Raw genomic sequence first — 61,071 nt, 5'->3', positions numbered from 1 at the left:
ATGGTAAGAAAATGAAAGGCAGGACTTTCAACTCCTTTACACGTGCACTTGTATATGAAGGCTAGTAAATAAGCTTGTGTGTACAAATACTGGTTGGTAAATGTATTTTTACAAAAAACTTATATATAATGCAGGTTTTGTTAATGTGGCAGAAGGGAAGAAACTACTCACAGAGATACACTGAGCTGTTAGTGAAATACATTAATTCAAGTAGCTGGCATTATTCCATATAGAATTATTGTGGAAATCATGTATTTTTAATGTTGCATATGCACATATATATATGCTTTGGGGATGCTTGCATCATGGGTTCATACCATATGAAAAAACTATTATAATTGGTTAAGAAATTACAGTAAACTGTATAAACTACAGTTAAATTCTTCACCTCTGTAACAGGCTAAGTCTATTTAGGTGTAGTGTGAGGTATGAAAAGCAACATAACTGTACTGATGCAACATTTGGCCATGCTGATTAATCCTGCTGATAAGCAAGATGAAATTAATATGGGCATGGCATGGAATAAGTAATTGCCTTACCTGAACTAGGTCATCAGATCTAGCTCAGGAATTTTCATTCAACTGCCCTGTGAAGTGTGGGCTGTCAAGTTCTCCTTTCTTGGACTTTGGCCATTCACAGAGGAGTCTTTTAGAGCAGTTGTACTTTTGTTAGAAAGGATATAGGGCTCCACGTTCCCTAGAACACCATCATTTTATATGGGCTGTCCCCTCTCCATCCCTTTTCTAGCACAGAGGTTAAGACTAAGATACTTCATTCCAGATCAGACATGCAGTTTCTTATAGCATGGTGCTGTGGGTGGTTTGTAAGTGGTGGAAATGCAGATTGTATGTAGGATCTGCATTTATGTAAGCCAGCACACATGTAGGGATCAGCTTTGGTATTTGCACATGCATATGTACACAAGAACATTGCTTGGAACCAAGTTTTAAAGGTGTTTATGCTGTGTGCTGAGCTGCTTGCGTGTGTTGCAAGTGTATTAATGTCAGTTGGCGCTGATTTCTCTCTGGTTTGTGTTCACTGAAGTTCCCCTAAATTACTGGGTGGGATTGGACGGATCAGTCAGTTTTCTGTGTTCTCTATCGGTTCCTGTGCCTGTGCCAGAGCCGAGATACAGTGCTGAGGAAAGCTGGTACCTCACCCCACACCCGCGCTGAAATCACAGCGTGCAGTTTATTCCTCCTCACGTTATCGCCGGGGCTGAGTGTGCTGTCACTGGGATGTGTGCGACGGCAACTGGGGACACTGCTCAGTGCCAGCGCAGGGCAGGACCTCTGGGGAGTGACCCGCCGTCACAGCACCGAGGCACACGGCCCGCACCTCCGCACACTCGTGATGGATGAGGCTCCTGTCACGACAGGGGCTGGTGCAGCCCCACAGAATCACAGTCTTTAGGGTTGGAAGGGATCCATGATAACACCCAGTCAACCCTCTGCCAAGGCAGGGTGACACAGGAACGCGCCCAGGTGGGTTTGGAATGTCTCCAGAGAGGGATAATACACGGCCTCCCCGTGTGAGTCTCACCCTCACGTTCTGACTGGATGATGCTCCTGTCGCGACAGAGCGCGCCAGCCCCACAGTCACCTTTTGACCGTATGATGCTCCTGAGGTGGGGGCCAACCCCACACTCACCCCTGGACTGGGTGAGGCTCCTATCACGCCAGGGTGAGAGCAGCGCTCACAGGACGGCTGGCGCTCCCTTCGCCACACGCCCGTGCAGCTCCGCGCCACCCCCCCGCACCAAGACCGCTATGGCGGGCAGCTCCCCTCAGGCCCCACTCCCCCTCACCGCGGGCTGAGGCCGGGACAGGGGCAGTTCCTGCCGGGGTAGCGGGGCCAGGAAAGCGGCCACCGCACTTGCGGGGCTGTCCCCGTGCGCAGCGGAAGCGGCGACACCGCCGCGTGAGGCGCAGCCGCCGCCGGGCCCCAGACGGGACCACGGGCGACCGCGGAACCGCGCTGCGCAGGGGCCGCGCCGCATCCATCGCCTCCGCCCCGCGGGCGGGGCCGCCCGGATGCCCGCCCCGCGCCCCGGCCCGCCAATGAGCGGCGTCCACATGCCGCGGCGGCGAGAGAGCACCGGGCGGCCCCTGAGTTACATTAGAGCCGCCGCCGCCGCTGCGCGACCGGAGCGAGCGGAGGCAGCGGCGGGCGCGGGGGAGCCCGAGCCGTGACGGCGACAGAGGCCTGGGCCGGCCGGGGGGGATTGAGCTGCTAGAGGAGGAAGGAAGGGGGCGATCCTGACCCTTCGCGGGCAGCGGGGCGGCTGCGGCTTTTTCTCCCCCGCGCCGTTATCGCCCTCCGTTACCGGGGCGTCTCGGAGCCGCTGAGGCGAGCGGAGAGGCCGCTTGGCCATCTGGACGCGGCCCATCCCCGCAGAGATCCGCCGCGGCCCCGAGGCGACAGCGGCTCCGGGGGCCCACGCGCTCCCCGCTCGAAGTCCCCCGTCCCCGCCGGAGAGGCGGCTCGGCTCCCTCGGAGGCGTGAGGGGTGGGAGGGGGTGGGGGCTTTTTAATTTTTTTAAGGGCTGCTTTCCCTATTTTTTTTTTTTTTTAATTTTTTTTCCTGCCCCTCCCGGCCTCCTCCGCGGAGAGGTGTGCTCGGGCTCCTCTGCTGCGGGAGAGGGTCTATGGTGATAGCACGGGGGTGGTGAGGGCTGAGGAGGTCTCGCCGCCGCCCCCGCCGCCGCTGAGGAGGAGGAAGAGGCGAGGCACGGCACCATTTGCTGCTCCCTGCCCCAGCCATGGAGAACGCGCACACAAAGACTGTGGAGGAAGTTTTGGCTTATTTCGGCGTCAACGAGAGCACCGGGCTCAGCCTCGAGCAAGTGAAGAAGCTGAAGGAGAAATGGGGCTCCAACGGTAGGTGAGGCAGCCCCGCCGCGGGGATGCTGCCGTCGGCGCTCGCCCTCTTCCCCCTCTGCTCCCTTTCCAAGCCCTCTGTCTTCTCCCTCATCCTTGCCGGGGCCCTGTGCGAGGCCTAACGCGTGTGCACTGGCAAAGCCGGCATCTCTTCCAGGACCCGGAATAGGAGCGAGGGAGAGAAGATGGCTGACTTGAACTCCACCTCGTGGGTTTCTTTCAATCCCGAGCTCGCAGGGCTGCTCTGGGGAGGAGGGTGTCACCTCCGTTCCCTTTCACCGTAACGGTGGGAAACCTTCTTCCATTCTGAAATGAAGCACTTTGGGGGTTAGGATTTGCCTTTTTTTTTTTTTTTTTTTTTTTTTTTTGCCCGTCTTGACCTTCATTTTCCCCAGCTTTTTTAGCGCCTTTCAGCCCCTTATTTTATATTCTTCTCTTCATTCGGGACACAAAATTCAGTCGATTTTTTTAATCCTTACTGCTTGGCTGTCCTGGTCTCTTCTGAACTCCCTTGCCCTTGTGTAAAAAATGAAAATCTATGAGAAGATTACACGGTGGAGGTGTTTTTTTAGCTTTAACACTGCTTTTGTACCTCTTGGATTCCTAAATCTAGTTGCAGGGACATAAAGCGGAGAGCAGAAATAAGGACATACCCTTAAAATGGAGGAAAGAATCTGAAATATTTTGAACCAAGTTTGATGGTTTGTGGGTTTTTTTAAGTGAATGTGGAGGAAAAGCTTTGTCAGAAAGCATTTGAAAAGCGTTTTGAGCCTTTGACCCTTTGTGTGCAGCAACCGCAGAAGTCCCACAGCTGGCTGGAGTGATGACTTGGCTGAATTATAACCCTTGGCACATTCCCGCGAACCTTTATGTGTCTTAAAACGCAAAACTCTCAGGCCCATTCACATACTCTGGTGAAAAGAGCCGCCTTAGTGGGACTTTCAGTATGTCTGTCAAATCCAACCCAGCTGAGTGTGCAATTCAGGAACAATATCTAGTGTGGATGCCTGATAATGCTCTAATGTGTTTCTTCGATGATTTCTTTTCTTTGACATGCTTCCTGGAAAAATCTTCCACTGACAGAGCTACCGGCAGAGGAAGGTGAGCACGGTTGTGAAATCTTTTGCTAATTCCTGTTGATAATTCATTTTTTTAAATTTACATGGCTCAATGGCTTTGTTACATATTGCAGGAAAAACCTTACTCGAGCTTGTGATTGAACAGTTTGAAGATTTACTAGTTCGAATTTTGTTGCTGGCCGCTTGCATATCTTTTGTAAGTATGATTTATTTATTTTTTTTATTTCCTAGGGTTCTGTATGGCAGTGACATATTACAATGTATGTGAACTGTACATACTGAAATTATTCTTTCTTGCTGGGTAGAAGTAAAAGATGCAAGATTGCTGCCTCTTAAATTAGTTCCTTGTGACGAGGTTTCTGTATGCTAGCCAACAGAAATTTCAGGGAGTCTTTCATTGCACGAATCATAAGTACATAACTACACTAGGACAGGTATTTTAAAAAGTGCTTCTCATTCAACCCAGTTTGCTTATTTGAGGTGGGATTTCCCAATGCTGCTGTTGGCTTTGAGAACTAACCTTGAGTAAGTAAGCGTTTAACTGGACATTCTTCTTGCCTTTGGGTTAATCTTTATCAAGCTCAATGTATAATCATTGGAAGACATTTTTGGATGCAATGCAGACTGTAAATAGAATCTACATGGCGAATATTCCAGTTGCCTTCCCTTCCTGATAATAGCAAGGTGACAGTTGTTGCTTTTGACAGTGACAAGAATGTTGACGGCTGTGATGGCACCATTGTTGACCAAATTTGGTAACTGACCTTTGGATAGTCAAGTCATTAAATGGACATCTTACTTTGCATACAGGACTAAAAGAACAAGAACATTTTAAACTTTTATTTTTTTCTAAAAAAAGCACGATTAGGCAATCTTCTTACGTTATGTGTAAAGCCTATGTGCTTGCTGAAAAACTGGAAAATGGAGTGAAGGCTCAGTGGAGAAGGAAGGCTGTATTTCTTGAGGAGCTGGACAACAGAAACAAAAGCTTGCAATATTAAATTGTTTAGGTAGGGAGTGAAAGTTTACAGTAGACTTTGCCCTGGAGTTGTAATTAACTGCTTGAAAAAAAAAATGCTGCAACTCTTGGGGGGAGTGGAAATTGTGGTGACTCTTTAGCTAAGGGCAAGCTAATTAGGATGGGCAGAGGAGAATGTGCTCTGGAGCTGTTGTGTGTGGTGGGGGAAGGGTTGCCCTGGTGCTGCAGTTTGTGCTGTGCTGGGGATCTGCTCTCCCCACGCTGACACCTTCCAAAGGGCTCTGGCTTTGGGTCCAATTCACCAGTACCAGCTGAGCAGTGACTGGTGATACTGGTGATATCAATCTTGACCATGGAGACAGATGTGCTTCACTCACTCCTCTGTTTCATGGAGAGGAAATCAGGCTGGCTATTGAAAATTGAATAATAAACAGTCATTGAAAAGCTTTTTTTTTTTTTCTTTTTCCCCCTCCTCTTTCCCCTTATCCTCCTAGAGGGTGAGAAGGGGATGTCTTTTTGTTCCTGGAAAGTCAGGAGTGTTTCTGTCATCTCATGAGACAAATGACAGCACAGAAGTTTGTTAGCCTTCCGTGCCAAAGTACATTAATTGTTTTTATTATAAACAAGTAAGTGAAAAATCAGATTCACCAAACTAAAGCTTTCATTGCTGAGTCTGAGTAAGTATGAGACCAGACTGACAGAGGTCACAGAACATGCACTGCTGAGTCCTCTTGGAAAACTTGATTAGTAGTTGAATTCAGTTGCTTTTTTCAGTATGGTTAATTTTCCTATCTAATTAAGAGACTGTATTGTAATGGAGTGTGGGATAGATCTGGATTCTCTGCTTCTGTGCAGCTGACATGGTACATGACCTTGGGCTACTACTCTGCCTTTTCTATCTCCTATTTTAGAGTTACCGAGGCACACTAAATTGATGTTAGAAGTAAAGATTTTTCTCTGATGAAAAGTAAAAAACCCCGTAGATATATTGTAATTTTGGTACTTTAAAAGCTCTTCCCCTTTGTATTTCTTTCTGGTGTTTTCTTTGCTCAGAAGGTGATCATGTTGTCTGTTTTTCTTAGGTTTTAACACTTTTTCTTGATGAAAGCATAATACAGACTTTTGTAGTAGCTGTAAAGCACTGTTGGATATGTTGATACCAGGATTGCATTACTGCAAAAATAGGATGTAATTACATCACCTAAATTCTGGTGTTCTTTACCAGCTACACATTGTCAGTTTAGAAAAATTAAGACTCAGGTATGAAGAGAGAGGATCTTGAAGTATACAGATAATTTTTTTTCTGTTGAGGGAGTTTTTATGGTGGTTGTGTTGCAATCATAAATCATATTAGTTTATTGCTGTTACAACTGCCTGCACAGTAACACTCATCTGTAGCACTGAGACCTGCATTAGGTTTTGTGCAGAAACATTCCTTCTTATATAGAGTATAAACTTCTGTGTTCAGAGTGCCTTTTGTGCCCTCTGCTCCCACACTGCCTGTCAGGTACGTGTCAGTAAAATAACTCAGAGCAGCAGCTCAATCTGTGTCACCCAGGCTGATTGCCGGGGTCAGATGCTGCGTGTTTGTGGGCTGTGGATCCTGTGTCCTACATTCCAGGTCAGAACTGCTGTAGGAGATGTGCCTGGTTAGTGAAAGCCCTAAGTATGGCTTTTGAAGAGAAACAGCATAAATAATTTCTGATGGTGAGTAAATGGATCTGTGAATAGACTTGTCTCGGTCTTTGTGTTGGATCTGTGAAGCCTCTGCAGAAATAAACCCGTGGAGTGTATTCATCGCTTCTAATTCTTGATACTTGTGTAGCATGTGCTCAGATCTACAATGTTTACTGAAAAGAACAGCTTGCTTTGCTGTATAAATGATTTTGACAGGTTGCAAAATGTTGACTGCATCTGATGTAGAATAATTCCTTGGTGAAGTGTGGATGCTTTAAGCAGTGGTGTGTGCAGAACTCCGCAATCTTAGCTCTGCATCACTCAGTGGATTTCCTTCTACAAGGTGCAATGTAGGCTATAAACTCTACCAAAACTTGAAGTATTTATACAGCATCCTTAGAGCACTCTTCCCCTCAGTTATTCCTTTGATTCCTAAGGTGACTTAGAAATGACTGTTTTGGGAATGTTTTCTAATAGTGGATGTCTGTTTAGGTTAAAACAGCATATTGTGCTTTAGCCCAGACATTGTTAGAGCCTGTAAATTAGCATGAGTATAACCTAGCTTGTGGTAAAAGGTGAGCAAAGGTCCTCTTGGAGGAAGTAGGATGTGTCAGTAACAATGTTGCAGGCTTTGCCCTGAAATCACCCCAAAAGCTACCTGTTTAGGTCAGCAGCAGTGAGTGTGTGGCACAAGATAAGGGTTGCTGTAGAACATGGCACTGACATGCTTTTAGCTAAACTTAGATTGCTCATTAGCACGAGGGTAGGGGTGATAAAAATGTGAGAAGTCGTTGTGATTCCATTTTATGTTATAAAAACTAAACTGTGGGTGACGGGTGGTTTTTTTTTTTTACGCCAGTATTGCTATAATAATATATTTATTTTCAGAAATATGGAGTAACGTGGTGGGTGCTGACAATCTGTTAACTCAGTAAAATTCTTAGTTTTGTGCATATACATGTGGTCAGGATGTCTTGGTTTGTGTTTGAGATCTTTTTCCCTGACCTCTTTGTGTAGCGGACAAAAATCTCTACTGAATCATAGAACTAAAACTGGGAGGTTTTTCTTGAATGTTTCCTGATGTTCAGTGTAACTGACATGGATGGAACAGGGATCAGGACTACTGAAATAGTTTGCATCTGCTTAATTTTAAGCTAATTTGTATTGAAAAGATTAATCACTAAAAGAGAGTTTTCTAAGCAGTAGTTGATACTCTGTCCAAAATACACTAAAACTGAAATCACAGTATCCTGTGAGAAAAAAACCCTTGAAAGCAGTCCATACATTTTATATGACCTGCTTTAATTAATCCAGGGCTTCTTTTTGTTAGGATGAGTTCTCACCTCTCCCAGCTTGCTTCTAAGTTTCCATTGTCAAAATGAAAACCAAACAAAAATCCCCGTGTGGTTGCTGACAACAAAGTGTTTGCTTTTCCTCTGCTAGTGGTGATCGGGTACAGCCTGCTGGGCAACACAATTCTGTCTCGAAACTCCCATTCTTCAATTCTGTTGTTACTTAGTGATACATAGTCATCTGAGGTAACTTGTCTCCATAATATCCCTGACAATAGAGATACTTCACTTGTAGAAATGGAAAAAAGCTGTAAGGGTACTTGTGCTGTTTCAGCCGCTTCCATCAGTGCTCACCTCATTGCTGGCTGATTTTGGCATTGTACCTCTGCCCCCTTTTTACAAATAACCATGAAAACTAAGTACTGTTTGCCTGTCATTGTGTGTCTTTTGCCTCAGTGTCCTGCAGGTCCACCCCATTAGGCTTTGTTTAAAATAGGCTCTGCAAGCCATAGCTCCAGCAGCCCTAAAGCAAATACACTGAATGAAAGTTGTCCTTTAAGCTGCTTATGTTGGCTGTTGATATGGGGCTTTTATGTCTTGCTATTATTTCTCTTATATTTTTAGGCTTGCGTTTCTCTTGAGCAATTATCTTATTCTTTTCTTATTTTTCCTGCTCTTTCTTAAATACATGGTGACTTTACCTATTGACAGTACTGCCTGACCAGTGCATTGGAGATCAATGACCTGGAAATTAAGCTGTTCTACGTGTGAGTCTTAAAGTGATTAGGGCTGAAACATGGTGGGGGCCCTTCTGAGTAGAAATTTTAAAAAAATGAGATTTCTCACTGTAAACCTCTCCAGGGTCTTATAAGTGTGCTAGTGGAAACTTTCTGACAAGGACTCAGTGACTTGGACAAGAACTGTCTAGTCTTTACCAGGCCTCAGCATATGGTCTGTTGTTACTGAAAATGCAGTGTTGAATACTTGTTATTGCTTGTTCTACTTCCTCTTTGTTTTTCTTGCATTTGTTTTGTTTCTTACTTCAGGCTACTATCAAATAATAAACCTGGTCTGTTACAGAATGTGTTGTGTATCACAAATATTCTAAATGGAGAGTTAATATAGCTGTAGTCTGCTATAGGAAAACCAAGAACTCACTATGTATCTGGTTATTTTATGTCTATATTTACTAAATTGTTCTAGAACTAGAGCTTGGATTGTTCCACTGGTAGTAATTGTGTAGAAACTTCTGGAGGAAGAACTGTGTATTGCTGGCTTCCAGGGTTAACTAGATACTTCATTTTAGTCTTGTAACAGATTGATAATTTCACCAAAAAAACAGCAGTGAAGACTTAAACCATCAGACTATACTCTCAGGATCTCTAATTTGAGTTCATCTGCTCTTTTTGAAATAATGGCTTATTGAAAGAAAAGATCCCTTGAAAACTTAATTTTGGCTCTCCTTGACATACTTGGATCTTGCTGTCCTTGTAGCTACTTTCCTTACCTCTGGAGTTAGAGCCTGTCTCAATGTTATTTTACAACACACACGATCTTAAATCGGAAAAGATTCTGGTTTAACGTTGTGTAAAGCAGATGTTTTATTCTAGTTAACCTTGTAGGTGCCTGCTCAGATAAGCACATCACAAAATAATTGAATTTTATTTGCTTTGTTTGGAAGCAAATTGGGCTCTACAGAATTCCAATAAAGAAAGGGAAGGAAGAAACAGATACTAAAGAGCTTTTCTGATGGCAGCGTGTGACCTTGTGTACACTGAGAGAGCTGAAAATGCACCGTCGGCCTCTCCTGAGCTCCATGGGCAGCAGCAGTGCTGGTGCAGAGGGGAGGCTGCCCATGGCACAGGGATGTGTGTGGGGTGAGCACAGACAGCGGGGCCTGTCCCACTGCCCCAGCAGCTCAAATGCCAGGAGGGGTTCTGGGGATTGGAGAGCAGTGGTGTGGTAGGAGGGAAGAAACACCGAGGTGTGGAGAGATCCTGACTAAATCTGTTCTGCAGGGGGATTACACAGACCCTCAAAATGTTGTGTTGCCAGTTGGGATGTTGCAGTCGTATTAATCACAACCTGGATCTTACGAGTTTATCCCTTCATAATAAAGATTTGTTGTTGCACTGGATTTGCTTGACAGTCTGTTTTCTGCTTGAGGCTTTCATGCTGCTGCTCCTTCCTTTTGACATCCTGGAGTGTCTCACAATTGAGCAATAGCTCGGAGCAGCATGTTGGTGGAATCATGGTCTTGCTTTAGTAACAGTTTGCTTGCTGCAGTCTTCTAGTGATTCAGAGTGCTGTTGCCTGACTACCAGCCCTAATTATCTCAACACGTTGTTCCTATTTACTGTCACTTTCCAGGCTTCCTGTTGCTCAACATGTTGATGAAAACTCTCTTCCTCTCTGGTCATGTTAACTTTAACTTGACTTTTCATCAGTGACTCCAGCACTCTGCAGAGGCCCTGACACATTCAAGTCAAGTGAATGACAGATGCCTAAAACTGGAGTACACTTTTGAAACAAATGAATTAAAATCTATGTGGAGCCTTTTATGCAAGTCCTCAAGTTTGATTTACCTTTTAAAATCCAATTTTGAGTTTTATCAGCTGCTTGGTTCAGAATTCAGCTTCAGATATAACTATGCCATTCACTTAGATGTTTCAATAAGACACTACTTGTATTTAAATAAGTAGATGCTTATTTTTCATATCTACTCACTGTAGATATGAAAGAAGCTGTTGTAAAGCTGTTTTCATTTGTGTGGCTAAGTTACTGGTAAAGAGCAATTAACTTGCTTAAAATTCAGATTCTGGCAAAGTTTTAGTGTTTTAAGTAGTCAAACTAATCTCTCTGTGTCCTGTTTTATACCATAATGAAATAATTATTTTTCATTGTCATAATGTTGTCACAACTTCTGCTTTCATTTCTGAAGCAACAGTAGCAATTGTTTCCCAAATAAATAGCTTACTCCTTTAGAAGAAGAGCGGCCTCTAAAATGAACTTTGTACTACTTCAGTAAAGATTCTTTTTCTCCTTTTCCATTGCGTTTTGCCAATTCATTCATGAATTACAAAACTACAAACTTGGTAGATTGAGGGGTTTCCAAAACGGCTGAAGTCTGAGCAGTTGAAATTTAGCAGGCATAAAGTTTGCAAGGTGTCTGTAAATCAGTAATTTAAATCGCTGTGTTTCTCTTGCAGGTCCTGGCCTGGTTTGAAGAAGGTGAAGAAACAATCACAGCATTTGTAGAGCCTTTTGTAATCTTACTTATATTAGTAGCCAATGCAATTGTGGGAGTGTGGCAGGTATGCAGAGATTTTTACAGCATCAAATCACAAATGTTTTGGGGTTTTATGGTTTAAGAGGAAGCACTGTACCCTGTAGTGTCGGGTGTTCTTACACAGCAAGTAGGATGTGCTGCTAACTTTGGATTCCTGAGAGTCAGCAAACCATAAAGCGTCTCAACAGAAAGTGTTGACTTAAAGGTAAAATGAAAGCTTCAGAAGTGTTGCCAGAAAGGCAAAATGCCCATCAGTGTGTTTGGCCACACACTGCTGAACACACGAACAAGACAGGCCAGAATAAAGGCCTGAATTCAGGCAGTAAATCAGGCCTTGCAAAGCCAAGAACAATTGGATTGGTTTGCTTGGGTTTTTTTCCCAGCTAAGGAACAAAGGATGGAGCACTTGTAATCTTGTTTCTTGTCTGTTTCCTCGTGAGACAACTGTTGTGTTTTAGTAAATTATTAATACAGTATTAATTCTCCCTGTTCAATCACTATTAAGTGTACCTATTAAGTGTACATCCAAAGACTGCATGTCTGTCAAAGGCACAAGTTTCTTCTGAAAACATCTAAATACCATGAAACTTTTCCTACACTGTCAGCTGTGACATTAATTTGATGCTTTTTTATAAATCATGTAGACAGTAATATCATAACATAAAATAACACTTCATGAGATGCCAAAACAAAAATGTTCATATCACTTTAGTTTGCTAATTTGATCACTTTAGACAGTGGATGTTTTGTTAGAGGGGTTTTTTCTGCAGATAAAAAATACCCTGGGATTTTTATGGTAATTCCAGTTCTTTGTATGATTGGTTGGTTTTGTTGGGGTTTTTTTTTAAGAGAAGGTGCTAACCTGACATAATTACTTGTTCTCTTAGTCTGTGAGACATCATGCTTAAAAAAAAAACCAAAAAAAAAACTGGTCAAAATAACAAAAATTAAGAGGAGGAGCCCTGTTAAGAGGTTAAAACACGTTAGAGAGAACCCTGCATGCTGGAAGAAGTGGCCTTGAGTGGCATTGCTGCACATTCCTGTGCTCTGCTTTGTGCTGTCCCATGTGAGCTAGCTGAAGAGTATTCCTCAAAACTCAGTTTTTAGCAGTACCCAGCTTGCTGGACAATCTGCTGGAGCAGGTGTGGAGGGAAGAGATGTTGGTCAAGGGGTAACAGCATTGCCCCCTGAAATGAGATTTTATATTCAAGTCTCCATAAAGTAATTGTGCAAGAGTTAATGCTTAACTTGAAACTCTTGAGTTGCAGTTCTGGAGGTACTAATTTTAAGCATGAAATGGAAGGTAAAGCTGTCTGTATAGTTTGAGGATTTTTCTTGTGTAGTTGTTTCCCTGTTTTAGGAAATAATCAGGGGGTTTTTTTCAGATGTGATAGTATGCAAAGAATATACCTCTGTGTATTTCTACATGCATGGAACTTCATTGTGAAACAGAGTTTGCTGCACAGATGAAGTGACTCATTCCTTTGTTCTAATGGTCATGGAAAAATCAGTCACAGTACACAGTCTCCACCCATAAATGTATCTGTTCCTACAGGTACCAGATGTGAGCACTGAGTCACGGCCACGGCTCTGCCGCCCTCAACCTTTCCTCTCACGTGCACTTTTCCCCAGGAGCCACCTGCCAGTGCTTCAGTGCCTGCAGGATAGTCTGGCTACCATAACTTCAGGCAAACTGGGAGCAAAAAGACTCAGTCTAGCACGCTGAGCTGGCTGAATGAGCTGAATCACAGACTTTGTTGAGGGTGGAAATGATCTTTAAGATCAAGTCACACCATTTACCCAGCACTGGCAAGGCCACCAAGAAACCGTGTCTCTGAGGGCCACATGTACATCTTTTAGATACCTGCAGGCATGGTGATTCATCCACTTTCCTGAGCAGCCTGTTTGGATGCTTCACAACCATTTCTATGCAGAAATTATTGCTAATATCCATTCTAAATCTACCCTGGTGCAACTTGGATGTTTATTCTTTTTCTAGAGAGTGACAAGGTCCCCCCTGAGCCTCCTTTTTTCCAGGCTGAGGGCCCCCCCCCCCCTCCCCAGCTCCCTCAGGTGCTCCTGGTGCTCCAGACCCTTCCCCAGGTCTGTTCCCTTTCCTGGTCATGCTCCAGCCCCTCCATGTCCTTCTTGTCATGAGGGGCCCAAAACTGCCCCCAGAACTGGAGGTGCCTCAGCAATGCCCAGCACAGGGGATGGGTGCTGCTCTGATCTTACTGGCTGCACTATTTCTGCTACAAGCCAGGTGCCATTGGCCTTCTTGGCCACCTGGGTCATCATGCTGAATTTTTATTTCTCCTTTTTGAAGGAGAGGTTCTGTTGAAGTAACCTTCCTTTTGTGGGACTTTAAGGTTTTGCCTCACAGTGGCTCATAGGTAGTCCACAGAGAAGTAGTATTGGTCTTAACAGTGCTGAGGAGCAGAATTAATTTACCTGGTGGAGTGTGAGGCTGGTATTACTTAAAGCTTTATGGGTTTGTGCTGGTATCTGCACTGCCAGACCCTGAGCTGTGCCATTTAAATTTTAGTTCCTCAAGGTAGTTTTGGTAATTTTTAAAGAGCTCATTTTTCAGCTGCACTGTTACATGGAACTGCTGAGTTCCTCAACATTTGAATTTCTGATGGTTTTGTTTCTGCTTTGACATGCAGGAGGAATTTTTTATTATCTGGAAAGCCTGATGTATATTTGAAGGGCAGATGTTCTAAAAACTATGTGCACTCTACCATTATCTATAATTATCAGGGCTAGATGACGTTTTTTCTTGTCAATAGGCAGGGAAATGGAAAATAAGTTCCTTCTCCAAGAGCTGGAGAAGGAGCACTGATAAGGTGCTGGTTTCTCCAGTTGTTCTTTATCCAGGTGGCATCACAACACTGATACCAGTCTCTGCTAGTGCTTAGTGAGAGGACTGCAGCTGAGATGGGAAAGCTGTTGTTTTAGTGGAAATCAAAAGGTTTTCGTGTGTGGAGATTCATCCGAGTTTGTAAATTGTTTAGAGATTCTGGGGAAGTTTCTAGTGTATGCTTTAGTTTCACTTCAGCATGACTTGATTTGCTGAAACAAGTAGTAGTAAGTTGGCTTCATCATAACTTGATCCCTGATTTATGTCAGTAAACGAAATTCAGCAGTGCTAGTCCACTCCAGGCTGAGTGTAAGCTGCTCCAGCCAAAGTACAGCCAAAACCTACATTCATGATTCTTAATTCTGCTTAGTGCTTTTTTTTTAAGGTCAGAAAGCATCCATATGTGACATGGAACTCTTTGTGTGGCCTCCCTGCAACAACACAGTGGATATTCTTGTTGGCAAGTGCTGCCGGGGTTTAAATAAACAATTTCTGTGTTCTAAAGGCTTCCAAACACCTGAAGTACACTCTAATGATTTCCAGTCAGCAACCTCATAAGGGGAGGGGACACAAAATGTTCTGTATGAAGAAACACAGCAGAGCTGAGTTGGTAGCATTCATATGATAATGCTTTTGAAAAATCGGATCTGGCTGGCTTATTTTTCCTTGAGGGCTTTCAGAATTACACATTTTTGCTGTCTTTTAGGAAAGAAATGCTGAAAATGCTATTGAAGCTCTTAAAGAATATGAACCAGAAATGGGCAAAGTGTATCGACAAGACCGAAAAAGTGTCCAGAGGATTAAAGCAAGAGACATTGTCCCAGGTGATATCGTGGAAGTGGCAGGTAAGACCCACTTATACATGCATTAGCATATTAATGTAAAATTGTTGTGGGGCTTTGTCTTAATGATTTGAGGCCCTGGGGGGAGTTTTCAAAGACTCCTAAGTATATGCTTCACTTAAGAACAATCTTGTTCCTGTTCATCTGTAATTACCTTAAATGTGCATTTCTACAGAGGGGATTGTTTTTCAAATTGCCACTTAGTTTAATTGGTAGGTCTAAAAGCAGAGCATTTTAATTGGAGTTGTGATTTTAACACTTGTCATGAATTTAAAATTTTGTTTTCTAATGTCTGCTTTCAGAGTGTCTTAAAACTCATCTGGTTTTTCATTACAAAATAGATGTTTGTTCCTGGTTTTTAAATGTCTTCAGTTTCCTTGGGTTTGGGAGTGCAGAGATTTTTTTGGTCACGCTCTGTTATTTCATCTGAATGTGTTCCTCCAGCTCTTAGACTTGTAGTAGCAGTGCCTTTGAACTTCTTTTCACAAATGTCTTCTGTCCTCTCAGCAAGTATGACTGGCACGTGACTTCACTGTTTTCTCATCTTCCATAATTCTTTATTGCTTCTTTTGACAATTTGCTGCATAGATCTCAAAAACATAAGCTATGCAGAGTAGAGCTCCCTGTTACTCCTGGATAAGCTTTTGAAGTGCCAGTCTTAAAAGACTGGACTTTTGCATAGAGCTTTCTAATATCTTAGTTTTCCTCTAAAAGGTGTATCTTTGTTTGGAAGGAGTGCAAAAACAGAAGGGTTTTACACTTTGAGCTAAAACTCCATCATTTTGGCAATAATGCCATAGTAATAACTTTTTCTCTAAACTGGGCTTGACTGTTCCTTCCCAGATAAAACTAGGTGGCTTTTGCTAAGTGTCAGGAATGTTGCATGCTCAGATTTTGTAGGTCATTATCAACTGTTAACTGAGTGATTGTTCCTTTGGGAACAATTCAGGGTGTACATCAAACTTACTTTGCACTAGTGTCACTTTGATTTTAGAGGTGGTAGCTGTCTCAAGAGGAGATAAATATATACCCTTAAACTTGACTATCCTCCTGTTTTAATTAGCAGGCAAAGAGAGTGTGCACTCAGAATGAAGTTGGTGTTGGCTGCCTGCCCAGCTTTCATTTCTTGAGAAACTTTAACATTGGCTGAGCCCTGTCTCAAGGCCCTGTTCTGTGCACAGGATGATTCAGCTACATGTCCAAATCCAAAGTGATGATAGCAGAAACAAAGGGTGAACTGTGATGCCTTATCACTTACTGAGCCTCACTGTTCCTGCTCTGCATGGCCAGAGCCGTGTGCTCTGCAAGGGAGGGGGGTGTTTCTGCTGTGTTTGTGTCCTTTTGAGGCAAACAGAACTGTATCAATTGCAGACTCTGCAGTAGATGTCTTGGCCAAATCCTTATCCTGTTTTTAAATGTCAGCAATGGAATGGTATTTTTGGAAGGAGTTTTCATCATGGGCATACACTTGGGTTGTGTTTTTTGGTAATTTAAAGCAGTATTGGTAAAATTGTGAGCTGATGACTGTGTGTTTTGCCCTGGTTTGGGGTACCGCTGAGGAGAAGTGCTGGATTTTGATGCTGTGCCAGGTGTCTAGAGCACAGAGCACTTTCTACTTGATTCATTGCCGTTTCAGAAGAGGTACAGATTGTGTTTTCATCTTCAAATTTAGCTTTGCCTTTATTCTGTATGAGAACATCTGGGGGATGTGTAGGCTTTAACTTACCTGCTGTATATTGTCAGTACCAATAAAATCAATTACTGTGTTTAAAAGGCCTATGTCTGAGGGAGAAAAACGAATTGGGAATAACCAATGTGCCTGTGACACCAGGCTGCCTTTAACAAGCACAGTCTCCTCTTTATCATAGGGTTACTATTGCATTATTTTAAAATCTGCCTGTAGAACAATGACTGATAGTCCAGCACATGTAGAATTGATTTTTTTTTTTTTTTTAATAAGGACAAGCTTAAGCAGGTACGCTCATATAGAAACCCAAAAAACATCCAAGCTTTGTGGCTGTCCTTTAAGACAGGTGGTCTGGCTTGTTGATGGACTGCAGAAGCTTTTCTGGGTAAAATACTCACTTGAACTGGTGGGTGAAACAATGCACTCCAATTACCCTCTTGAAGCTGCAGTTGATTGTAAGTCATGTGGATGTTTAATAGAGAAATAAGTGCTTCAGTGTAACACAGCTTCTGATACTGAAATAATAAATTCTTGTAGTTAGACAATGAAGAAGTTTTAATTGTAATCAAATGGAGAAAAGCCACAGAGCAAGTAGAGAAGAGCCAATAAATGCACCATGTCCCAGTGCTGGTGTCAAGCCCTGGAGGTGAGAGAGACTCTGTGCATGCCGGTGCCTCAAGTGCAGGAGGACTGCGATGGCCTTTGACATGGTGTTTGCAAAAAGATGGCCATGTAGGGAAGTGACAGAGCCCTTCATGCTGGGATGCATATCTGGCTATGGAATTCCTGGCCAAGTGCCAATGACATTTGTGTGTCCAGGCAAATATCTTTCAACTGAGTGGCATAAACAACCAGGTGATTGGTTTCTCCCCTGTGCTGATAAATAATATTGAACAAATTTTTACAAGTCTTCCCTTGCAAAATAGTTGTATTTAATGCTGTAACAGCTTTGTAAATTTGAAATAGCTGTGTGGGGGTCTGACACAGAGATAACTTTATTGTAGGAATTCTTAGATTGCTATTGATACATGCAGGCACGAATTTCTTAACTGCATGTTGTTAGGAAGACTTTCCATGTTCACTTCAGCAGAGATGGTAGAAAAGATACTGTACAATGAACAGGAGCTCTTAGGGATGTTAGGATCACAGATTTGGGATGTGTGCCTTAAATTTGCTTGCACACCTGTGGTGGGTATGGTTCTCAGAGCTGTAGTGTGTGATGGTTACTAAGCTGCAGAGTTTTTCTTAGAATTGATGAACTGACGAACATCCAAATGCTGTCCTCACATGGCTTTTCAGTTTGCCTGTCTTTAAATGGATTATCATGCTGTTGTAAAAGCTGGAGTTAATTGGAGGCTAGACTCTAAACTTGTAACCAGGGGCTATCTTATTAGATTAGATACACTTTGGTTTAGTTGAGTTTTTTGTTTGCCGGGTTAAACTAACATTTTAAAGAGAAATTTTAAAAAGCATGGCCCTACTTAAAAGTTTTGTGTGAAGTTCAGCCTGAAAAACTGGGATAAATTGGTTGTAAATCATGTCTTTTTTTTATAGAAGCACATTTGGGAACAGAAATGACCTTTGTTCACTTCTGCTGTATTTTCCTGTCTAAAATTTTCTGGAGTAGATACAGTGTATCTGAGTTTCTGTAATTTAATAAATGAAAGTTCAATAGTTGCAGTCAGTAAGTGACCAAAGCACAGGCACAGTAGTTCCTCTTTTCCCTGAATTTCTGAAGGATGGTTCTTGTCATCTTTTACTGTATCTGTAAGTATTCAACATGTTAAAAATACACACAGAGTTGCCAGAAGCTGTTGCTTATTAAATTAGTGTATATTCCAGAAAACTTAGTTTTATATGTGGCACAGAGTAGGCAAGAACTGCTTTCTGAGGCTTTGAATTCCAACTGCAGAGCACTTCAGGACTCTGGGGTGCCTTATAATAAAAGAAAGATAAATTTTGGGATGGAGAAGGTCAGGAAGGAAGACTGTTGAGGTGAGTTATGTCAAAGTCCTATGTGGTTGTGAAGAGCTTCAGGTTCTCCCTGGGAGTACAACTAAAAAACATGAATGTTGCAGATTTTACTCCAGAACATCTGGGTCCTTGTGCCTGTGTTACTTTTCTAATAACTAGGATTGATTTTCAGGCTCAGTGCTAGACATGCAGGTTTACTTTTTCTGGGAAAGTATTGAGATTGGAAAAAACAAGGAAAAGGATGGAGGAAGGCTTAAGCCCAGAACAGAGACCTGCTGGAGGCTGTCTTAAAGCAAACTGCTGAGAGCTTCTCTTGATAGGGAAAAAGAATTGACTGCAAATGTTGTGGTGGGTGTTTCCTTACTGGGTGCAAACTGTTGGGTTTGAGTCTTAAAGCATGTCTTTTGCTTTTTCCCTAAAGTACTACTTTTGAACCAAAAAAGACAGGAAAGTAAGATCAGTGGTTGATAAATACATGTACGAGTAGGGCATAAATCTGTGAGCTTCAGTGAATGTTTTGGCCAACACATCAGAGGCAGCTTGGGGATAACCAGACACAGTCCAAACTCCATTCCATACTTCACTGGCATCTGGAGTCATTGGAGGTTCAACTCAGGGCACAGCCTAAACTTGTGCCACTTTTAACACACATTTGAAATATTGCAAAACATATTTCCAATTTTTACTCCAATTCTGGTAGCATTTTCCTTCTGAGTTACTGAACTGGTAAAAATAGTGAAACTAATTCTGGTTTAGTTGCTTGAAAATTGAGAACATAGCTGATATTCTGTACTCTGACAGAACTGATACTGAGTGGGTTTTATTATAAGCACAAATAGTGCTGAACAAAAAGCTTGAACATCAGGATAATGTTCTGTTATTACTGTATCACCCTAACAAAGGAAGCTTTTTTTTTTTTAAGGCTGAAGAAAACTTGCATTTGGAGCTTTGCTTCACTTCCAGAATTCTGACTCTTGGTTCTTCTGTTACCCAAATGCAGCATAGCTTGGAAACAGGACTTCAGCTTTGGTGTGAAGATGTTGTTGTTCTCTACCTGACTTGCCTTAAGTTGAGGCTTAACTTACCAGTCTGTTCTTTCTGCTATTAGGTAGTTGTATAGGCTGATCACAAGAGTTTGCCATCTACTAGGCAGTGGTATAAATAGATCCACTAATTAAAAGCTAAAACTAGACAAATTTGGTTTAGAAATGAGTGCAGGCTTACAAGCTGTGTCCCTGTCCATCAGAAATCTTGTCTAATGTTCTGGTGCCCTCTTCAGAGAGAATGACACAAGTATGTGTTTAGAGAATATAAAGAAACAAATTAAGAAAAATTTGAGTCTTACATACTGTTTAACACAGTATCTCCATTTTTCTCAACCCTCAGTTTTGACCTGGAGATATTTTGCTCCCAGAAAGCGAAGCTTTTTCTGTCCTTTTGGCTTTTCTTGATAACAATATAATATTTATGTGTTGTTCACTTTTTTTTTTAACCTCTACCTTTAACAGTTCCTGGGTTAGGATACTCACACTTCGCATACACTGCACAGTAAGCTCTGTGGATATTTTCGGTCTGCCTAGAATGCAGAAGGTGGATGATAGAGGCAGTTTTATGCAAGTTGTCTGATGGAAAGAATGAATTTAAATGTATTGTGTTGTCTCCTTGTCAGTGAAAGCAAGTGCTGTTTTACTACTGTGGTTACAACTGATGGACCTTTGCCGGTGTAATCTGTCTCATTGGAAAATAAATCTTACCTTCCTGGTTTGGAGTGGAAACTCAGACTTAAAAAATGGTTCATAATCACTCTTCTAATTTTGTCACTTTGACAGTCTTGTCCTTGTATGAAAGTGTAGATGGACTCAATTATGTTTTTGTTTTGTAGAGCTTCTGATTTCTGGTACTATTTTATTATGCCCTGTTCAGGAAGCTTAAAACCTGTTACTACAGAAGAAAAATTAAGTTTCTGATGGTCGAAGGAAATCAAGCACAATAAGAAGATGAGATTGTCTGTGTACAAGGGGGGAAGAGGACCTAAGCTGAGCTTGTGTTAAGGAAGTTTAATACAAAAACCAGTTGTGCTGGAGCAGCTCTACCTCTAAATAAAAGCAAACCATTCTGTTCAGGTGTGAGCTTTAAGTATTACTGTCCTCAGCAATACTCAATTCAACACTCAGAAAACACTCAGTTCTGTTGATTGAAGTGTGTAGCATCCCTTATGTGTTATTTTAAATCTGTTCATTTCAGTTCTTAAACTGAGTTCTTCAATTCTTCATGTAGGAAGCTTCAGTTGCTTCAGTTTATTAATAAATATTCACAATGGTGTATCCTCTAATTTAGAGTATAAACTTACTTTTGGGTAAGAGAGGGGACTGAAATAACTGACTCTTAAAGAGACCTAAATGCCTCACTAGGAAAAGTGGTTTAAATAACTGTACCAGTAATCTGTCATGTTAGAGCAGAAAACAGTTGCTAACACTTCATGTGTTTCGGCAAAAGAATTAATATTTACTTCTTTTCCTTCGGATGGTAAAACCCCGTGTATTTTCACTTAGGTGTTCTAATAGCAGTGTGGTAGATTATATCTTCTAAACTTGATAGTATTTCTACTCTAGCCTGCTAAAATTAGAGCATCCTAATAAAGCAGGAGAAAGACCATAGAGTCTTAAAAACCAAAATACATGAACTTGTCAACAATGAATGTTAATATATTAAGACACTTTTTTTTCCTCTCTCCATTTGATGTTTTATGGCAATTGGTTTGGGGATGCTTTTACTCAGTTTCAGGAGCTGTTTGTGTTCACAAACTGTTCAACTACAGAATAATTGGAGCTGTACTGATAATCTTTATTACAAAAGTCTAGTTCCAACCCCCAACCTGCTGATAGCAGATCCAGGGTGACACGGGCTTTGGTTAATGATAAACATAAATAAGAAAGTGTGAGGTACATATTGTATATGAACAGCCCTTCTGACTTCTACAGGAAGAATTACTTTCATTTGCTGTGATCACACAGAGGGACTTTCTGCAAACATATCACTTTCTTTGCTGAGAAGAGGAATTGTTCTTGTAACATATTAACATAAAAAAGAAAAAAGAAGCAAAACTTTTCACTTTTGACAGTGTACCTGCCTGTAAATCTCTGAGTAAGTCTCCAGTGGTGTGAGGGGTCAGAGTTAACAGAGCTGATATCGGGGGTCAAAGTACACATTTCAAGCAGTAGTTTTGTTCTGAGGACTGTTCTATAGCATAGTGGCTTTTGGAGGTACAATTAATGTTGCTTCCTGAGCCTCCTGTCACCAGCAGTTTTGATTAGAAGATCTGGCATATGGATCTCAATAGACTATATTGAGATAGTCTAATAATTTGAGACTTGAAAGATGAGTATGGTCCTGTTGTAGTCTAAGGTTCTTTGTTAGTACCCAGAAGTAATTAAAAATACAAGGGACTGAAATCCACACAGCTTTAGCAGTTATTTTCCCTCCACCTTCATTGCTCATAGAATGTGTCCCATCACTTCTGCCCATCTTTCTGGGCTGCTTAAAGCACAGACTGCCATAGCCTGCAGCATTAATATTGTATTTTGGCTTTAGAGGTTTCCCAGTGAGTGTCTCAAACCACTGCCTGACAGAATTCTGAAATGAAATATTTAATTTTATTGCTTTGCTGGAAACTGGTAAAGTATTCAAAGGGATATCAGTGCTCAAATGAAACACCCAGGTAATGAGTTGGTCATTTCACTGTAGGACTTGGTCAGTGCCAAGTATTAAACTGGGACAAGTACATTCTGTACTTGAAGTCGATGTGGGACAAGTCTGTGGAGAAACAGTGTTGGACTGTGTAAAAATCAAATATATGTGTTCATATAGAGGGAACTTGACCCATAACACTGCCACAGCACTGGGAGCAGGAAGATGAGGGCTGGGGAGCTTTGAACTTGAGAAGAAAGTCTGTGGTGTTGGGTGTAATCAGTGGGAATCTTGGCAGGTAACATTGCTGGTTAGGTGGCTGAAGAACCCCGTATTTTCAAGTGCTAAATTATCCCTATTTTCAGTGAAAAATTGTGACTTCTTTAAAGCAACTGACATAAACTTTAAATTCCTATTGCAACAAAGTACCACTCTAGTTTCTACCAAGGAGTGGAAATTGTAAATTGTCTGTTTCAGTGTAGACTCATGTACAGTTAAATAAAATGGATATTTATCTTTTTTAACCCCCTGTAGGGACCAGGTTGTTTTTAAACAGATTCATTTATTCTGTGCTGAAGCTCAGTATTAAAATTCTAAAATGCATGAATAAAAGGATTCTGTGGGTAAAGCTGTAATGATTCAAACCAAACCCTTCTCTCACTCCTCCAAGCAGCACTCAATGCTGTAGTTAGTGGGGATGTTTTAATCAGTAGTTATGTATTTGGCTACATTATGTTTCAGAACACATACCTGGGCAGTTTTGAAAGCAGTTAATTTGATTTCTTCAAAGCTGTTTTGGAAATCAAGTGACTATTTAGGATTAAACCTTCAGTTGAAATAATGGATAAAAATATTTCTGCAACTGAGTTGTTATTTTAGATGTCAGACTATGGAATTGTATCACTTACTGTAGCAGCTCTGTGCTGAGCAACACAAATACATAATCACTTTCTCATTTCTTTCAAGCCTTGGATATTACTTTCATTGGTTCTGTGGACTGAATTATATGAATTTTAAAAAGCCATCCAAAAAGCAACAACAGACAATTTTTTTCCTATTTTAAAAGTATAGGGAAAAAACACCTTCTATTTGTAGATGAGATCTGTAGTACACTGCTCACTGAACATTTCCTGTGGTTCTTCTCTGTCATAGGATGGCTTCCTATTTATTTTCAGCTTCAGTTGTGCTCTTGAAAGTATATTCAAGACTATAAATGACTTAGTGTCATAGTTGTTATTTTGCAAAGAGCTGTTTAAAATATCTCTGTAATTGACCTTGCTGTGCAGTTTTCCTGCCTATTGGAAATGCCTTGAATATTTTACTATAGCCTTCTCAGTCAGAGAGGGCGAGTGAATAATGTGTCTTATCTTAAATTGTTGAGATAAATTTATAAAGCTGCACTGTTATAATAAATTTAACACTTTGGTTCTGGCAGTTCAGGCAATTGATAACAACAGTAGTAGTTTTCATGGAAATACTGATGTTGAATATCAGTAGTCTGTTAGAGGGGTCTCTCCAAGTATTTTAAGTCTTGTGAATATTGAGTTTGAACAACTTGGAGCAGTTCAGAAGTAGGTTAGAAAATCGCTTGTGAACTTTGCCATATGTCAGTCCAGTTGCTTGAAGGTTTTAAGATTAGTCTTTTAACAGCTTCTTTTTTGTGTTATGCATCTTTACCAGTGTTGTCAGATGTGGTGGATGTGGGCTGGCTGTCGCTCTGCAGCTCTTCCCAGTGCTCTGAAGATGTTTGTGCAGGTTGACAGGCGCTCACCACATTGCTCTGAGGGCTTGGCCTGTCCAGCCATATCTGAAAAGCAGCTGCTACTGTGTGTCTGCAAATAACCCTCCTCAGGACACCAGGAGAGCAATTGAATAGTTTTGCCTTTTTTGGCCTAGGCCACCGTTTGTCTAAGGCTATTTTCTCTTGCTGCTCAAGGGCATTGTGGCTTAAATTAGTATTCACATGGTATAATGATACATTTGTGGCTGGTTTTTTATCCCTTCATATACACATGCTCACAAAAACACATGTCTGACTTTACAGGCAAAACTATACAATCTTTTGCTGGTTTTAATGGTTGGAGTTACTCTGAATTTACAGAAAGTCCCGTGGTGCAAGTTTTCCTAACGTTTGAAGTAGCACTTAATTCTCCTCTTCTGGGTTTTGTTGCACAGTTTTCTACTCCAGGGTGTGAGTGGTTGGATGAGCCAAGGCTGTGACACCACTGTAGAGATTTTCATGATATTATTTCTTAATGTGCATTATTGCTGCTGATTGCATAAGCAGTTCCTGCAGGAATTGCAGCTTATTTCAATTTCACTGCAGGGACACAGATTCCACCTACTGAAAAGATCAGCTGTCTTTAGTTAGTTATTCTCCCTTCTTTATTTCTTTGCATTATTTTATAATAATTTAGCTGACACTTGAATGCTTGCAGTGCTAAATTACATTAGGAGTGTTCAGTCTTGTTAATTAGCAACATTGACATGCAGAATGTAGAACCCCTCCATGTGAGTCAGAAATGCCTCATTAATATGCTTTAGCAAGTTAATTTGCATGCAGCCATTTATTTTCAGTAGGCACAAAATGGTAGAGCTTTAGTTTTTTTCTTAAAAACTAGGAAAAGCTGGGTAAGAGGAAGTAGGAAGGTAGAAGAATTAGTTTTGAGATGTTAGGGATGCTTGAGCTCAGCTGACAACTGGATTCATCACTGCCATTTTTAGGAGTGGTGTTAACTTATCATCTGCTGCTTTGGTGTCTCAAGCACTTGTTAGTGAACTTTTTGTTGTTTGTGGGTTGTTTGTTTTGTTTTGTTGTTTTCTTCAGTGTTGTCTTTTGCAAAGTAGAAATGTGTATGACAAGATAAACATAACAGATCTGTGAAAATTGTAACTGGGATATGGATTGTGGTTATTTAATAGAGCAGCATTACTGGAAAAGAAAGCTACTGTGTGATCTGAAGTTAACATCCAACTCTGAAACATCTGACAGGATTCAAAGTATAACATTACAAGAGCATATTTGCAGAAGCACGTTATTCTCACAATTGGTGCCAAAGAAAAGGAAAATACAACTTATTTTAGTTTTCTAAATAAATACTTGTGGATAATGTGATCTTTGGAGAGCAGAGGACTCCCTTTGGGCATAGAGAAAACAACTGAAAGACTCCACAGGACCACTTGTTCTGAAAAGGGAACTCGATTCACCTTAGCTACGGGGTTTGATTGTTTATAAATACATCTTCTGAAATTGGTATCTTGCTCTTGAGAATGTTTTCCCTTTGCTTTCAAGTGGCCGTGTTGTTAGAGAAACAATCCAGTGATTTACAGCTTCTTTCTTGGAGGTTAGGTAGGGGCAAGTCTAAATTGTCAAAGTGTACTGGATACTCAGAAAATGGGAGTACTGCAAGTCACAAAAGCAGCAAAAACTGCTGGTGATCTTAGTCATTTGAGCAGTTATTGGAAAGTCATTTTTCTGGCTGACGGAGCTAAGGGACACGTGGTCAGAAACCTCTCAAACAGCAAAATTCTGACTTTGTCTTGTCATTCCTTTGTAGTTGGAGACAAGGTTCCTGCTGATATAAGAATTACTTCTATCAAATCTACAACTCTAAGGGTAGACCAGTCAATTCTCACAGGTACAGTTTCTGTGACTTTTATGTAATTATGTGCATAATTGAAAGTGCCTCTTCACCGTTCATTTGGAATGATCCATCAGAAACAAGCCTGCAGTTATTGAAGTTCTCTGCATTCAAGTCCAGTAAATTTCTGATCTGGTAACTTCTAGAGTGGCTGAATGTATTGCTTCATCATTGGCTTTGTGTTCCCTTTAGTGGGATGAACATTCTTAATGTGTCTTGTAATGCTTTTTTGGTCATCCCCTTCTCCCAACAGACACAAGCAATTTGTGGGAAACTAAAATAAAAATTATGAATTTCTCTTCTAGTTCACAGAGTCTGCTAGGTTTGAACATCTTGTCGCCACTCAAATATGAAAGTATGTAAATCTACTAAATGTCTTCTGCAACAGGAGAGAACAACTTTTGCAATACTGGCAGCTTTTAAGCTGCTGCCACTAAAGACTCAATACACTCGAGCCTTATTTGCTGAAATTCTGTGCACACACATTCGTGTGTTTTCTGGTACCAGCCCTCAAATGCAAGAGCTATTTTTAGAGCCCTTTTCAGATTTGTTGAAAACAAAACAAAGTAGCAGCACTTCTGAATATAGGAAAGAAGTTGGGAATCAACCAAGCATGCTACAACAATTTTCTTTCAGCTGGAACATGAAGATCTGTCTGCCTGTTTTGGTAGCATAAATTAATGTTAACTAGCTCTGAATTTTAAAACAGTAAAGTATTCATAGGAAGCCTATTTTTCATCCTTGAATCTGTCTTGAAACAGGCTCCAAAGTTTCTCACCACAGATCCTGAATAGCACAAGATTGATCAAGCTTTACTTATGTTTAGCATAGGAAAATGGACTCCATGCCTGTAAAGCTGTCGGAATAAGTAGAAATAACCCACCAGAATTCTATAAAAAGGGACTATTCCTTGCCTTTATTTAAGTAACAGAATTCTTGTTTTAAAGGAAGCCTTTGCTGTTTTCAGCCAAGCTGATGCTTGAGTCTCCTGACTGATAAAATAGGACTGAGGTCTGAGATGCTGCTCAACAAAATCCTTTTAAAAGGAGGAAGCTTTGGCTCTCTTGAGCTTACACAAAGTAGTGTAACTCAGTGACTGAAGCTGAGAGCACCACCTTGTGAAATCTGGTGTAGCAATGAACATCTGCTATTAAAGAAGAGGAACCTTTCTATACCTGTGTGACATGTTTGTAGAAGCTGATACATAATTTTCAGTTTTCTTGGCCAACATTTGAGGAAAGAAGTTTGACATCCTAAAAATTTTAGGGCTCAAGATTATAACTTTTTTGAGTCCCTCAGACTCCAGATGCATAATCTCTTCTTAAGACTATTTTCTTTATTTCAGGTGAATCTGTGTCTGTTATTAAGCACACTGACCCTGTGCCTGATCCTCGTGCTGTAAATCAAGACAAGAAGAACATGCTCTTTTCTGTAAGTTATTTGTCTTGAGATTTTCAGAACATGTTTAAAATAACACTGAAGCTGATAAAAATGTGCAGAACTTCAGGTCTTCCCCCAAAAGCTGCATGACTTTGCTGTGTTCTCTACACATCTGTGTGTGTGTCTCCATACACATTGAACTAAACGCATTAAAAATTAGAATTAACTTTTAATAAAAGCTGTCCTCAGGGGAAGGTGCTGGATGAAACCAGTCTATATGAGGAAAATTATTTTTGTCCTTCACAAGGAAGTCTTGGAAGGTGGAGCACACACACTTTTAGTGTCTCTACAGTAATTTCCTAAAGTAATAGTTCTTCAGCATGGTAAGAGCCCACACAAATTTTGGTGTCGTGTAGCTACAATTGAGAACTGGCTTTCTATATAGGAATGAAATAGTTTGTTCAAATTTATTTAAAGGAAGCATTAAATATCTTTCAGGTAAGAAAATAACTTCTTGCTGGCAGGCTGCTTAATTTAACTGTTCCTTTCCATGTTAAATGTGTTCACACAGGGAGCTTCAGGGAACACATCTATTACTCATAGTAAATAACATTAAATCTGACAAAATAGAGCCCTAATTTAAAAAAAAAAAAAAAAGAGGGAAAAAACATTCAGTATTTCAGTTGAAATACATACTGCTTGCTCAGCAACTGGGTTTGGCTGTGTTGCTTGTGAGAGGTCAATAGTGACTGATTTTGAGCCTGTTCTGGGAGCAGAAATTCCACCCTGGAGTGTTCCCTTACAGGCACAGGCAGCGTCATCCTCTTCCTCTTTACCCTTTTCCATGTCCTGGCTGAGACACAATCTGGGCTTGCATGAGGTGGTTTGGTTTGAGGTGTTTTTGTGGTGGCTTTTTTTTGTTAAATTAAAACCAAACAAAAGAAACTCACCCACAGAACCTGTTTGTAGGTTGACTCCAAGTTTTCCCTTCTCTTTCTTTCCCTCAGGGTACAAACATTGCTGCTGGTAAGGCCATGGGGGTGGTTATTGCAACAGGGGTAAACACCGAAATCGGGAAAATCCGTGACGAGATGGTGGCCACCGAGCAAGAGAGAACCCCGCTGCAGCAGAAGCTGGATGAGTTTGGGGAGCAGCTGTCCAAAGTCATCTCCCTCATCTGCATCGCCGTGTGGATCATCAACATCGGCCACTTCAACGACCCCGTGCACGGCGGCTCCTGGATCCGCGGCGCCATCTACTACTTCAAAATCGCCGTGGCCCTGGCCGTGGCCGCCATCCCCGAGGGCCTCCCTGCTGTCATCACCACCTGCCTGGCGCTGGGCACGCGCAGGATGGCCAAGAAGAACGCCATTGTGAGGAGCCTCCCCTCTGTGGAAACCTTGGGCTGCACCTCGGTGATTTGTTCCGACAAGACGGGGACCCTGACCACCAACCAGATGTCTGTGTGCAGGGTACGTCCCACTGGGCTTCTGCTGCTCCTTTGCTCCTCAGCTGCTCTCAGTAGTCAGCACTGCTCAAATTCCCCTGATCCCAGCTCTTTCGGTTCTCATATCATCAAAATCCTGCTTTATTTTCCTAAGATAAGCCTCCACTTTGAATTCAGTTTTCCACTGTGTAGTCTTGAAGGCTTTTTTGTCTTCCCTTCTTTAGTCATGGCTAAAAATAGCTCTACCCACACTCAAGGAAGAGAAAGTTGTTTGTAAGCAGCTTTCCATTGACTTGTCTGGGAGCCTTTCAGGTTGCTGGTAGTTCTTTGGTGGGATTTATGCCTTTTTTAAGAAAGTTACACTGTAGACCAGACTGTGTGTAAGTGTCAAACACTTGGGTCTTTAACTGAGAAAGACAACAGTGGTGGAGAAACTTAGTGTGAGAAAAGGAGATTTACTGCAGCAGCTTGGGAAGTCAAAGGTGTGTTCACTTCTGAGGAGGTTCCACCTTTATTTGGTTATCTTACCTGCAGTAGCTCTGCTGGTCTCATATGGATCACTGTAGTGTTTTCAGTGTGCAACACTGACTAATCTGGCAGCTTGAGGTGCAGTTGACCCTGTCACCAGCATTGCCAGGGTCATCTTCAATGTTGGTGTATTTTTAGGCAAGCATGAGTTCTGTGCCTTTCCTCCCTTCCCCCCAGTACTTTGTCTAGTGTTGGCTAATTTGGGACTTTCATGGCTGATCACTTAACATACTGTGTGTTCAGTTGCCAGTTTGTGCTTCTGTGTAGGGATTTAGTGGCAAAAACACTGAATTCTTCTGTTTAATAACTTTAGATGTTCAGTGGCACAGCAACTCCAACATGAAATGTCCAGAGTCTCATTACGTTGGGTTAGAATTCCAAATGTGTGCATGTTGAGCACTGCACACCAGTGGTGAAAGTTTGTAAGCCCTAAGCACTTTATTCTCATGTGATTGATGGCTTTTTCTTTCTAATTGGTGGTTGACTTGTTCTGCTTCCTTAAGTATCGTAGTATTTATACCTAAGAGACACAAAGCAGCTGCTCATCAGTATTCCAGAAGAGGTTACTTGCAGTAGAGTTGCATAACTGCCCTAGTCTTTGCAGGGATTTTTTCATCCTGCAGATGCCAAAAGCAAGAGGCTTCCTGGTTAACTCATCATTTAAGTTGTGTTTATTTAAAAGCTCAAAATGCTCTGCTCCTTATTTAGAGGGCTAAATGTTTTAGATCTTGTCCAGTACAACTTACTTGGTTCCTTGTTAACCTCTGACAGCTGCAGCAGAATGTAAATTGCAGTTTGCAAAAATGTAGCAAAATTCTAATACCTGTAACAATAAGTTTATTTTATTGGGCTGTATTTTGTGAGAATGCTTCTCTAAAACATAGGGCAGCACAATGAGGGGAGAGGAGGACATTGCTAAAATGTGATGTGACAAAATAGTCTGTACTAACCAGTGGATCAGAAGTTCCATTAGGATACAGCATCAATTAGTGAGAAATTATCTTCTCCAGTACCACTCCAGCAAGCCATGAAGAGTAAGACAGCTTCAGGCACTGTGGTTTTTATCTCCATCCTCAGATGTGGCTCTGCCTGCAGCTCTCCTAGAAAGGAAACAAAAGAATGACTGAGTTGCAGGTCTCTTAGAGGTACAACTGCATCCCTCAGATGGGTGTCTGAATTTGAAAATATCATTTCACCAGTGCTAGAACAGCACTTGAGTTGGCTGAATGGTTTAAACTCCCAGTGTTCCATGTGGTAAAGTGACTTGTAACTGGAAATCCAGGACAAGCAACACTTTTGCTTAAGGCTGGTATTAAGAGAAACTGGCCATAGTCTGACTCTTGCTGAAACCTCACCTCTTAGATCTCAGCTTCTCCTATTTGTAAATGCTTTTATTTTGATTTTGGGAGGAATTGTCAGTGTCCAAGCTGACAGTGTCCAGCTGAGCTGCTTTTGACTGTTTCAAAGTAGATAATTAGTTCATGGTTTGTGTTACATGAGGATTAATACACAGCTGTGAAGCTTAGGAAGAGCTTGGATCTAGTGAGGATTGTCAGGTGGTGTGTGAATGGTCTTCCCAGCTGAAGTGTACACAGTTCCTGTGGTTTTCAGCTCAGTTTTCCAAAGAGATCTGTAGGCAGAAGGGCTGTTACCTGCACTTTGTGCTTCAGTGTATGGAGCTGTTCAAACATATGTGAGATTGAAGTGCAGAGGATCAGGACTTGTCTGGTTTGTTTATTCAGCCTGAACTTGCCTCTTGTACCTGCTTGCTTAAGGCCTGTTTAAATCTCTTGAATTAATTATTGTTCAAAGATAGTAACACTTGTAACTCTCTAATTTCAGATGTTTATCCTGGACAGAGTAGAAGGAGACAGCTGCTCTCTGAACGAATTTACTGTAACTGGTTCAACATATGCTCCCATGGGAGAAGTGTAAGTGTTCTGTTCAAGTTAAATATTTGTCTGTTTATGCATTCACTATTACTTTGGTCTAGAAAAGGGGTGTGTGTAATATTCAATAGTGATTGTTAATAAATGAAAGGTCAGCCTGTGAGAATGCACATTGAAGGGCTGGGGGCAAAGTAATTAACAGGAAAACGAAGATAAATGGTAGAAAAGTAAACTTTCATAACACTGAATACAGTCTCCAGTATTGCAAAGTTCCCTTGATAATCTAAAAATTAATTATGGGTAGAGAGGATTTATTTTATTGAAGTCTTACTGGACTGAGATTAGCTATCTCAGTGCTTCTGTGTGAGGTTTACTTTTATTTAAAAGCTGGGTAAATCTGAAGAAGGTGAGCATTTGCTAATCTGTGAGCTCAGTGTTTCCAATTTCCCTGCCTCAGAGAATAGGGAAGTTGTTTTTTCTGAGGCATCTTCTGAATGTGTTACCTCTTAAATTGACTGTAAATTCCTGGCCCTCAGTGGTTTATTGGTGCATCTGTACTTGAGTTGATGCGTGCTTATCCCAGCCTTTGCTATTTGAGCTGCTGTTAAACCCAGTCCTTTAGGAAAGGAATGAGGTTTGGTTTACTTTAGCAGTTGCAAGTCTCTACTAGTGAGGTAAGTGGTTCATCCTGAAAACTTCAGGAGTTTTTAGGACTGCTTCTTGAAGAAAAGTTTACTGGCTTGTTACAGCTCGTTTTACTTGGTCAGTCCTCCATGTGTTTTCTAATCTTATCAATTCAGTTTTACTTGCAGAGTAGAATTCTGCTATGGGTAAAGTAGAATTTAATTTCAGTTATTGTAAATGTCTGAGCCTTGTGCAGTTTCACACGTGTGCCTCTGACTCCTGCAATCTTGCCCATCTCAATAGTGATTATCTCTGTTTAATTCCCACAGCAGTTAAGACCCTGGTGTTCCCAGCAGCTGGAAATCTTAATTCCCCGGTTCTCCTTTTTATTTCAAAGCTAATTGCTGTCAAAAGCTTACACTTTCATTTCAGGAGGCAGCATTTGCTTAGACAAGGTGACTCCAGACCTTGCAAAACTCCCAGCTGTTGCTCTTTAGCTGATCTCACAAGAGCTCCAGACAAACGAAAGAATAAAATAGAGTGTGGTGACAGATGTGGGGGATAATGAGACAGACAGCAATGTTTGTTAATGTGCTGTTTTCACTTGCTGAAGTTGGAGGAATGTGAACAAGTGTGTTAAACTCACTGCATTCAGGGACACAAAGGATTCTGAGAGAGGGAAGTTGCCTCAGAAAGGCTCTTACTGGAGCATAAGGAAACTCAGCTCAACTCCAAGCCTTAGGGCTGGTTTATTTCTGCATTTATGGGCAGCTTTTAAAGCAGTGGCTTTGGAGGGATTTTAAGTAAGGTGACTGGCTTCACCTTGGATTGCAAACTGTCACTGAAAATGAAGTTTGGGGGGGTTAAGAGGCAGATAATCCATTGCACTGCCCCAGAGCAGGACCTGCTCCAGATATGAACTGTTTCTGACAGGTGTTACTTGGTACTTCAGACACTGTTGGTTCCACAGCCTATTCAATTGCATAACCATTAAGTGTTTTTGCACTAAATCAGTAATTTTTCACTTAGTCTTAAAAAATATGATACCTGACTCTCCCCTGAGATTCGTTCAGAATATAAAATCACAAATATTTCCTTCTAAAAACGCCCCAAATTTCATAATGATTTATTTTGCAGGGATATTGGGAGTTTGTCAAAGTTTGGAGTAGTTCTGCCATGTGTCAGCACACTCAGTGCTTACTGCAAACAGAGCACAAACCCAACAATAATTAAGAACTGGCAGATTGCACTTGACCTTCAAATGAGTTAATCTTGAAAAACCTGAAGCTGTAAGAAAAAAAATTCCTTTATCCAGAACTGATCCCAGCACCTTAAACTGCATTTGTTCTTCAGAAACTGTTGATAAGGAATACAAAAACAAGGGTTATAAAAAGCACACCCTGGCGTAACAAGCTATGGATATTCCAGTATGCTGGTGTTCTTTGAGTTCAGAACAGGTGAAAACAGGAAGTTTTGGGTGGGATAGACGAGGTGACAACCTGAGAGCTGGACTTTAAAGCCACAGCTTATGGCTGTAGGATTATATGCAAAATGGAACATGAAAAACATACTTGTTTTCTTAAAATTCATTTTGTTCTCGTGCTGTGTTACACAACACTGGAATTTGTTTGCAGTGCCACAACTGAACAAAAGCTTACATAATGGGACATGTCATAGTCTGTGTTGTGAATTCTTACAGAGTAATGATCCACATCTTTCCTCCATCAGACCTTTTTTTTTTTCCCCTCCTTGGGAGCTTTAATAAAAGATGTTATATATTAGCTCTGTCTTGCTAATTTTGCTGGTGGGAAAATAACAGTATTGAACACTGTCTTGGTTCTTTTATTCTTCCTGTGGAAGTATGGGAATGTTCCAGAAAAGGAATCAATTCACAGTTTCCAAATGTGAAAGCAGAGAAGTTGCTTCTTACTTGTGATGTCAAAATGGTGCTTTACTTCAGGAAAATGTACCTTCCCTCTCTCTGAAGCCTTGAGGTGTTTGTCATTAAGTGTGTACCACTACTAGGAAAGAGTATTTCTTTTCTAGTGGAGTTAGTCTTGTGAAATGACTTGACTTTTCATGGCTTTAGAATGTTCACATATAATAGACATTGATTGTTAGGAAATTAAAGAAGTGAAATCTGCTTTAATGCCTGCCCAGTGCATGCACTTCATGCATTGCAGTGAAGCTGCAGAACATGCAGCAGGAAGGAAGCTAAACTCCTCAGGTATCCAGCAATATCCCTCTCCTGTGTGGATCTCCCCTCCAAGCCCTGCACATGCTCAAACAGTGCTTTCCTGTGCCTCATCACTGAGCCCTTTTCCACGCTGCTGTGGGACTGTCGCTGGAGGAAGTGAGGTTTTGTCACTCAGGGAGTGATGTCATTGATGATCTTGTCATTCCATTCATGGCTCTGACCAAACTTCAGAACTCCCCTTTAGCAATCCTGCTCTTCTCAACAACTTCTGTAGTTCCAAGTCCATATCTAATGAGCATTGTACTAAATGGAAATGCAGTAAAGAGGATAAAGAAAAGATGAGATGCTAATACTAGATAACTAACTTCAGTCTCCCCCTTTTCTTCCTCTGGAAAGGCATAAAGATGACAAACTGATTAAATGTAGCCAGTATGATGGTCTTGTGGAACTTGCAACGATCTGTGCACTCTGCAATGATTCCTCTTTGGATTACAATGAAGTAAGTTCATATCCTGGAACAGAGGAGAGTGTGGGAATGAGGATAAATGTTCTCATCTGTCTGTGTAATACCTTGCAGTGGTAAATCCCCTTCTAGTCAAGGGGGGAGAGTATTTAGGCCCTCTGAAGTATTAATTCTGAGAATTACTTGTTTGTTGAACACTGAGAACTAAATCCAGCAGCAAGTGTCATCTGTAATTTGGAGATTTCCTGGTGCTGCTTTCTTGCTTTGCCTCACTGCCTTACAGTTGCTGCCAATCCCAAAATGTCTTAAATGCTTGATGATAAAATACTGACACCTCTCTCTGCTGCTCTTGAGGGTAAGGGCTTCAAATTCCTACAAATCAAACTCCTCAAAGCTGCTCTTTTCAGGTAGTTTTACTTGTTTCATGTGCCACATTAAATCTCATTAAGCTTTTCCCCCATTCCCCCCCCCCACCATTGTGAAACTTGAGCTTTTATCTGTGGTAGGTTCCAGGTGAGGTTTAAACTCCTGTGCTTTTGTTTGCTTTGTGTTAACTCAAGGCTAAGGGAGTTTATGAAAAGGTTGGTGAAGCCACAGAGACGGCGCTTACGTGTCTGGTTGAGAAAATGAACGTGTTTGACACAGACCTGAAGGGACTTTCTAGAATTGAACGTGCAAACGCCTGCAACTCAGTGAGTCCCCCTTTATTGGCATTGTTTGGGGAGACAGCTCTGTAGTATGGATCACCTAAATGCATTTGTATGCTTTTTGTTTTAATAAGGTAATAAAACAACTCATGAAGAAAGAATTCACTCTGGAATTCTCAAGAGACAGGAAGTCGATGTCTGTCTATTGTACTCCGAACAAACCGAGCCGCACGTCCATGAGCAAGATGTTTGTTAAGGTCAGTCCCTTGAGTGAGTGTGGTGGTGAAATGGTGCAAAGTAGCACCATACTTAAAAATTATGGTATAACAAACTGCAGCTTGAAGTGGGAGGAAGGACTTTGTAATTTAAGCAAATGTTGTAATGGAAAGGGATTTATTAAGCTAAACTACTTTTTCTTTTTGCCTCTGCAGGGTGCTCCTGAAGGTGTGATTGACAGATGTACACATGTCCGTGTTGGAAATGCTAAAATACCTTTAACCTCAGGAATTAAGCAGAAAATAATGTCTGTCATTAGAGAATGGGGAACTGGCAGAGACACATTGCGTTGCTTGGCTCTGGCAACCCATGACAATCCTCCCAAAAAAGAGGAAATGAATCTGGAGGACTCCTCAAATTTCATTAACTATGAGGTAGGATTTGTAGCACTTCTGCCTCTCTCAAACTGAAGAATGGTGACTCCTTATGTTTGATTATTCCTTGAGGAAGTTACATCTGAGAATTTTCTTTCTGAGTATTTTTGATGTCAGACACAACAGTTCCTCACATGTGTGGAGGGAATGCTCGGTGTAAGAACAGACTTTGTGTTTTAGAAGAAACTGTTGATGGCATGTAGACAGACTGCTGCTGCTTGGCTAAAAGCACAAGAAGAAATCAGTTAAACAGTCCAAAAATTGCATTGTTGCTTCAGCTCTTATGGTTTTTCAGTTTGGCATTGCTCAACTGCAAGACTTTTTTTGGGATTGTGTGGTGGAACATACCTGCTCTGGGAGTCAGGTTCACTTGCCTGCCTCTGTGCTGACAGCTGCAAGGGCTCAGTCCATGATTATCATCTTAGCTGCTCTGTAATTTTCCAGTGAAATCTGTATCTGGTATTTAGAAGGAAGGTAATAATAGTTGCATGAGTTTTGGCTTGTGCTCTCTCTGCTCCTGGCACTGATGATAAAAATGAAAGACTCAATGCTTGCAGGTTGAATTTGCAAGGCTGGCAAGTAGAGCACGTTTTAACTCGTAAAATTAGTGCATTTGAAGTAAAATTTGGTAAGGCAGGACAAGGAGCAATCCCAAATGTCACGACACAGAGAGATGTAACGTGCAGGGAAAACAATTATTTCACTGCTGCCAGAGGAGAAATCTGCAGGATCTTGCACTAAAACTCGGTGTATCTTGTTTCAGACCAACCTGACGTTCGTGGGCTGTGTGGGAATGCTGGATCCCCCGAGGATTGAAGTAGCTTCATCCATAAAGCTGTGCAGACAGGCTGGCATCAGGGTTATTATGATCACTGGTGACAACAAGGGCACGGCCGTGGCCATTTGCCGCCGCATCGGGATCTTTGTGGAAGATGAGGACGTGTCCACCAAAGCCTTCACCGGCCGGGAATTCGACGAGCTGTCCCTTGCTGCCCAGAGAGATGCCTGTCACCATGCCCGGTGCTTTGCCCGTGTAGAGCCTTCCCACAAATCCAAAATTGTGGAGTTTCTTCAGTCTTTCGATGAGATCACAGCCATGGTAAGCGATGGTTACTTGGTTAGAAAGGCAAATGCTATGTTTAAACCCTAATTAGGTCTTCTCAGAGTAATTCCCCATTCTGGAAAACACTTGCTTCTATGTTTCCCTGCACTTAGTGAGCTTTAAGGATCCAAAACCACACCCAGTGCAAAATTCCTTTCTGGATCTGTATGTTTATGCCCACCCAACTCTGAATTCTCCTTTTAGACTGGGGACGGTGTCAATGATGCCCCTGCACTGAAGAAAGCAGAAATTGGAATTGCCATGGGTTCTGGTACTGCAGTGGCCAAAACTGCTTCTGAAATGGTTTTAGCAGATGACAACTTCTCCACGATTGTGGCTGCTGTGGAAGAAGGACGGGCAATTTATAACAACATGAAACAGTTCATCCGATACCTGATCTCCTCCAATGTTGGGGAAGTTGTTTGGTAGGTTTAAATTTATTTTTCCTTTGAGCTAGAGTAGTGATGATGGAGTCCTTCACTATTTCTCACTAAAACTGGAGGAGGAAGTTCTCCAGGTAATGGATGTCTGTGGAAGTTGCATGTTTCTGGCCTGGTGAAGAATTGTAGCTTGCCACAAAAGTTGCACATTGTGTTATGTAGAATATTCTAGCTCAGTAAGTAATGCTTTCCAACTGTTTCTATGATTGCAATAATTCTCTAGAGAAGGAGAACCAAAACCTTAATCAAATGGTACAAGATCTGGAATTTCAGATAACATAGTTATGGGCATGGTTTAGATGTTTGCTTAACCTCAGATTTCAGGAACATGTCTTGTGTTCCTCTGGGAGGAGCAGCGGTGACCCAGCACCACAGAATGCATTTCTGGTGACAAAATGTAAATATTGGTCTCCTCACAGTCCTTATATCAAAGCAGACTTTCTCCCAGAGTGGGAGAAAGCACAGCAATTGTCTTGCCTTGTTTCTTGTCAGCTTTAAGGCTGTCCTTCATATGGCTCTTGCTGCAGCCCCTATTTCTGTTCTATTTATTCACACAGGCTTGGAGCCATGAAAGTTACAGGCTCATTAAACTTCTGCAGGGACTAGCAGTAATCTAGGGAAATGAAGCTTAGTCATTTGAGCTAAAATGTGTCTTTAAGAAAGTGGTTTCCAAGCCTTTATCCATGTGTATATATATATATATTTACCTATACAGACAAGTAGAGTGGGGAAAAAACAACCCTAATTTTTGAAGTTATCAGAAGAAGAAGAAGACAATGTTTCAAAGCTTGCATGCCAGTGGTTAGTCTTTGCTCCTGGATATGTGTTTAGTTTTCTGATTGTGAATATTCAGCTTGTGATCTTCGGTGGGTAAGAGAGAACAGAAGTGCCTGCTGCAGGCTTAGACTTAAACGTTACTGACGTGCACAAGAACAAGCTTGTAACTGGTGGGTTTCTTTGTAGTATCTTCTTGACTGCTGCCCTGGGTTTTCCTGAAGCTCTAATTCCTGTTCAGCTGCTGTGGGTAAACCTTGTGACGGATGGTCTCCCTGCCACTGCCCTGGGCTTTAACCCTCCTGATCTTGATATCATGAATAAGCCACCACGCAACCCCAAAGAGCCCCTGATCAGTGGGTGGCTCTTCTTCCGTTACCTGGCTATTGGATGTAAGTACTAATGGCTTTTTTTTTCCTTAAATAAACTAAGACATCAATTACAACCTATTTTTTTTTCAGTACTGGAAGTCTTGAGGCCGAAGTTCAAGTGTGGCAAGCGAGGTCTTGTCTTGAGTACGGTTCACAGCGCTGAGAAAAGCTCTTTGTTTACTTTCAGGTTACGTTGGTGCTGCCACAGTGGGTGCTGCTGCTTGGTGGTTTATTGCTGCTGATGGTGGTCCAAGAGTTTCCTTTTACCAGCTGGTATTTGTTCAGTTTAATATCTTTGGGGGGAGAGGGGAGGTTCTTGCTGCTTTCATACTTGAAATGACTGTACAAACCTGGTAGGTTACGGGAATTTATATAATTAGACATTTTCAGTCTTGTTACTGTAAAACTTCATCATGATTAATTAGTCTTGATAGCAAAGCTCAGAGTTGGGATACCTGAGCTTCTAACAATTTGAAGGACTAATTGTTGTCTTGTAAGTGAAAGCCTAAAGGGGATTTTTCTAAAGCAGGCAAAAGCCCTGCTTTTAGGAGTTACAGTTTCTTTCTGTAATAGTCACTGCTTTTTCCTAGTTGCCTATTTTACATTTTAAAAGGTAACAAGCTGTGGAAGTGAGTTGACTCTGTTCTGTTCCAGAGCCATTTTCTGCAGTGCAAGGAGGACAACCCAGACTTCTACGGGGTCGACTGTGTGGTGTTTGAGTCCCCGTATCCGATGACAATGGCTCTTTCTGTGCTTGTCACCATAGAGATGTGCAATGCTCTCAACAGGTTCGTATGTCCCAACAGGAAAGCCAAGCCTCTGCATAGCTTGTCCAAAATCCTGCTTTTTGTGCAATTTGATCCTTGGTGGACAGCTCAGCTAATGAAGAGTGAGTCACATTTCCCTTCCGAGTTCTGGTAGTGCAAACAAAGTGACTCTTAGATAACATTTGAGATCTCTTATCATAAGGTGTATTTTTAAGTCTGCCAATTCACTCTGGTATTTTACTAAGCGCAAGCAACTGAAATATTTTCCATTATTTTTAATCTAAGCTTAATCAATCAGATTATCCCTCCTATGTTGGTATAAAGTGATATCAAGGAGAACTAAAATAAGAATGCTGAAGATATGGAAAATAGCTTTTCCTGCCCTAAGGGAGTGTGGGTTTAGCCAATTAATATTAGATTATAAATGGAAACCACTAAATAGCACAATGTCAAGGGTATTTTTCTTCAAATAGCTTAGAGGTCAGTTAATTTAAAAACAAATAAACTTGAAATGCAAGTGCACTGGGGTAGTCCTACATAAAGATACTGCTCTACATCTGCTGCTCTGGATCTCAGTCTCCTCTCCAGCACAGCATAAATGCAGATGGAATCAAGAGCCAAGCATTAAGAAGGTGCAAGTTCTTGACCCTCTGTAAGTCTTTCTGTGAACTTCAGCAGAAGTGGGTGCACTTGGGGCCCTGGTAGACTTGGGGGGATTGTGTCTTAGGCTGCCATGTCCACACTTCCCTCTCCTCTCTCATGGAGAGGATTTTGGAGTCATAGTGAGAAGAACAGACTAGATCAGGAACGAGCAGAACACTTGAGACTCTCAAGAGTAAACCCAAGGCTGATGGTGACTGCTTTGCTAAGCTGACTTCCAGGCCAGTTTGAAGTTGCAGCATCCAAACTGTATCCTGGGCTGTTTCCTGCCTGGGATCCCTGTGCCTTGCCAGGCTGCTTTGTGGTTCTCAGAGCTTCCTGTTGGTGTTACAGTCACACACCAGCCGTGTTTCTGTTGCAGCCTGTCAGAAAACCAGTCCCTGATGAGGATGCCCCCATGGGAGAACATCTGGCTGGTGGGGGCCATTTGCTTGTCCATGTCCCTCCACTTCCTTATCCTTTATGTGGAACCACTGCCAGTAAGTGCTCATTCCTTACCCCCACCCCTGAACTTCCAGACAGAGCAAAACCTTGTGTGAGGCTTGAGGCCAGGGCTGGAGGGGGAGCTTGGTAACCCCCGGCTTTTCTTTCAGATTATCTTCCAGATCACGCCTCTGAACGTGACGCAGTGGCTGATGGTATTGAAAATCTCCCTCCCTGTCATTCTGCTGGATGAAACACTTAAATATGTGGCCCGTAACTACCTGGAACCTGGTAAAGATGATAGTGTGCGGCCTGCCACCAAACCCTGTGCTCTGTCAGCATGCACCGAAGGAGTTTCCTGGCCGTTTGTGTTCATTACTATGCCCCTGGTTATCTGGCTTTACAGCACAGACACTAACTTTAGTGATATGTTCTGGTCTTGACTGACATGGTGACGAGTTTTACATTCAAAGGAAAAAAAAAAAAAAGTTTAACTTAATTTTTTTATTGTTTAGAGCAACTGTCTATTTCTGCTGAATTTTCACATGAACATATTTGCCGGTGATGGAGGTTTCATAATCTAGATTTTGGTTTTTTGCTTTTTCTGACTTCAGTGGGGGCAATATATTCCTCTTTTATACACAGTTAAAGTGTCCATTGACATGTACAGAGAACTAACACTATTTTATGCAAATATTTTTTTGTAGATGAAAAGCATGTACAGTGTTCTGTTCAATAGTCTATTCATCATGTAAAAAAAAAGTAAATTTTTTTTGAGCCAGCGGACACTATCAAACTAAATTGGCAGCAGATTTTAGGGAATGAATGTGTGTTGTCTAAAACTAAAAAAGCATGTAACTGTTTGTCTTCTGCATGATCATCCAAACTTAATTTGTCATAAAGTCAGGTTTTGTTCACGAGCAGAACTTTCTGCACTGGGTAGAGAGTCCTGCTCCCTGGGTCAGGATTTCTTCTCGGTCCCCTCTTCCCTCACTCTGGGTTCTTGACTGTCCTTGTTTACACCACTTTCTGTATGAGGTATGCCTGATCTCGCTCGTGCAGAAAATACCATTCCAGGTGCAGCCTGCTGGGGTTCTTCCATACTCTCAACACACATAGGGTTGGTTTTTTTAAGGATTATTTATTTGTCTATTGTATTTTATTGTAACAGACCTTACTTTGCCAGTGTTGCCCATTACGCAGGGATAGGGAGGGCTACTTCTGTCTCCTTAAATCTAAAGCCTTTTTAACACACACACACAACTGTTTCAATTCAAAAGAGGGGTTTGAGTTGGGGTTTAATACTTTTTTACATGTGTCAGAGCCTTTCTTTTTCTTTCTTCTTCTTTTTTTTTTTTTTTCCCCCTTTAAGACCAAAATTTGCAATGAGACCTGAAAAAATAACTTGCACTGCATAGCTAGAAATTGGATTTCCTACACTTAGGGCACTAATGCTCAGTTGTATACATGGAGTTACTCTGCTGGCCTATTGTTAGCCTGACTTGAAGTAACAAGCTCGTGTGTGTTTTTTGTAAAATCTGTAAATAGCACATGACCAAATTGAACATATTGTATAGAACTATTTTTATTTTAATGTGGCACTAACCACCTTCATTATTACGGTAAATGTTAAAGCATGTTTTCAAATTCAGTCCTGTATCAACAATGTGTAAGTCATTAACAGTCCTAACTGTGGTGTTTTTCTCCAATGCCTTCCAACTTTCATCGACTAAAGTGAGTATTTTTCTTCCATTTCACCCTGCCAGTGGTGACTTGCTGTAAAATAGCATATGCTGTATACATGTTGAAGAATAAATAGTAATTTCCTTCATTCCCATGCTGTGTTTTGTCAAACTCTGCTGTGCTACATTATTATCACCACTTTAGACTCTTGTTTTGTGGTCTGAAGCTCAAATTACTGATTCCAAAGGCAAAGCACTTGCTTTTGGTTTAGTGTACTTTAGGGTCTTGTTTTATAGCACCTGGGAGCCTTAGTGCCCCAAGGTCTTATAGCTTTTGGTCTTAAGTTTGAGATAAAATCAGACAAATCTGTAACTTAAGACCCTGACAGCTGTTACCGTGAATGTTTAGTGTCCAAAACTCTCTGGTACTCGTGGTCAGGTGCTGGTTTGCTCCAAAGCTTTTCCCTGCTCTGAAATAGGGGCTGCCCTTCAGAGCTGAGCACCCTTCCCTTGTCCCTGGTACCTGCAGTGCTCGAAGGGCAGGTGCTGCTCCTGGCAAAAACAGCTCATTATTTGTTATTTGCCATCTGAGAAGGCAAAAGAACAGTCTCACCTTAACAGGGCAGTTTTTGAAACTTGCCCTGGGGTCACTGTGTCTGTAGAGCAGCAGGTGCTGTTATCTTGTGCTGGCTCAGTCTGCTTTAGTAACCAAATTCAAACAGCTTTGTGATCCCTCTTAGACGGGAAGGACAGTTCCAGGCTATGTTCTCTTGGTGCCAGCTGGAAATCCAGCGAGCACACATAATTCTCAAGGTTTAAGCTCTCAAGTGGAGAGATGCTCCCTCAGAATACAGAGGCTCTATCAGAAATTCCACTGCATTGTGATACTTTGTTTATAGAGACTTTGACTTGTTTGAGTTGATGCTGAAGTGGCTCAGAGGAGCTGACTTGATGATGTAGTAGGTGTGTTGCCAAACTGTGAGCATTCAAATCTCTGAATGCCCTTTTTTAGTGTGGAAGAGCCAAGCTAAGGTTTTGCATTCCACAAAACCACTGGCCTGTGCTGGCCATTTGCTGTATCAATAACAAATGAGCCACATGAGACTCGTCCCTGTTTCTTGAAACAAAAAATAATAGTTCCTGTGATGGAGGATTCCTTGAGATCAAAGTATGTACCAGTATGTTACTTGCTGGAAACAAATTAGCAGCTTAGTTCTGTGTGCTCCCACTGCTATTGACAGGTGTTTCCAGGGCAGGGACGCCACTGAATCCTTGAACACAGGTTCTGCTGAACCTCAGAGCACCACGTGGTGGCCTTTTTAAAGCCATGTGTCTGGCTGCCACCATGAATAGTTTGCTTCTTGTTCGTGTCTTTTATGCCAAATAATCCTGCAGTACACCCCCTTTTCCCCTCTCTTAAGAAGCTGAAGGGGTGAATGACTGTCGATAAGTAGAATTCAGTCTTCAACACCTTCTCTTTGGATCTGTCAGTGTTGAAGATGAATCTTGCTGCTTGTCATGGATTTCCACAGACATCTGAGAGCTCGTTCATGCCGCTGTCTCAGAGGCACTTGGGGTAGGGCCTTGTGTTCCTTGGAGTTTGCCTTGAAAGCTGGATGAGTGGTGGGCAGATGGAGTGGGCTCCATCCCTACAGGCTCCTGAGCTTACAGGAACAGTCAGGTTTTATAAGGTGCTCCTACAGAGCCCAAGCAATCTTCATCTGCCCTGTTTTTCCTCTATTTCTCCCAGTCTTGTCCAAGTTTTCCTGCAGAAATGGAGCAATAGGCTTCCCCAAGATCAGCGCTTGCTGGTCTCGGGTTTGATGGCAGCTGTGCTGTGCTTTCAGGACTTCTGTTTTCCAAGTGTTGTAAATCCCATCCTTGCCTGGTTGGGATTGACCAAATGTTCAGACCTACCATGAGCTTCCTCCTGGGCAGTGAAGCATCCTGCCCTGGAATCACGTCCTTGTGGTCCTGGAGCTGGAGTGCTGGGTCTGGGCTTCAGCCCTGGCAGCTGAGCAGGCTGGGGGAGGCTGCAGGAGGAGCATGAGGCAGCTGAGGGCTTTTCTGGTCTAGAAAGTACAGAACTGCAGTGCAAAGTTTGTAATTTCTGCAGGAAATGTCTGAACTAAAGTGTTTATCCTGAGCTGTATAGATCCTGTCATCCTTCAGCCTCAGTCCTTTCAGCTGGAGAAGCCAGGAAGGGAGGACTTTTCAAGACAGACTCATTTACCAACATCTCATTTAATTTCTTTGGTCCCAAATATTTCCTCTCCAACTTCCCCAGTGCTGGGGTTGAAGAAGGTAACTCCTACTGAACCATGTTAGCCCAGAGAAGGTAACAGCAGCAGTTACTGTCAAGCAGTCAAGCAGTACTAACTCAGAATTCTCCAGGCTTGATCTCCCACTCCATTCTTAAAAATAACTTCATATTTTTTGTTTCTCTTTGCTCCCATCTCACCGAGCTTTTTCATCTCTGCTGTTTTCTGGATTCCTTGGTGCCCTCACACATCACTGCTTATTCTCCAGTGTGAGAGGGGTGTGTAAGACCAGGATCAATCATGGGATTGATGCTGCCTTATGCTGGGAACACCAGGAAGGATATTGGCTTGTGCTGGGAACCCAGTGGGGTTTGGAATGAGAGCAGCTCCTCCTGAATCCCGTGTTCTGTAGCAAGGAGGATGCTCAGGCAGCTGCAGTCATGCATTGAATTTTTAGACAGGAGCTTTTGTCTTTGCAGTGCCTTGGGGCTCTCTGCTTTCATGTGTGAGTGATCCAAAGTGCTGAGCTACACAACGAGCTGCTCCTTCTTGCTGGCATCTGAGCAATAAAAATAGTTCATACTTGGTTTCCCAAAACATTATTGCAAATAAATGAGTATGAAAGAGGCTGAAGAAAAACATTTCTACCAGTCTGTCAAAGTGCTCCGAGGCTTGTGTTGGTAGAGAGGCTGTTGGGGAGGTTCCTGGTACGAAACTGAGTTTTTAATCTGATGATAGAATGCAGTACAGCAGTGCCGGCCCGAGAACACAGCTCGAGCCCAGAGTTCATGGTACACAGCCCAAAGGGGGCTGGATTTGCTGAGATGAAGGGAGGTAAAACCAATACAGAGTCGTCTGTCTCTTGCACCTGTCTTGTTTACTTTTTTGCACTTCTAACCATTAACTGTTTCCCTAATCTCTGCTAATTACATCCTTAATTGCATTAATATGCATTTTCAAATCTTAGCAGGAGAGCCCAAATTTTAGTGTTGAAGCAGTGTTTGGAAGAGCTTCCCTGGAGCTGTAGGGACTCAGAGCAGTCTCTCCAGACACAAGGCTGACCTTATGCTGTGGTAGGGGTGAAGTACAGCAGGAGCTTTAGGATGTTGTACTCTACCCTTTGCCTACACATTAATCCATGTAGTTTAATGACTTCTTCAAAGCTTTCCTACTGCTTCCCAGAACAAGCTGCCTAACTTGGAAAAGGGACATTGTTAGGTCACTTTGGGGCCAAACTTGCTGTAATGCCTCGACTGTAAAAAACAAGTGCGTGGTGTGGAACTTGAAAGTAAAAATTCCAAAGAAGTGAGAATTGTCTGTTACCACTGGTCAGGCAGAGAAAGGCAAAAGCTAATTAAACGTGTCTTGTTTTTCACTGCAGTCTCGAGTAGGAAGTGCTGGCTCTGCTGATAATCAAGAGAGCTGAGCCTTAATCCAGAGGATTCTGAGCTTCAAGAACAAAGTAACCTGAGAATGTCCCTTCAATGACAGAGCAGCCAGTTACCAAACTTAACATTCTTTCTTCTGTCACTGTTGATCTTAGTCTTGCTTGTATAATGATACTTAGCATTCATCCTTTCATTAACTGATGCCTTTTCTTTCTTTCCTTTTCAGCAATACTGGAGTAATCGCTTCCTAAACAATTTTGCAGAAATGTAAGGTTGTTTTGTTGCGTGCATGTGTTTTTAGCAACACATCTACCAAAACTTCTGCATGTATCGTGTAAAGATTCTTTGCTTTCCCTAAAAACAAAACTCATTGTGTTCTCTGTGGAAGAAATGTGTGGTACCATTAGGACTTCATGATACAGATGTACAAACGTGCAATATAGCTTACCAAGTCGGAACTCTCTCCAGAGAAGTTGGGTTTCTGTGCTGCATGGAGAAGAGTTTGGTTATCCTTGAACAAGAATTGCAGAGCTGTCAGCCAATTTCCATATTCCTGTATGTAAAATGTCAGTTTATACAATGTACAATATCAGATAATGCATGCCTTGGGTTGTAGACGGATCTCTCTCTGTATTGTATCATCCAAACATCCTACTCCAACAGCTTCTGTACAATGCTCTCCTATTTATAAACCCATGGAAACGATTACAGATGAATGTTAAACCGTAAGCCTCCACTTCATAACATTGGATTTTTTTATCATCTGTGCAAATCAACCTCTTTTGCACTGTAATGTAACTTATTTAAATCTAAGGCAGTTAAGACAGATGTTGGTGCAATACAAAATATCGTGATGCATTTATCTAAAAAGCAACGACGACGTAGCCAGTTCCCACAGCTGCATGTGTGACCTTTAGAAGTTGTAAATAAGATCAATTGTCTATTGACATGCTGACAGTAAGGAGCATCACACCTAGTTTCATTTGTATCAGGTAAATAAATTTATTCTACAATACATACTCGGCGTGTTATTTGATGCACTTTGTTTCTGCAGGTCCGTGCGCAGGCACTGCAGCGCGCTCTTACTTTAATGCCAGGATGACACTTTTTAGCACCAACACCATTGCAGTCTTTCCTCCTAGAACTATGCAGATGCAGCTGCTCCTCGGCAGTATTGACCTCCTCACTGGTGTGATTCCTCTGTCCAGGGGCTTGTGTGTGTGTTTAAGGGACACTGTCAAGTACTTTGATCACTCAGTTTTTTTAAAATGCTCCATTGTTTGTAAAATCCCTCTGAGAAACGTAAAATAAACAATTCTTTCCCAACTACATCTTTATATTTTTTTTGTCCTTTTCTATTTTCTAAATTGCCCCAACCTAAAGTAGCTCGTCTCTTCCCTTTCTGTAGGCAAAAGGAAGAGGAGCCAAACGTGTTTGCTCCAAACCACACCACGAGCATCCTGCCGGGAGTGCTTTGGGCTCACTCCCTTCCCCAAACCAGGGGCTGTTCTGCCACGAGCTCACAAGGCTGCTGCTGGGCAAGGCTAAAGCACTCCCAGGGTAAAAGCTGGATTTTCCAAGTGTCCTGTAATGCTCTGCTCCAAAGCCCAAACACTAGGTTTTGTTTGGAATAAGAGACAACTTAGGAATGTGTTTTACATTAAATGTAATGCCTCTTAGCCTCCAGCCCCTGATAGCAGCACCCTGCTGGCAAACAGCATTATCCAAATGAGGTGACACATCTGAGACCCTTCAAACGCAACAGTGTGATGTTTAAAAATACAGGGGTCGAATTCCATGGTCCAGCAGCTCTATAGGGTGGTGGAGGGTGCGTTAACGCATCGGGCTGAGCTGCTGGTGGCTGCTTCCTACTATGGTAGTGCTGTGCTGGGCAGGCTGAGCTCTGCTGCTCGCCCCGGGGCTGTCAGAGCCCGGCTCCGCACTCCCTTATCTCCCGCTGCAGCTCCTCTGGCAGCCGGATTTAGAGCCGGGCCTTGGCACACACCGCCGGCGCTGTCAGCACGGCCCCTCCCGCTGCAGGGCTCCGGCAGCGCTTCCCACGGACACCTGAGCTCAGGACCGCAGGCATTTGGCCAGGGCAGGTGGGGGAGACAGCCCCATGAGCATCTCTTCCTTTCACAGCCTCAGCCCGGCTGGGAAAATGGAGCGTTTCTCAGAGCTCACCATCGCTGTTGTACCAACGCACCCGTGTGGAACTCGCTCCAGCCCGGCTGCTCCTCTCCTGCCCCTTTTTCCTGCCTGTTGGAAATTCTCGTCCCCAGCACCGGTGCCAAAAGTAAAGCTCAGCAATGACAGGAAGTCGTTATTCAGCACCCAGCTCGTGCTGCTGTCACAGCGAGGTGCATTCCTCAGCTGGTTCCAGCAGCTGCACGTTCAGACAGCTCTGAGCAAACTCACACCAACTCACACCTTATTTTTAAACATTTCTTTAAAGGATGATCTGCAAGTTTAAGCAGAACGAGTCCCCCAGCTGGAGTACAGCCATGTGAGGAGAACGTGATGCTCAGCGGGTTGCCAAGGTAGTCAGTGCAAGAGTATGTGGTAAGAGATGCTGAAATAAACAGCTTCATCTTCCCCCTCCTCCTCCTCCCTGCAAACCCCCAGCTCCAAAGCATCACATGGATGAGTCCACTGACAGCACAGAGCAAAGAAACCATTCCCCACAGCTCAAGTTATGAGGCATTATGGACATATTACACCAAACTCTAAATACAAAGGGCAGGAAATATCCCTATTTTTACCTCGAGGTGAATTTGAGTATGATTAGAGCCCACATCCACCCCCAGGAGGGTGGGTGAGAAATGAGAGAAGCTCGGAGCACCTGAAGAGGTCTTCTAAAAGATTTCATCCCAATAGTTTTACCCACATGGAAGCACAGAGAAGACTTTGGACGTGAATTTATCAGGCTCCAGGGATTTACCCAATACCCTGAACCATCCCTCTATTTGCCACATGGCTGTTTTGATGGGATGATAAGGGAGGAAAAGGAATCTTATCTCCAAACTCACAAAGTCCTCGGCCCCTCTGGAAGCTCTTTAAAAGGAAGTTTGTACAGAGTAAATGTCCACTGGGGACCCACACCCAACACCCCAGAGCCACTGACTTTGCAAAGCAAAGGCTCAAGCCAGTGAGTGAAAACATTATTATATCTTGTTGTTCCATCAAGTGATAGCCATGGACTGGCCAAAGGGCTTTCCTTAATATATAAATTGTTACATTGAAGCTACCCAGGTGAACATTTTATTTTTTTCCTGAGTTGTTTGCACCAAATTTATCTGACTATATTATTTATTTTATTATCTATTTCCTCCCCAAACACCCAGTCCTCTCTACATCCTTGCCTCCTCTTGGCCAGCTTCCAAAGGACACTTTAACCACCTAAGGCTATTTAGTTTGAAGTCACAGGTTTATATTGAGCTTAAGCCCTCCTAAGGTCACTAAATTCAAGAACCATGGACACTGCAGATCTGGGGTTTTTAAATATATTTGGTTGTGGTATGTTTGTGTAACTTGAAATGACAATGGCAGACACAGCCTTTGAAATTTTCTTACCACTGAGATCTAAATGAGGGAATAGGGTTTGCTGAATCAGAAATCCTGCCTGCTTCTGCCCTGGATGGGTCAGTTTCCACATCACTGAGCTCCTGAAAAGCAAGGAGGGAAGAATCACCACACAAAGAGGCTTAATGAGGAAGACAGTTACTGAAAGGGGGAAAAAAAATCCTGGTTAATCAAAAATCTCTCTATAATCAGCAGCAGCAGAAAATGAAGCAGCAACTCAATTCAACAGAGGACACTGATATGGGCCAGCAGTCCTCAGTCCCTCCTTTATCTCTGTTTCACAACTCTAGAATTCCCATGATCTGGAAATCAGAATTAGAAACACTGCCACTATTTCAGGTGTTACCAGCACATGACAGGAGTAAATGCATTATTTAGGCAATTTCTAACCACACCATGAATGTGTGCTGCTTTTAGACTCTGGTAAATTCAGCCTTTTAGCCCTTACCCAAATCAATGTACAATTTGAAGAAATTCTGTCCCTTTCCCATCACTTCTTGTCAAAGTAGGAAAGAATTAAAAGTTAGTAATGAAATATGTGATTTAAATTTGAGGATTTCAGGCAAACAGGGGCACTCTGCCTTTACCCAGCCCCAGACCAGCACCTGAGACACACCAAGACCTTTCAGTACAACTGGATGGCAGCAAATTTCTTGCCTCATGTCCAAACTGTTTCATTTCCATCACTGATTTAACACAGCCTGAACTTCAGTTCCTGGCTTTGTGATCTTTTCTTCTCGGGTGCAGAGCATGTGATTGAGGGAAGGGAATGAGGTCAGCTGCTTATTAAGGGCTAATTGTTACATTCCCTGAACTAAAAGCCTGTAACTGCATTGGAGAGTACCAGACCTCTGCAAAACCAGAGATCAGTTTCTAAAATTAAAGCACTAATGAAGGCTCATTAATAGGCAAGCAGAATCCCTCTAGAATTCTGAAGTGAGGGCCAATATATCTCTCTATCAAGTCTCAACATGTATGGCACCTCAAAGTCCCACAGTCACAGTACAACTCTTAGCAAAGATCACACACAGCTACCCCAACACATCAGGTACTCACCAGGCTTTATCTGACAACTTCTCATTTTCAGTAAGGAGCCAAGTTCTCAGAAAACCAAAGCTGTGAGGATGCAACTCCACTTTGGACAGCCATCTCAAGGTGTTCTTAGGTGTGCCTGGACATGTTTGCTGAAGCTGCACCTAAGGACTCATCTTGAAATAATTTTAGTTACCTGCCTGTTGTAAAAGCAGAGATTATCAGATTATCTACAAACACACTACAGAATGGTTTCAATAGAACTGTGGTTCTCCAGTTCCCTGTTTTATGTAAATACTTCAGAAAAATGTGTAAGGCCAGTGGTTTCCACCTGCAGTGAATGACCTATTCAAAGGAACCATTAGAACAAAATGGCTGAAAAATACATCACATACCTCATATACTCCTCATCACAATTAAATGTATCCTGTCTTTAGTTTAGTAACAAACAACTCAATTTTCATCCACAGCAGAGGCTTGCAATAAAACTAGAAAGCTAATGCAGCCAGCCAGCTTTCAGCTGTACAATATGTCTGGTGAACACTGAGTGTGAGGAGAAAGCAAAGGTTTTGTTATATAAAAAAAGATGCTTTGAATATGCTTGCATGTTTTTTCTGTTATGAGACATGATGAGCTGAAATCCATTCACTGCATCCCACAGCAATGGCAGAGAGATGAACAGGATGAGGCCCCTTATCTGCCAGAAAGTCATTAATGAAACATTTGCTCTCCCCGAGATGCCCCCATTTGGTGGATTTGCTTACTGGAAGAGCAGGAGCAGCTTATGCCAATCCAACTGCCACAACAGCTTTGCTTTGCTGTTCTTCCCCTATCACCTTCAAATAACCATAATTCAGTTTGGTATTTTGGAAAATCTAAAGCCCACAGAATTCCAGAGAGAACAGACAAGCAGCTGTTTTCTTTTCTTAAATGGATGAACTATTGGACTCCTCCTTTGTAAGCCATGTCATACCAAAACATTTCCAAAACAGACAATAATCTGCCTCTTGCTTTTGTTGTGCATTTTTGATACAACATCACAGAGGGATATTTTACCCTTATCTGCCTTTCAGGGAGAAGCTTCTTTTCCATGTCATGTGTTTGTAACAAACAGCCATTTTTCCTCCAACTGATACTCAAAACTATTTTTTAGCTTTCTAAAAAGTCTGTGTGCTCCAGCATACCTGTGGTAACAAAATAAATAAAAAATGAATTAAACTCTCAATATAAAGATGAAAAAAACACGTTTTGGTAAAGACTAAGGAAGTCAGAACTGTAAGAAAAATAAGTAATTCCTCTTCCCACACATCAAGCCCACAGAAATGAAACAGTTTCTAGATTACCCAAAGCAGTTCACCCTTGTTATGCTGAGGTTGGGAATTTGTATGTGAAGCAATTTTGCTTCAAAAGGTGAGGGAAAAAGATGTGAATTCAAAAACTACCTGACAAAATCAGGAAGTATATACACATGGAAAAAACAGGACAATATGTGGATTTGCGTAATTTAACATTTCTCCAGCACTGCAAGGGAAGAGGGATGAATTCTTTTTATAGCATTTTAAATGTCAGTGCTGTATACAGAATGTAAAGTGCTTTGAGTCACTGCTGCAAAACCTTCCAGGAACATACTGAAATAACATTAAACTGCATTTTAAAATAAATGCTAACATAGAGACTTTAAGTGATTACAGGGTTTAGTAAGGGTTGAAGAAAAGACTTTAATTCTCCACCACTGGCTCAATTCTGAACACAAAGAAATCAGTCAGCTACAAAAAGTATCCTGCAAGTCCAAGTTGCCTATTGTCCCAAACTTCTCCTGGACAGCACAGGTAATGCCCTAGAAAAAGACAAATTAATTCAACAAATACAGCAAAAGAAAAGTGCTGCTTTCAGCCATACTCAAGTAACTCCCCCAGACTTCACTGAGAGCAGCTCCTCCAGACTCAAATGGCTGCATACAAATGAGCAAGACCTTTCCCACAAAGGAGTACAAACCACTGTATTTACAATTTGCCCAAGCACACTTAGCCCTGGACAGAACTCAGACATTGTTTTCATCACAAACAACAGGCTCATGACACACCTCAGATTCTGATGGTTTTAGGTTTAGCAGGAATTTTTCAAAATGAAAGTTGCAAATAACCTCGGACGCAGTTAGTCCCTTACACTTAATAAATAAGAAGCATCAATAATCTCCACAGTATTGAGATGCACAGAACTATTAATTGGTTTCAGAGTGTATTAAAAAACAAAAAAAAGTCCTTTGTTACTGCAAAAAAATCATAGTTTCTGTTCTTCTAAGAAGAGTGGCCCTAGTGGTGTGTTCAAGGGCCAAAACGAGCAGCAGGAGGCTTTTACTGCATCCCAAACCACTGTTCTTGATCTGCCCACTGAGCTGCTTCACTGTCACTGCCTTCCAAGTCCCCCTCTTCTCCACTTCCCTCCATGTCATCCACATCTTCTTCCTGGGTGGCATCTGTTGGACTTTCCTCTTTTTCCATTTTCTGCAATCCTTCTAGTGACTTCTGATCGTTTGGATCCAAACTGAAGAAATGAAGAAAAAGAAAGCATTGTCCTGAAACTTTTTTCTCTTTGTGACCTTAGTGTAAAGAATAACAATAAAATCTCATCCTGTTGTCTGCACTTCCTGTTTAACATCATCAGGAAGCTTATTTTAGATGATGATGCAGCTTCCCCTTGAGCTACTGTAACACTTGAGTATTAAATCTCTTTATAAAACAGTTCTGATCCCCAAGAACGCATTTATCTAAACATCCCACTCTTCCAGAAAACTGAGTCACCTCTCCCAACAATACTAATTATAAAGTAACATGAAAGCAGTAAAAATTTAAATGACTCTGACTAAATATAATCTATGCAGGCAAAAACCAGCTGACCCATTTAAGCTATACAAGTTTGCAGCGGACATAATGTGCTGGGTTTAAGGCAAATTGAAGATGTTGCAATCAAAACATGGGAATATTTAACAAAGTAACACTCTAAAATAGCATTTAGGTTATGTTAAGTTGAATCACACTATTTAAATTTATCGAGTAGCTCATTTTTATATGCACCTTCTAGTGTAAAAGAATTGATCTTAAAGCCTGACTATATAATAATTAATAACTATAAATAATTCCATACCTTAATCCTTTTGTTAGTCAAGCAATCACAAGCCTAGTGACGTATTTAGCATTTTACAGTCCTTACATTTTGCATTTCTCAGTTCAAAGTCTTAAGACCAACCAATTTATTACCAGGGTGTCATTTGTGTGGTTTTGCTTGTTTTAAGGGAGACTGATATAAAGCCACCTCTGATTCTCATGCTAATCAATTAATAGCTCATCTTTTTACTCAGTGAAACTGATTATTGGTTGTTATAAACCTCCTGCAGTCTCAGGGTGTGCTTTACCTCAGGGCTATGCTGTACTGGTCCATGGCTTCCTGGTACTCGTTGACAGCCACGAGGAAGTCTCCCAGGATCCGGTGCAGCACACAGTCACTCTGGTTAGCCAGGGCGTTCCTCAGCAAAGCAATCCCATCTTCATACTTCTGTTCTCTACCTGTTCACAGGCAAAACTACTGTTTTAATTAATAGTTGAGACAAATCTATAAAAAGTCACAGTGTTCACAGTCTTCCCAACACAAGGCTATTTGTCCCTCCAGACCTGTCAGCAGGAGGACAGCAGTGCTCTACTTCTTGCAAGATTAATTCTAACAATGACTTTTTGTTGCAATAGCTGTTACACTCACAATTACATCTACTTCGAAGTCAAAACATTTTGTTTGTAATTGCTGTAAGTGTAATATCAGTTGCTGGATGCAATTAATTCCTGTGATTTTTCCTTCAGGATAGAACTGATAAATCCCCAGACTGTATGATCACTGTTCCATCCTCCCCATCAATGTGGCTGCAGAACATCCTTTCATGTACAAAGGTATCTTTAAATAAACCAACATGGGGAAAAGGAACTTACTGAGAAGTTCTGCTTTCTTTACCACAGCTTTAATGTAGTCAGGTCTTTGTGTGAGAGCTTTATCCAGCAACGTTTTTGCTTTTTCCTGCGTGACTGGGTCCTCCAGGCAGACTGTGGCCAGCAGAGTGAGGGTCTGTGCATTTGCCCCCAGGGTTTTGTACACGTTATTTGCCATCACCATGGCTTCACGGATGCTGTTGGATGCCAGGTAACACTCGATGAGACCTGGTGGTGTCAGATAGAAACATTGCAGGGTTTGAGTCAGCACCACAGGCACTCACCCCTCCACCATTATTTGCACTTAGTAGCACTCAGGTGCTGAACAGCTGACACCCCAATAAGCAAACCCAAATTACAATGGAGAAAGTGAATCTATGCATGTCAACATACTCATTCTACAGATAATTGACTTGACGTTAATTAACAGGCAGGCACTGAAAAAAACCCCAACCCTAAGTACACCTAATCTAACATTTTTGTCCAATTCCAATACTGAGATAATTAATACTTCACCTGGACTCTTCATCACTCACTATATACTTGAAGCTGCTGTTGAGACCAACAAGATTTAAATATTTAAATAAATATGACAAAACAAAGCTCCCAGCAAAACTATCAGTTAATGTCATCATCCAAAAGCAAGCTGCTCAAAACACCTAAGTTTGTTTACACCCAGATTAAACAAAACAAAAAACAAGAAAACCCCTTTTTGAAAGTCATTCTTACAAATCCACACATTCAGTGGTGTATTTCACCTGACAGCTTCGACTGCTTCATCGGGTGATAATTATTGGGGCAATAATTTGGGGTAAAAATTTGGGGTAATAATTATTTACTGGAAAGCCAACAGGAGGGAAGAACTGCTGTTTATTCCCTTGCCTCGTCACCAGCATGACACCAACCCTCACACTGGAGCAGCTGTGAGTAGCTTCTCGTGGCTCACCTTCGTAGCAGTCCAGGCGGCAGGGCGCGAGCCGGATGGCCTCACGGAAGTGGATGATGGCCTCCTGCACCCGGCCCATGTTCCTCAGGGCAGCTCCTTTCAGCAGCAGGGCTTGGACACTGTTGCTGTTCAGCTGGATAGCTTTGGCTCCCAAGTATAAGGCACGGGAGTATCGTTTGCTGTAGAAACTGTGACACCTACAGAAAGAGGAGAGGGATTGTAAACGTGCACTGCCTGCGGTGCCTGTGTAGAGTCACGGGGGTTTTGAACGCCTTGCATTTGAAGTTAAGAAAAAAAACTTCTTCTGGAGTTTAAAAAACCCCATTATAAATATTAAAATTGTTACTGCTATTTATTGTATTGCTGGTATTGCATAAGTGTGGTCACTCTAACAGATTTAGCACAGAGAAAACAAACACGACGGATATTTACAGAGTTTAAGTTACCCAAGAACAGAACAGACAGGATAGGAAAGCACCTTCTGAACAAAACAAGCTGAACCCACCGTGTCAGCTGTAACCCACCACATTCAGCAAATCGAGAGCTGAGGTGAGAAAGGAAAGAAACAACTCACCCAGACACCACCCAGGGCTCTGCGTGCTGGTCAGAAATATTGAAGAGTCGGCAGCCCAAGTTCTCCACATCCTCCAGCCGACCCTCACGCGCCAATAAATAGCCATAAACATCCATTCCTAAAGAGACACGTTGGAGGATCAATCCTCAAGAAATGTTCATTCACAAGAAAAAAATGCCACCAAAACCACAAACACCTACTTTAAACTGTGCAACTACCAGGAAGGGTTCAAGACATGCAGCTTCTGAATGTCAACTCTGAGCTGAAAGCTGGGTAAACAATATACAATATTCCACTGCATGTAGCTGTTACTCTTCAGGTCAACCTTCTCTCAGGATTTACTCACCTTTTATTAGGTAAGGATCCAGCATTTGTGCTTGTTCAAATTTTAGGATAGAGTTTTTATTATCTCCAGCTCTGAAGTACAGGTCTGCTAAGCTCCCCAGCAAGTCCACGTTATCCCTCAGCAATGACTTCTTCTCTAAAGAGCTTAAAGGGAAAAAAAAAGCCCATTATTTATAAATGACATTTTGAATATAATTGTATATAAGAATTAATGTATTATTGGATTGCATCATGCTCTTTCAACTCTTACCAAATGGTGTTTATTGCTCTGGTGTTGTCTCCAGTATGCACAAAGGCGTATGCCTTGATCCACACAGAGAGCCAATCCAAATTGGGAATGCTCTGGATTATATTGATGGTCATGGAGGCCACTTCTGCTCCCTTCACCGACAGCGAGAGCAAGCCTGTTTAGAAGGGTTCATCCATCAGTCTCAGCCACTCAAAACTGCTTTTGATACAAACAGTCTGAGGGTCAGAAACTCCATCCCTTGACAAGCACAAACAGCTGTTACAGGGCTTGTTACAATTTATATAATGTGGGTATGACGTGCAAATGCAAGGCAGTTACAGAGTCCCAAGTGCAATTCAAATTATAACACTACTGAACACTGCAATGCTCCCAGTGTGCAGACACCCACCTAGGATGGCATCCAGGGCCAAGGGGCACTGCCTCAGCACTTCTTTGTAGCTCGTCACCGAGGAGCGCTCCTGACCTGCTTTCTTGTAGAGATTTGCCAGCATCATATTGATCTACAGACAACAGAAATGTGGGGACAGTCAAGTGTGAGGAAGGAGAAAGAATCACTAAGAAAGGTCACAACTCTGTCTTCCAGCCTCTGTTCTGGGCAGAAGACAAAATAACCTGCTCTTCTGAGAACGCTCTAAGGTACCATATAGTATAAAATGAAAACTCTGGCTTCTTTCTGAGTATAGAAATAAAATCTACATTCTTTTGCATGTGCACAGTGCACCTTGAAATCTGTGCTGTGCACCAAAGAAGTCAAAAGATGGGCAAGTGCTCCTACATGATGCCAAGAAGGATCTGTTATCCATTAATCAGTCTCTTCCAGGAATCTCTCTGTATCCACGGAAGTGTTTGAATTAGCTTAGCAAGGCAGAGAAAGTTTCCATTCAGCTTCTGAATGAAGCCATGATTGACTAAAGAACAGAAATTATCTGCACTCTACACAACACAAGTAGCTGGTTTCTGCTACAGCACTTTCATTTACTGGTATATATAGGAAACAGTTTACTCTTCTCAACTTTTTCATCTTTTTCTTTTCTGTAACTTGATCTTTGAACAGAACACTCTGACATTAACTGGAGTTTAACCCATGTACACTTTTAGGACAATTTAACATGAAACACAGTTGACTGATCTGATGTGTTAATCTTTTAAGCCCTTCTGAATAACAGAGCCAGAGAGCAAAGACTCCACAGATTTGGCACTGCAGACCACAAAGGGATCTAAATATTTAACATTACCTAAACTGTTGTTGAAAGGATTAAAAGATTTAAAAGATGGAGCACTAGCAAACCTTCTACTTGCCAAAGTCTCCAGCCTTTCAAGGATTCTGCACTGCTCCAACTACACAAGAAGTTAATAAAAATGCACAAAACATTTAACTCCTTTCTTTTTTTTCTTTTTTTTTAAAATTCTTTTTTAACAGAGGAAATACAAAATTGGTATGATTTTAAAGCAAAGGGTCCAAATCAGCTAATTTAAAATTAGGAAATGCTACCAAGCAATATTTAACTACAAGAAGAAGATACATAATGCCATTATACCTATACACTGTGTTCTGCCTTATAGATACACTGACCAAGAACCTGTGACAAAAACCTGCCAGAACCCACCTTTGGAGTTCTCTGCCTGGAAGGAATCCCATCAAGAATAGCAATGGCATCTTTATCTTGCTTCAGCATTGTGTAACATTCAGCCATCTTGTATTTCACTTCAATTTCTGATGGTAAACACTGAAATAGAAAGAAAGATTTAAATGTGATATTGGTTTAATCAGGTGTGAAACTTTTAATAAGGTTTCCTCATAAATATTTATACTGTGTTGAAAAATATCTAGTTCAAGTCAGCTAACAAGGCAACTCACTGCTAGTTCATATTGTTCCTGTCTTCAAATTCGAAGTATGAAGTACACATACAGAAAAATTTTATGCTGGAGACCATTTTAAGTTTTGCATTAGAAAACACCACACAGATATTACCAAACTAATCAGCCTTAAAAGTCAGGTTTATTTGCCATGATAAATGCACAATCTAAGGTATTTAAAAGACATGTAAAGGTGATGCTCAGGGAACACAGTTAGTGATGGACTTGGCAGGGACTCGACCTGAAGGATCTTTTCCAGCCTCAGTGACTCTGTGAATATTGAGTCAGCAACATTAACTGGAAGAGGGAACGTGATCACTTCATGCAGCACATTATCAATTCTTAAATACCTGGCTTTGGGGTGTTGATGCAGCATTCCCAGTAGAAGGTCTGACTTTGGAAGTTTTACTTAAGGCTTTTTTCTGCTGTAAGGCCATCGTGTACTTGCTGACAGCATTCCTATATTCCTTGTCATGGAAGAGGGAGTCTGCATGATAGACAAGCAGCTGGTACTTCTGAGATGGAGAGAACAGTTCCCTAGAAGAAATACAGACAGAAAGGCTGAGATCAGCTGGCTGCACAAGAATCAAAACTTTACAGATCCAAAGTATTTGTAGCTCTGGTTTGTCTGGCTTCAAGTTCCAACTGCTGCAGCTTCTTTACTACACTGGAAGGACCATTGAGTAACAGGTACTGACCCCTCACACAGGTACTGACTCCTCACCCCGGGGTTATCTCACCAATTTCCTTTATCTGTAAACAAACAAATCCAACAGCCACTCCTGACACCTCATCAGCAACAACAGCTCAATGTTTGGCTACTTGGCCACTGCCCCCATCCTTCCCATAACAAGGCTGTCAATGTCCATTACACTGCATCAACTTTCTCCTAGGATCCTTTTATCAGCTAAGGATCCAGCATTTTGCCCACTCAGATTTCAGAACAGAGTTTTGTTTGGATGGACTCAAGTTTAAAAGGCAACCCAGCTCCTTGTACAGCTGGTCTGGTCCTAATCCCTATTTCCACATTACACAAACCCCTTCTGTAACACTCCTTGTATGTGTGCAGACCAAATGACCTAACTGTGGCCTTCCAGGACCTGAAGGCAGCCAACAAGAAACATGGAGAGAGACAATTTACAAGGCCTGGAGTGACAGGACAAGGGGAAAATGGCTTCACACTGACGGAGGACAGGGTTAGATTGGATATTAATAAAATTCTTCCCTGTGAGGGTGGGGAGGCCCTGGCACAGGTTGCCCAGAGAAGCTGTGGCTGCCCCTGGATCCCTGGAAGTGTCCAAGGCCAGGCTGGACGGGGCTTGGAGCAACCTGGGACAGTGGAAGGTGTCCCTGCCCGAGGCAGGAGAGGTGAAACAAAACAATCTTCAAGGTCCCTTCCAACCTGAACGATTCGGTGATTCCATGATTCTCTGCCAGGACACCTACGGTGTAGCGGGCAACCCAAAGGGACGCTGATGCTGGTACCCGAACAGAGGCAGGATCCATCCCCGGCAGGGACAGGGCAGGGGCAGACCACAGGACAGGGACAGCAGAGGGGCAGGCCAGGGGCAGGCCAGGGACCGGGACACCCCGAAAGCGGCCCCGCTCCCCCCTCACACTGTGCCCCGCGCGCGCCCCCTGCCGGCGGGGCACTCACGGGTTGTTGCCGCTCATGGTGAGGAGCAGCCCGCTGAGCAGCCGCACGTTCGAGTGCAGCCCGGCGGCCGCCATCTCACGCACGTGCTCCACCACACTCATGCTGCCGCCGGCGGGGCGGAGGGGACGGGGGGAACCGGGAGAGACGCGGAGCGAGGCACCGCGCACGGAGCTACCGCCGCCGCCGCCCGCCGCCACTCCAAAATGGCGCCACCGAGGGGTCCTCGCGCGCCGCCGCCTGCAGGCGGCCAAGGCACTGCCCGCGCGGCCCGACAGGCGCGCGGAGGGCAGCCCGCGCCAAGGACCCCCCGCGGCGGCGGGAACGGGTGTGAGGCGATGGCGGGGTCCGGGCAGCGCGCGTGAGGGGATCTGCTCCCCTGTGTGTCCTCTGGTGGAAGACACACACGCCCCCTGCGTCCACAGCTCCCGAGTTCGCCCCTTGTCCTTCTGAGAATACGCTGATGGTTGCCGCAGGTAAATGTGACAGGTCTCCGACATAACGAAGCTCCTGCCTATAAAAATTGGTAACTGAGGAGAAAGACCTTTCAAAACCTAAATTTCTTCGGAGAAGTCCTTCACTAAGCCTACCATTAACTACAAGGATAGACTGAGAGATGAATCACAAGCTTTATTTTCCCACCTTTATTACAAAAACATTGTAAAACATGGCTATCCTATTCCTAAAAATTCAATCAGTGGGAGCTTTCAGTTTGGACATACCATCACTGCTGTTGGGAGAGGAACACAGCTCTCAGCAAACAAACACACCAGGCAGCAAAACATCACCAGCACTGGGCTTCAGGTAGCACCAAAAGTTTCTTGGTGCTGTGTGGAGACTGTGACACGAGTCCTGCCATGAAGGAACAAAACCTGAATAAACTAAGCATGGATTTGTGTTCTCCCAGAAATCATCTGGCTGATCAGAACAACCACTTTTTACCAGTTTGGAAGTGTTTGAATCCGCGATCAGGAAGGCAGCCACAGACCCAGCTGTGTGGGATTTGCCTGTGTTACCCTCTAAAGGCATTTCAGGAACACAGTTCTGTGGAGACAGACCTGCTAAATAAACAGGTAAATTGATGCAAGCTGCAGCTCCTGTATTAATCCCAGTTTTCAGTGAGAATGATTCACTTCCAACTGATTAACGTTACACAGTAATCATGGAATCACAGAATGGTTTGGGTCGGAAGGGACCTTAAAGGTCATCTCGTTCCACCCTTGGCCAGGGACTCCTTCCACTGTCCCAGGTTGCTCCAAGCCCCGTCCAACCTGGCC

At 42.3% G+C, this 61,071-nt stretch overlaps 2 protein-coding genes across 4 annotated transcripts; one reads left to right on the top strand and one right to left on the bottom strand.

The window, feature by feature from the left end:
- Positions 1-2,135: 2,135 nt before the first annotated feature.
- Positions 2,136-46,910, top strand: ATP2A2 (ATPase sarcoplasmic/endoplasmic reticulum Ca2+ transporting 2). Of its 2 annotated transcripts, XM_069030447.1 has the most exons (21): positions 2,138-2,879; positions 3,963-3,980; positions 4,072-4,154; positions 11,116-11,220; positions 14,762-14,900; positions 25,803-25,883; positions 27,232-27,317; positions 28,274-28,738; positions 31,084-31,172; positions 34,348-34,450; positions 34,975-35,106; positions 35,196-35,318; positions 35,493-35,711; positions 36,475-36,810; positions 37,018-37,238; positions 38,217-38,419; positions 38,586-38,671; positions 39,053-39,186; positions 40,187-40,304; positions 40,419-40,539; positions 45,806-46,910. In XM_069030447.1, the coding sequence occupies exons 1-21, from the start codon at positions 2,762-2,764 to the stop codon at positions 45,817-45,819; spliced, it is 2,994 nt and encodes a 997-aa protein (XP_068886548.1). In that variant the 5' UTR covers positions 2,138-2,761; the 3' UTR covers positions 45,820-46,910. The 2 variants fall into 2 exon arrangements, with proteins under 2 accessions (XP_068886547.1, XP_068886548.1); XM_069030446.1 differs by lacking the exon at positions 45,806-46,910 and having other exon boundaries at positions 2,136-2,879; positions 40,419-42,079.
- Positions 46,911-49,066: 2,156 nt separating this feature from the next.
- ANAPC7 (anaphase promoting complex subunit 7) lies at positions 49,067-59,986 on the bottom strand. Of its 2 annotated transcripts, XR_011155360.1 has the most exons (12): positions 59,798-59,986; positions 58,491-58,677; positions 57,890-58,009; positions 56,671-56,782; positions 56,283-56,436; positions 56,034-56,176; positions 55,688-55,805; positions 55,114-55,310; positions 54,171-54,395; positions 53,606-53,756; positions 50,218-52,737; positions 49,067-49,244 (listed from the first exon to the last, which is right to left on the bottom strand). XR_011155360.1 is itself a non-coding variant. In XM_069030448.1 (11 exons), exons 1-11 carry the CDS (start codon positions 59,896-59,898, stop codon positions 52,548-52,550), a joined length of 1,698 nt encoding a protein of 565 aa, XP_068886549.1. In that variant the 5' UTR covers positions 59,899-59,986; the 3' UTR covers positions 49,067-52,547. The 2 variants fall into 2 exon arrangements, 1 of the variants encoding a protein (XP_068886549.1); XM_069030448.1 differs by having other exon boundaries at positions 49,067-52,737.
- Positions 59,987-61,071: the final 1,085 nt, after the last annotated feature.

This window comes from Aphelocoma coerulescens, chromosome 15, assembly GCF_041296385.1.
Source record: "Aphelocoma coerulescens isolate FSJ_1873_10779 chromosome 15, UR_Acoe_1.0, whole genome shotgun sequence".
NCBI lineage: Eukaryota > Metazoa > Chordata > Aves > Passeriformes > Corvidae > Aphelocoma > Aphelocoma coerulescens.
The sequence above is the reverse complement of the archived record's forward strand: the minus strand, read 5'-3'. Positions and strand labels throughout refer to the sequence as shown.

Coding starts and splice junctions, on each gene's coding strand:
- ATP2A2 (XM_069030446.1), top strand. CDS start 2,762: ATGGAGAACGCGCACACAAAGACTGTGGAGGAAGTTTTGGCTTATTTC. Junction 14,901..25,802: donor TGATATCGTGGAAGTGGCAG/GTAAGACCCACT, acceptor ATTCCTTTGTAG/TTGGAGACAAGGTTCCTGCT. Junction 38,672..39,052: donor GAGTTTCCTTTTACCAGCTG/GTATTTGTTCAG, acceptor GTTCTGTTCCAG/AGCCATTTTCTGCAGTGCAA.
- ANAPC7 (XM_069030448.1), bottom strand. CDS start 59,898: ATGAGTGTGGTGGAGCACGTGCGTGAGATGGCGGCCGCCGGGCTGCAC. Junction 56,177..56,282: donor AGAGCAATAAACACCATTTG/GTAAGAGTTGAA, acceptor TTTCCCTTTAAG/CTCTTTAGAGAAGAAGTCAT. Junction 53,757..54,170: donor AAAGAAAGCAGAACTTCTCA/GTAAGTTCCTTT, acceptor GCCTGTGAACAG/GTAGAGAACAGAAGTATGAA.